The sequence below is a fragment of the Vicia villosa genome, linkage group LG7 (genome assembly GCF_029867415.1).
Source record: "Vicia villosa cultivar HV-30 ecotype Madison, WI linkage group LG7, Vvil1.0, whole genome shotgun sequence".
In the NCBI taxonomy this organism is placed as follows: domain Eukaryota; kingdom Viridiplantae; phylum Streptophyta; class Magnoliopsida; order Fabales; family Fabaceae; genus Vicia; species Vicia villosa.
This window is the reverse complement of record NC_081186.1, coordinates 75421483-75493571: the sequence shown is the minus strand read 5'-3', so window position 1 is coordinate 75493571 and position 72089 is coordinate 75421483. Positions and strand designations below refer to the sequence as shown.

At 34.0% G+C, this 72089-nt stretch overlaps 5 protein-coding genes and 1 pseudogene across 24 annotated transcripts; 4 read left to right on the top strand and 2 right to left on the bottom strand.

The window, feature by feature from the left end:
* Positions 1–12738: 12738 nt before the first annotated feature.
* On the bottom strand, positions 12739–16480 carry LOC131620865 (uncharacterized). Of its 18 annotated transcripts, XR_009289334.1 has the most exons (7): positions 15747–16475; positions 15451–15638; positions 15088–15335; positions 14772–14870; positions 14621–14644; positions 13426–14115; positions 12739–13139 (listed from the first exon to the last, which is right to left on the bottom strand). XR_009289334.1 is itself a non-coding variant. In XM_058892043.1 (5 exons), the coding sequence occupies exons 1-4, from the start codon at positions 15586–15588 to the stop codon at positions 14780–14782; spliced, it is 375 nt and encodes a 124-aa protein (XP_058748026.1). In that variant the 5' UTR covers positions 15589–16480; the 3' UTR covers positions 12739–13139; positions 13426–14779. The 18 variants fall into 18 exon arrangements, 2 of the variants coding, with proteins under 2 accessions (XP_058748026.1, XP_058748025.1); XR_009289330.1 differs by having other exon boundaries at positions 13426–14644; positions 14753–14870; positions 14980–15335; XR_009289331.1 differs by having other exon boundaries at positions 13426–14644; positions 14980–15335.
* Positions 16481–33897: 17417 nt separating this feature from the next.
* LOC131620864 (uncharacterized) lies at positions 33898–35757 on the bottom strand. Of its 3 annotated transcripts, XR_009289317.1 has the most exons (4): positions 35213–35756; positions 34682–35086; positions 34366–34419; positions 33898–34287 (listed from the first exon to the last, which is right to left on the bottom strand). XR_009289317.1 is itself a non-coding variant. In XM_058892040.1 (3 exons), exons 1-3 carry the CDS (start codon positions 35533–35535, stop codon positions 34197–34199), a joined length of 468 nt encoding a protein of 155 aa, XP_058748023.1. In that variant the 5' UTR covers positions 35536–35754; the 3' UTR covers positions 33898–34196. The 3 variants fall into 3 exon arrangements, 1 of the variants encoding a protein (XP_058748023.1); XR_009289318.1 differs by lacking the exon at positions 34366–34419 and having other exon boundaries at positions 35213–35757; XM_058892040.1 differs by lacking the exon at positions 34682–35086 and having other exon boundaries at positions 35213–35754.
* Positions 35758–43475: 7718 nt separating this feature from the next.
* LOC131619370 (uncharacterized) lies at positions 43476–44990 on the top strand. The gene is made up of 4 exons (XM_058890473.1): positions 43476–43548; positions 43752–43813; positions 44336–44485; positions 44796–44990. Exons 1-4 carry the CDS (start codon positions 43476–43478, stop codon positions 44988–44990), a joined length of 480 nt encoding a protein of 159 aa, XP_058746456.1.
* A 1695-nt stretch (positions 44991–46685) lies between these two features.
* On the top strand, positions 46686–47401 carry LOC131617489 (uncharacterized). The gene is made up of 2 exons (XM_058888769.1): positions 46686–46779; positions 46861–47401. Exons 1-2 carry the CDS (start codon positions 46725–46727, stop codon positions 47235–47237), a joined length of 432 nt encoding a protein of 143 aa, XP_058744752.1. The 5' UTR covers positions 46686–46724; the 3' UTR covers positions 47238–47401.
* A 766-nt stretch (positions 47402–48167) lies between these two features.
* Positions 48168–49562, top strand: LOC131617488 (UPF0235 protein At5g63440-like; annotated as a pseudogene).
* Positions 49563–69913: 20351 nt separating this feature from the next.
* LOC131619369 (two-component response regulator ORR21-like) lies at positions 69914–71192 on the top strand. The gene is made up of 3 exons (XM_058890472.1): positions 69914–70166; positions 70266–70685; positions 70777–71192. The coding sequence occupies exons 1-3, from the start codon at positions 69914–69916 to the stop codon at positions 71190–71192; spliced, it is 1089 nt and encodes a 362-aa protein (XP_058746455.1).
* Positions 71193–72089: the final 897 nt, after the last annotated feature.

Sequence of the window (72089 nt, the reverse complement as noted above, 5' to 3'; positions counted from 1 at the left end):
TGATAAGACTTCGTCCAAAAAAGTGATTATATGAATAGTCTAATACCTTTTCTAGGATCTCAGCTTTTTACAAATTTTAGTCAAGAAAAAGCTGGTTACAAATAAACAACCTACACAGAAAAACTCTAAGATTACAAAGCATACAATTTCAATTGGCTTACTGATAAAGGGCTCTCAAATGAAGTTTGTGAAAAAAAGAGCACTGCTGGGTTGGGATGAAGTTTGCTATGGGTAAAAAGGCAAGGCTGTGCTGATGTTTACAACGAATATATCAGTCCATTCAGAACAGTCAACATCGTGGTTGTTTAACTATCAAGTTGATTTATACATTCCGGAATTTATGACTCTAGTTATCAAAGTTGGGTTAACTCAAGTGCACTATAGTTTTTACAAAAGGGGTTATTGATGCAAAATGCACACAGCAATACAAAACTCACCGTCTGAAGTATGCATATAGAGGGAAAAGATTACTGATGCAAAGTATACACAGCAAGGCTCAGCTAAACATTACTGATGCCTTATTGTGTATGTATTGCAAAGGAAATGAATTGAAGCTTATTGTTAAATACGACGCACATTACTCTGCCATGGCTGCAATTGAACCAATCCTCCAAGACTTTCACTCTCTTGCTTGTGTGTCATGCATGACAATGGAATACTATGTCAAACAGAAATTAAATTTCCTTTGCTCAAGTTTTAGTTACTAGTGCATTTGCAACTAATGGTGCATTAGTTAATTGTATATTTTTGGCCAACGTTATTCAACCAATTTGTGCCTGTCTTTTGAATATCTTATGCAGCGTTTGGTAGTGAAACCGTGAACGATGCGGCGGGGGCAGGCACTGTCGTGAATCCTGTTACAGCCGGGCAGCCTCTATTAGCTTTAATACAGTAGCTGGCAGCTTGTTTACAGCAGCATACCGTGAAGGAAAATGAAGAGGATAGCTCCTCCTTTAGTTAATCAAGTACAAAAATGCATGCTGCACAGAAGAAATTAGAAATTTGTCAATGGTAGTGGCAGTGGACAACTGCAAATTGGGCAGGCTATCATCTATGGGACCCATGAAGCAGAAATTACATCCAGGAATGATTTCTACACAGGATCGCGCAACTGCTCACTATGGTGCTGTTACAGGATTGAAAGTAACAGAGGATGGCATGTATCTCTTAAGTGCAGGTTGTTTATTTATTATTTATACTGTATTACTCAATAGACCCATGCTAAAAAGTAAGAACAGTGTCTTATACAAGTCTAAGGACCAATGATAAGGCCACTTCATTGGTTTAATAATATGTATTCCTTTTGTAGATTCTAACCGTTGTACCAAATTTCCTTGCTTAGATAATCATGTATTCATCATCACATTTTTTGTATTTTACCAATAGAATGGCACTTTGTTGCTACCTTGAATAAAGAAACAATGTGGTATGGAACACTTACCAAATAAAGAGGCATTATTTCTTGGTGTTTTGAGACACAATAACAAGTTTCTATTACGCGTATCAGTAGAGATTGACCTGACTAAAGAAGACATATGTAATGTAAACAAATTTACCACCACAAGTGGAGAACCTGTGTTCCAAGATCTGCACTCGGAAATCACATGGCAGCAACCATACTGTTGCACCAAGGATCACCCTCTTGATATTTAGAAACGAATAGAGAAGTAAAAAATGTAAGATATTATGACTATCTTACTGTTATGTTAGATAGTTAATAGTAATAATATCCTTACTTTTGAGTTAGTTTTTTCCTGAAATCAAATGAAAAGGCGGATTATTTAGGAAACTATTACAATTATTGCATATTCTTCCACTTGATGCGTGAAGGTTCTGAAGATTATGAAAAATTAGAGCTTAACACAGGGTAGCTTGTAGGAAAATTTAAATTAGACCATCTGCAACACATGGAACAGGCTTTCCAAATACTTCAAGCAGGCCAATTCTTCCTCAAACAATCAAAGTGTTTGTTTACTCAGCATCAAATAGAATACTTGGGTCGCATCGTATCCCAACGCGGCATTGAACCTGTGCATGAGAAGATTGTCATAATACAACAATGGCCGCTTCCAAAGAACCTCAAAGTTCTTCGAGGGTTTTTGGGCCTGACGGGATTTTATTGTCGCTGTATACAAGGATACGCATCCATTGCTGCCTCATTAACCCAGTTGCTCAAGAAAGATCAAATTGGGTGGTCGCCTGCGGCACAAAAAGCGTTTGATGCACTCAAAGCAGCAGTAAGTACATCTCCTGTGCTCATCATGCCGAATTTCTCCATACCATTCACAGTTGAAACTGATGCCTCAGGGGTAGGCATGGAAGTTGTTTTATATCAACAGAACCGCCCTGTTGCTTTCTTTAGCAAACCTTTTTCTGCCAAATTAATGTCTGCATCCACGTATGTGTGTGAGCTGTTTGCAATCACAGCCGCAGTCAAGAAGTGGCGTCAGTATTTACTTGGCCATCCTTTCATTATCTTCACAGATCATCCTAGTTTAAGAGACCTTATGTCACAAGTCTTTCAGACACCTGAGCAGCAAATGTATCTATCGTGCTTGATTTGGTATGATTACTCCATTCAATATCGCACGGGCAAATCTAACGTCGTAGCGGATGCACTATCTCGTATTCTCAAAGTTACAAATGCAGAATGTCTCATGCTCACAGTTCCCAGTTTTTCTTTCCTTAAAGCATTGAAGAAGGAATTGATGCAAATCTCTGATTATCAAGAGAAATTGCAGACTGTCAATACTAATCCGACAGAAGTACCAGATTTCACTTGTGTTAATGGTCTGCTGTACCATTTGCATCGCATTTGGTTGCCACGCACATGTTCATTTACTCAAGTTGTTTTGGAAGAATTCCATAAAACACCTACAGGGGGGCATATGGGAGCTATCAAGACGCTTGCTTGGGTAAGCTCCAATTTCACTTGGACTGGATTAAGTGAAGATGTACAGCAATATGTTCGTACCTGTGCTGCTTACCTGTGCTGCAGCAATATCTACTGTGCCCCTTGCCCGTTCCTCATGCGCCTTGGGAAGATTTGTCGCTTGATTTTATCGTTGGATTACCTCCATACCACGGAAACACCACTATTTTGGTTGTGGTAGATCGCTTCTCTAAGGGTGTCCACTCGGGAATGCTACAACCTCACTATACGACTTACAAAGTCGCTCTACTGTTCATGAATATTGTTGGCAAGATTCATGGCATGCCTTGCAGTTTAGTTTTAGATCGTGACCCTTTCATTATCAGTCGCTTTTGGCAGGAGTTGTTCCAACTCAGTGGCACCAAATTACGCATGAGCTCCGCATACCACCCACAGACAGATGGACGGACCGAGGTTCTCAATCGTGTCATTGAGCAGTACTTGCGCACTTTTGTGCACTCCAATCCATCCTTGTAGGGCAAATATTTGGTTTGGGCTGAATGGTCGTATAACACATCACAGCATTCGGGCATGGGCATGATTCCATTTGAAGTCACCTTTGGTAATCCCTCAATACTTGACTGGAACATCAAATGTTGAAGCAGTAGATGAACTGCTTTCCACTCGAGTTAATGATCGATATGCTGCGTAGAAAGCTCATTAAAGCCCAAGAAACCATGAACATTATGCAGATCAACAAAGACTAGAGGTGAACTACAATATTTGGGATTTGCTACTAGTTAAACTTCGCCCACATCGTCAAATTTCTGTCACTAATGCCCCATATTCCAAGCTGCATAAGCGCTTCAACGTCCCTTTTCAAGTTCTGGAAAAGCTAGGTTCTGTGGCCTACAAGCTTGCACTACCGCCCGACTCCAAGATTCACCCCGTCTTTCACAGCTCTGTGCTGAAGCCGTTTCATCAGAATTTATCCTCAACAGTGCCGATTGCAACACTAACACCACACAATGCTATGGACTTCCGAACTGCTTGAATATGGATTTTGTATTGCAACACCTTCTGAAATTGCAGTCTCTTATACTCTCAACTCTTCTCTCAATGCTGCCGGTTTCACCTAGGGCATGGTTGGTTTGAAACCACACCCTTTAAACCTCTGTTATTAAGAACGAGACTAGCATTGAGTTCAACTCTACATGAATCACGCAACTCTTCTCTCACTCTACCCAAAGTATATTTAGGAAAATGTCTACTGATCTCCATCCCCACGTCATCTCCAGCGACACTGTAAAATCCGAGATTGAGGTTGTAGCTGTGAAATCCGAGAAGCTCAATCTCGGATTTCACAGCTACAACCTCAATCTCGGATTTTACAGTGTCGCCGGAGATGACGTGGGGATGGAGATCAGTAGACATTTTCCTAAATATACTTTGGGTAGAGTGAGAGAAGAGTTGCGTGATTCATGTAGAGTTGAACTCAATGTCAGTCTCGTTCTTAATACCAGAGGTTTAAAGGGTGTGGTTTCAAACCAACCATGCACTAGGTGAAACCTGCAGCATGAGAGAAGAGTTGAAAGTATAAAAGACTGCAATTTTAGAAGGTGAAACCGGCAGCATGAGACAGCATGAGAGAAGAGTTGAGAGTATAAGAGACTACAATTTCAGAAGGTGAAACCGGGGGAGAAGAGTTAAAAGTTATTAATAATTATGTAGAAAAAATTATGGTGGCACCTACTTTTTCAGCTTTTGGAACATGGGCATTTTTACTTGCCCAATATAGTAACATCAGGTAGTGATGCACTACAAAAAAGAGATAGTATTAATATTTGTATGGATCTCTTTAAAGCTATAATATTTGTATGGATCTCTTTAAAGCTAACTGATTGTACATAAATAATAAAAACTTCCAAGAGTTCGGTTAGATGAATTAATAACCATCCAACTGTTCACATATTGTTGGAACATAAATGAGAGTATTGTTTATTTATTAGAGAAAATTAAGTTTATAAAGTAAGTAATATAAAAATAATAAAATATAATATTAAATAATGTTTAGAATCATCTTTAATATTAGATATTTTATTATCATTAATATAAAAAATATCATTAGCAAATCCGAGAACAGAACTATCAATGGTTAAGTATGTTTTTGGTCCCTATAAATATCTCAAATTTCATTTTTAGTTTATATTAAAAAAATAACATATTTTAGTTCCTATAAAAATTTTATGCATGCAGTTTTAGTCCCGATTATTTTTTAAAATTTTGAAAACTGTTTAATTATTCTTAAAATTTTAAATTTTTGAATAATTTTTTTTACGTGTTTAGAATATTATACAATATTTCTTTACCAAATTTTAGAATTTTTTAAAATGAGAATAGTTAAATATAAATTTTTTAAATTTCAAAAGATAATGATAAAAGTAACGTAAATCTCGACTTAGAAATCAAGTTTTGATTTCCTTTTTTTTCGAAGAACTTTTTCTAATGTTCTAAACATGTTTTTAAAATAATCATTCAAAAATACACATCGATTTAACACTAGGGACTAAAACTACGTGCATAATAATTTTGCGGGGATTAAAATATATCATTTTTTTTAATAAGGACTAAAAATAAAATTTGTGATATTTATAGGGACCAAAAACATACTTAACCCATTTAAACCCCATCCACCAACTAAAAGGAAACAAAGCTACAAAAATAAGGGAACACCGAAAAATCAGCAATAGTCCAAGCTAGAGCTCTCCAGACTGAGGTCACCTATAGGAGCACCAAAAATCATATAAACACATAAGAACATATTCATTCGAGGTTGAAACCACTCACACCCCTATTTGTTTAAGAATAGAATAGGGTTCACAAGTCAGTCAAAGAAGGCACAAGAGATTTTCACAAACCTACCAAGATATCATTTTTCAAGTTAAAAATTGCTCATATCTTCCATGTCTTTTGATATAACCGAAGATCCAAAGAAAACTATATCATTCTTAGATTTCCAAATCGACCAAACCACAGTATGTCAAATCATCCTCAACCCCCCTCTAGTCCTAGAAACACTAGACTGAGAGGAAAACATTTAAAGAGGGTCAAAGAATCACTAGGCAAAATAGTACACCACCCCAACCACCTAAAGATTTTATACCAAACAGAGGAAGAAACCTCACAAGTCACAAAAAGATTGGAGGATGATTCAATATGCAATGAACAAAAAGGACAATAGATAGTCCCATAGGTCAGAAGGACACCCCTATTAAGTAAGTTAATTCTGGTAGAGACACAATCTTGAAGAAGCTGTCAAGATTAAACAATAACTTTAGAAGAAGCCCAACTATCCCAAATAGCCGAAATGACTAATTTTACAGTGGAAACCAGATGACTAGGGAGAACATCCGAGCTAGAAGACAAGAGTAAGTTGAAGACCTAGAGTAAACTCCATCACTTGACTCCCACCACCTCCTAAAATCGCTCAGAACAGGAGGGAAAGAGTCTTTAATCATAAATTGGAAATCATAAAAGAGGTCTAACTCATGCTCAAATATAAATTATCTCCTCCATTTGAGGTCCCAGATCCACCTCTCCGCTTCCCATATGCCAAACTCCCCCGCCAATTTAGAATTCTGGTTAAAACCGAGAAAAGTCTAGGGAACCTAATTTGAAGAGGGAGTGATCCCCAACCCAAGTATCCTCCCAAAAGGAGGTAAGAAAGCTAGAAAAAATTTCAAGAAGAGTCCATCTTTGAACCAATCAAAAGTATCAACAACTCAAGAACCCAAGAGAGACCCATCTCCACCAAGGCAAGGCCGGTCTAAGGAAGCCAACTTTACCACCCCAAATATAAGAGACGGGGTTGCACCATATCTAGTAATGAGGATATCATGCCAAATACCAGAAGCCCTCGAAACCACACATAGCTTCCACTTACCTAGGAGGACCAAGTTAACTAACTGAAGGTCGCAAAAACCAAGACCCTCATACTTCTAGGCTTACACACATCCAACCACTTGACCTAGGATATTTTTGACTCCCCGTTCACCCCACCCCAGAGGAACCTCCTTTGGATCTTCACTATCTTTTTTCCAAACCTTGATAGGCATCTTTAGAAAAGATAAGAAAAAGATAGGAATGCCATTAAGAACTGAATTTAGGAGGATCACTCTCCCTCCTAATGGGACATACCTATGCTTACAAGAGAGGGGCCTTCTAGATAAAAGATAAACTAAAGGTTCCCACGTGACTGCTAAATGAGGGTTGGCTCCAACTGGGAGCCCAATGTACTTGAAAGGAAGGGACTTCTGCGTGAAATGGAGAAACTCAGAGGCAATATCTAAGAAAGACATATCAGATTTCACCCCAATAAGAGAGCTATTGAAAAAATTCACTCAAAGGCTAGAAGCAATGTCAAACCCACAAAGAATCGCCTTGATAGTCCAAAGATTATTAATAGTAGCATAATCAAGGATAATAGTGTGGTCTACATACTAAAGATGAGAGACCACCAATCTCGAAGGGCCCACACTAATACCAGATAAAATATTAAGCTCAATGGTCCTAGAAATAAGTCCACTCAGGCCTTCAACTACCAGGAGAAAAAGGAAGGGTTTTAAGAGGTTACCTTGCTTCAGCCGTTTTTGGATAAAAATCTCTAGGGTCGGTCAACCATTAACTAAGACCGCAAGATTACCAAAAAACACACAAGCCATAATCTAACTCCTCCACCTATCATTGCACCCAAATATAGAGAGCATATAATCAAGAAAAGATTATCTAAGAGATTCATAGGATTCCTTAAAATCAAATTTTAAGAGGAGGCAAAAATTTTTACTATGCTTAGCAAGGTCCATAAGCTCATTCACAACAACCCCAATCTACTAAAATTCCATATGTGAGAAAGGAAGGTCGGTTAGATGAGATGAGCTTATACATAACACTGGAAACCATAGAAACCAAGACCTTAGAAAGAATCTTATAGAGAGATCCGACCAAAGAAATAGGTCTGAAAAACCCCCAACTGAGAATAGGAATCAACCTTTGGAATCAGGGTAACAAAGAAGGAGGAAAAGCTACGAGGGAGAAAGGAAAATAAGTGGAACTGAGAAAATATCACATCTAGGTCATCTCTAGGAAGGGGCCAAAACCTCTTAAAAAGGGAAAAATCAAAACCATCGGGACAAGGACTCTTATTTCCAATCATAATATACAACCGCTCGGTCAATCTCAGATACTCATGACTGACCAACATGTCAAAAGGTTTAAACTAAATTTTATAATAAGGTCTTTTAAAATAAAATAAATAAATTTTGTCAAACTAAATGTTGAATATATGCTTATGAGAATGAACCATTTTCTTTTAAAAAATTAGCTAAAGAAGCATTTTAAATAAATTTGATATAATATATATTTATAAAATGTTGAATATGGTTTTTCATTATGTATCTTATAGTCGAAGTTCATTTTGATTGGTTTATGATGAAGTGGAAGATGAGAAGGACATATTTATCATGAAGCAAAAAAAGAGATTGAAAATTTTAGTAAAATAAAATGAAGATTATTGTACAATTTGCTTTAGTATTACTACTAGAAATACTATGTTTCCTGCGGATTTACCTGCGGATTTGAGCAAAATTTCTGCAGGAAAATGTTCCTGCGGTATTTGGTCCCCAGCTAAAACCTTGGTGGGTAATATTTTTGGCAGGAAATTTCGCAGATAAATCCGCAGGTAAATATCCGCAAGTAAATCCGCAGGTTTCACTATTTCGTTCAGGAACCAAAAATATATGTTCCACCTTTGCAAAGGAACCAGAAATGAAGAGAGTTAAATAATTGTTGACCTTAAATGGTGGCTCCAATCCCCTTCACGATGCTGTGGGGGTGGGTTTGCATGACTAGCGCTCCAACGTCCAAATCACTTCAAGATTCAAGATGAGTATAGTGAAATTAGAAGCTACAGATTGTGTATCTCATAACAAGTGAATTGTTTAATATATTGGGTCTAGTAAAGTGGGCTTTAGATGGATTGGACTTTGGTCAATTGGACTTTTGGCTGATCTAGAATAGACAAGAAGCCGAAAACTTTGCTAAGTCACATTGTAATAAATCTACACCAAGAAACCAAAAAATCTAACATTGTTAAGTTACATGCATGAAAAAAGGCAAAGCATTTATGTATCATAAATGTGATGAAGAAGACGAAGACAATGGTGAATGAAACTTTGAATTGAGTTTCATTTTGTTTTCTTTTTTCGTTCGAGTTCCGTTTGCTTTAGTTCGTCTCAAGACAATGACATTCGGTTGGAAAAGAAAAGATGGAGTTTCAAAACTCATTTATGAAAGAAATGATGTTTTTGAGTTTTGTTTATAAAAAAAATGACATTAGGTTAAGTTTTGTTTAGTGGAAAAAATGAAGTCTATTGTTCCGTTTATGACATATGAAATTTTGAGGGAAAAGATGAATTTTAAAAGTGCAATTGCATAAAAAAAAAGTGCAATTGTTGGAAACCAAATTTCTAAAAGATGTTTCTCATTTATTGTCAATGCAACTGATATGATAAATAGTTTTCTTATAAATAAAGTTTTAAAATAAATTTTCTTGCGCGCCTATTTTTTTCATCTCGGTTAAATAAGATGAAGTAAACACTCACTAAAAAATGTATATTTTATTAGTGTATACTAGTAAAAGACCCGTGTGACCGCACGGGTGCCTTCATTTATATCTTAAATATTTTGATAATGCTTGATCATTTCAAAAAAATAAATATTATGGTGATAGTGACTCATGCAGCTGCACAGATAAATTTGTTCAAATCTTTTATTTGATAAGGCTTGATCACTTAAAAAAAACTAAGTATTATAGTGCTAGTGACCCGTAAAATTAAAATGTAAAGTTTTAGATATAAAGGCAATAACACTTAGATGTCTTGAAAACTAAAATTGTATCAAATATTAATGTAAAATTTTAGATAAAAATACAAAATTTGAAATGATTTACTTTTTTTAAAAATGAACAATAATCATATAGATTTAATTATATTAAATAATCATACACACAAAAGAAAAAATTATCTTATTAATGACCCGTGAGATAAATACATTTTTAATATTATTAAAATTAAATAATACATTATAATATCACGCCATTAATATAGTATAAAATTATTTAAATACAAATAAATTTTCACTTGGTATATTTTGATATAGATAATTCTACATATGAATACAAGATATGTTAGTACATCTCTTATCATATATATATATATATATATATATATATATATATATATATATATATATATATATATATATATATATATATATATATATATATATATATATATATGAGGAAGGATCAAATTACACCAACAAGTTACACTAAGTGTTACACTCTTTTATAACCATTGATTGTACTTTAATCTAACGGTTATTAAAAGACCTCTTTTAGACTCATGATTCACGTGATTTTTTCTAAAGATAGTTTCCTCTATTTTTGGTAATAAATAAAAACATGATTTTTTAAATATTTAATAAATCAAAAAGTTAGAATTCTTAAATAATTCTAAAACAAATTATTGATTATTAAAAAAAATATATTTTTTTCTTATTTTTAAAATAATCTCAACTTTGTATTTTCTTTATAATAACTTTTATTATATTCAACTAAAGTAAATAATGAATTATAATTTTAAATATTTCTTAAAAAATCATAATTTTTAATAAAAAATTTGAATTTGAATATTTAATAATATTTTCTAAACAAAACAAAATTTTATCCACGTTTTTCTTTAAATCAAGTTCTGTTATATATAAATTCAACTAATACCTTTTAAACGATTGTATGCAATAATATATTCAAAACATGTATAAAGAAAATAAAACTAAACAACAAGTAAAGAATATATAATATAATGTTTAAGTTTTGAATAAATTAAATAAAAAATGATATAAATTAAGTTCAATAAAATGTTCACTTTTTTTCCCGATTTACAACATGATAATTATAGACACATTACTCACTATTTTATTTTTTTCAATTTATGTTTTTTAATACAATTTTTAAATTTTATTTAAAAACTTATAGGTTTTATTGTGTATTTTAAGTAGATAAATATTGTTTTATTTAAAATAAATTAAATAATATTGTTTTAAGTGGATAAAATTAAAAGAAAAAATAAAATTTAATATTTATTAATATTTTTTAAGTAAAACAAAATTTTATTCTTTTAAAGCACACTATGAAATCTATAAATTTTTAAATAGATTACAAAATCGTATTGAAAATATTAAAGAAATTAAATAAAAAATAAATTCATTGAAAATTAAAAAACTATTTTTTATTAAGAAATATGATTTTTTTTTAAAATATTTAGAATCATAATTCATCATCTGCTTTAGTTGAATATAATAAAAATTAATATAAAAAAAATACAAAAAGTGAGATTATTTTAAATTTTTATTAAAAATTATGATTTTTTAAAAAAATATTTAAAATCATAATTCATTATTTACTTTAAATATAATAAAAGTTAATATAAAGAAAATACAAAAGTTGAGATTATTTTAAAAATAAGAAGAATTTTTTTATTAATAATCAATAATTTTTTTAAGAATTATTTAAGAATTCTAACTTTTTGATTTATTAAATATTTAAAAAATCATGTTTTTATTTATTACCAAAAAGAGAGGAAACTATCTTTAGAAAGAATCACGTAAATCATGAGTCTAAAAGAGGTCTTTTAATAACCGTTAGATTAAAGTACAATCAATGGTTATAAAAGAGTGTAACACTTAGTGTAATTTATTGGTGTAATTTGATCCCTCATCTCTCTCTCTCTCTCTCTCTCTCTCTATATATATATATATATATATATATATATATATATATATATATATATATATATATATATATATATATATATATATATATATATATATATATATATATATATATATATATATATATATATATATATATGGTCGAACCATCATGAAAACACATTGTTACAAATCTATAAGGGAAAAGAGTGAAAAGCTGTTAACATTATATAAAAACAGTTTATGATGAAAACAAATTATCACCTATTTTAAGTGAAGATAAAAGCATGTACAAACCATTAAATCTTTGAATTATAAGATTAATAATTATTAAAACACAAATGTAAGACATTTTTATAAAACAAAACTAGCGGGATACCCGTGCATTCGCACGGGTACCGGCGTGTGGTACGCACACTTTTGCTTTCAAAATGTAATAAAAATATAAAAAAAAATGAAAAATAAATTGTTTTACGAAAAGAATTTATTATTTTTAAAAAAAGACATATTTTAAAAAAAAAAACAAAATTGTTTTACACCAATGATATATATTTCAATTTTCTATATATTATTTTTAAAAATAAGATAAGTTAAAATTAATTTTAAAATAAAAATATTAATTAGAAATAAGAAAAAGAAATTAAATGATATTGAAATCTTAAAATGGAGGAAAATAGGAGATGAGTTCATTGACATAGAAGTAGAGACCGTGATGAAACTATATACATAAGATGAGTTTATGAGATTCAAATTTTCATTAAAAATTAATACTTTGTACCTATTGAATACACATGAGTTGATTCACACTTTAGTAGAGTAGATATAATGATGATAAATTTATTAGTAAGGATTGGTTTGTAAATGATTATATTGGTCAGCAAGTTTCAATATAAATATTATATGAAAATCTATAGCTACTGGTCTCACACTCCTAATTAATTGAGACTCATGTCTCCCACTACTATCTTAAACACAACACTAAGATAATTGGAGACATTTACAATGGAGACCACATTAAACATGACCACAATTCAATCCAATTTTAAGGAATAAAACACATCTATAATCGTTATGTAAAACTTTGCTCACAATCAGTTAGTTTGTTAGTATTGTTCATGTTGTTAGTTAAACTCAGTACTTGAAGTATTCCTATATACAATCCAACTAACTTATGCATGAGTTATAACCATCCATAATTAGAGTACTCGTGTACATAATGCATCGTGAAAGACTACAGAACAAAGAGGAAGTAAACATTTGAGCAATCAGGCGAAAAAAACTCATACTTCTATAAATAGAACTTCAATAATAATAGTAACTGAACATTAATTCCAACAGTGCCATTAGATCTTCCGCTTTATCCATGGTTGGCTTCAACTACAACATAAAAAAAAACGAAACTCTAAAACTCATCAGCACAGCCGAGACGAAGCACCCGTGACTGCAAAAACAAACCAGAAACTTGAGACTTGATAAAAGGATTCGAATACAACATATGTCGGCTATTATATATGCACTTCAACAATAAACCACCCTGACACGTGAGCTTTAACCGGACACAAATTTTGAAATTGATAAATTGAATCCAACAAACAAATATTTCCACATCCACATAGCCCATACAACAGATATTGCAACATCCACATAATCAATCCCACTAATACCAGTAACTATCAAACAATCAAAACAATGTATAAGAAAAAATTAATGGACACATGCATGCCTACCATTACGACTACCACCAATAATCTATAAATTTTCATCAATTATTGTTGTTGCATGCTCCTGAACAGTGAAATATGCATTGTCATATACAGTCACATCATCATCCTCCTTCTTAGCAAGCTGATTTTTATTTAAAGGCCTTTTGTATACCTAAAATATAGATTAAGAGAAAAAAACATATTATTTTTTTGGTGTAATTATAAATAAAACCTCCCACAATGCTAATGAATCCAAAAGTGTAAATTTGTCAGAGGAATCATAGCAAAAGTGTTAATATATAGCTTTCTTCTATAGCTTTCAAGACGTTTGGATAGTAGTCGGTTAAAAACGATCGTGAACTCCATCACGTGGGCATCTTTGCGTAAGTCGTCCTTGGTTTTGCATAGTAATAGGCACTTGAGACTGTCACTTTGAAGTAGAATGATCTGAAATACAAAGGTGTTCATTAAGAGGGTTAATATAATGAGACAGAAAATTAGACAATAGTGGTATTTCGTTCTGTTAAGTTCTACGAAAGAGGAGTTTCTTATACTTTCCTGATATCTCAAGGTTTATCCACTAATCGGTACATCAACATGTTTATCAAAGTATTCAATTCCTCAACCTCTATCACAAAGCAAAGTCTCCGCAAGTTAAAATTGGCAGCGCTTTTCCTCGAAGCATCAAACATTATAGTTGCTATATCAAGACACCTTTATTAAAACAATAGACATCAAAGAACATATAAGGACCAATTATAGAGCGGTTGGTATTTAACATGAAAAACAAATTCTTTATGCTGGAGCTTGTTTGAGTGCATTGGATAGATCCTAGGATGATCTTAAACTGCATAATGTCTATACATCAAGGAATGTGAAATTAGAAAAAGTTCATATAAGAAAACATTAGACATTGCACCTCCTACAAATATAAAAGTAACATTCACAAAGAACATTTCTCTTGGTTTTATATTCTATCTTTCATATTCAAAAACACAAACTTATGTAAACACTTGTTTCACATAAAACATGTTGTCATGCTCTTATCATTAATTCCTGCGTTGAGAACACTTGCTCTCCACAAGCAGCCCTCCATAAAATTTCATGTTGCAGTGTTTTTATGTGAAACACAGTTCATCAAATAAAAAAGTAAAGCTTCAGCAAGAAAAGCCTTTTAAGTTAATGAACAGAAAAGAGAGAATCATATAAATAATTTCACCTTATCCTTCACTAAGTTAAGTTCCTGCAAAATCAACCATAAGAAGGACAAAATTACTATCATTGCCTTCAAAGTCATTATGATATTGAATTGAAGGGAAATGAAAATGACCATATTCATATCATTCTACACCTTCCTTTCCTCTGCTGACCTTCCACTTCACCTGATTTCTATGCTTGTTGAAGTTGTCCCACCTTGATTGAGCTTCTTGTGGTTTAGTTCCAATCCATCCATCCACAACAAAAAGTACCTACACAAAAGGTGATGTGAGATATTCGTAAAATCGATCCAGCATTTAATTGCATAGTTATCTAATGTGAGGATAATGGAAATTGGTGTTATCCAATGTGAGGACATACTCATTGGCCTTTAGTTCCTCAACATAGATCTGAAATTGTAGCAACACAAGAAGAGATAACAAAAAACCAAAAAATCAAAATGATGCGCTTTGATACCGACATATGAACCTGTTCGTTTTTCCTTCAGTATCATCAATGACATGTAGAGATCTCTTCATTGGTGAGAACGTTTGTACCTTTGTTATGGTAAGACATATATCACATTTAAAGAAAAAATCAGACTCAACAGAACATTTCAAATCCCTTTTCATCATATTCTTCACTTCATCTCTTACAGCCATATGTGCAGCCCACTGAGTATAGGTTTTACCAGGAGCACCGAGTTCGTACTCCATCGGTCCATATTCATTTTCAATCTATGCAAAAACAAAGGCAATAGCTTCGTTATATATCTCTACTTTTACTCCGTAAATAAATAACAAAATTAATATTATTTAAACAATTTTTTAAAATAAAAGTTGTTTAAATTACCTGAGATAGAACTATTGGACCACCCTGTGATTCATACAACCTTTCAGCTTTCATTATTTTCGAGGAAAAATGATCATAGTTTAAGTAAAAGAGGTAACTAAGATTAAACTCTTTGATAGTTATTACCCAAAGTTCCATTCAACACGAGCATAAGGACCAACTCTCAGGTGAACATAAAGGCATGCTTGCTGATTTTTGAAAACCATAAATAGAAGAACAATACACATGGTTATTCAAAAATCCTATTTAGATAAACCTAATAATAAAACCCTTAAAATGAAATCAAAACCACAAACCTTAAATTCTTGCAAATAGTATTTACTCAATGGCATAAAATTCTTTAAGAAAAAACGCTTTAAACGAAGAAATACTCTTCAAGCTAATTGCAGAAACTAAATCCGAACCTGCGAATTACAACCGACAACAACGAAATCAAACCTCAATCAGTTATATTTTAGATGAAATATATTTTAGATAAGAGGTTTCAGAAAAAATTGAAACAAAATCGAGAAACATAAATATGTTGTCGAAGAACACAAGAACATAAATATGTTGTTGAAGAACACATCATCACACTCTTCCCCAGCAAGAGATTCAAGAGAAGAAGTTCTAAAACCTTGGAGATTTAGAACCATAGCTTTGAGAAGGATGTTTTTTCGGCTAGGGCTTCGTTAGAGAGCTTGTTGATAGCAGATCTGAAATAGTTTTTGGAAGATCTAGCTTGTGTGAAATATACTTGCAAGTATCATTACTATTTGAGAGTAGATTTCACGAGTCATCAATTGTTTCTGTTTGGTTTCAATTTTCTTATCTCCGGTGAAAGAAATTTTCTCGAAGAGAAAAGAAAAAGAGGAGGAAGGAATGTGAAGAGACTGGTATCTTAAGATGAGAGAGTGACAAGCTTTGGAAGACAGAAAAATGTTCTCTTGGGGGAAGGGGGAAGGGAGAAGGACGGACTGTTCACCCAAAAAGGTGTTTTGAATTAAAAAAATTGATTTTTTAGTTTATATTTAGTCGTAGTTGAACTACTAAGACAAAAGTAGTTTGCAGTTTGTTCACAAATTAAAGTAACTATTATTGAGTTCAAACTAAAAGTACAAATTGGTTAGAAAAAGTAAATTTTGGACAAAAAATACCCCTCAAATGGTGAGGTGGAGGACAAAGACAAAGGGTTAAATTAGTGTTTTCCAGAGCCATTAATTTTCTTATATTATAGATAGATTGAAAGAAGGAGATGTTTGAAACACTGATAAAAGTCTCTTCCAAACTTGAGTATAATGATTTTACAATAGATAATTATACAAAATTATACAAAACCAGGAGTGAAAACTTGAAGATTTTATTTCATAGATTCAATCAAAGAATACATAAAAAATGAGGGGAATCGAGAGAGCAAAACAATACACAATGGAGGATCCTTTGTTTGAAAACAATTTTTTTGAATTTAAATAGATTGATTACCTGCAAAATGCACAAATAAGTCACCCGTATATGTATCAAAAAACAGATTACAAGATTGGCCAAACCTTTTGAAATATATAAAAAGTGAAAAGCTATATCTAAATTTTTTACATTTACATTGGTATTTGATACTAAAAAATAAAAACTAAAATTGTAGAACAACAATTAAACCAAAATGTCTGCGACAACCGAGCCGTCGGGATTACCATCAGCTCTTTAAGCAAAGGAATGCTAGAACCTGCACACAGAAACCAGCCCAACGTACAATACATTCACAAATGAAATTGAAGACCAACTACAATTCCTGTAAGTAATTTTTTTGAACCGGTTCTTCAGTCATTTTATTAATTTGTTTGTTCTATTGGCTCTTATTTTAAAATAACATTTTAAAGTGGAGAAAAATCATCTCAAAGAAAAAACGTGAATTGGTATCATATTTTTATGTATATTCTTTATGGTGTAATATTTACTAAGTAATATCATAATTATGTTATTTCTAAGTAACAATAATTATTAGAAATTAAAAAACACTAATGTGAAATTTTGGATGACAGTTGCCAAAGGGAGGGCCCCATTGAATTCACTCAACGTCTGTTGATTTTGTGGCACTTTAGTTCCATAGAACCTCCAGTTTCAGTCCATCATCACATACATAAATCTAAGTCAAATGCAACACATATTTAGAAAAAATTAACCATTTCAGGCAATGTAGAAATGTGATGCTATAAGGAGCACCAGCAATTGCCAAAAGCTGGTAGCTATATTAGTTTAAAAATATTATTCTAGTTACAAATACAACAGGAAAATATTTCATATTAATAGAGCTAAACTGCTAGTAAAGAATGAAAAGCATAGAATATTAGAAGAAAAGAACCAACGGCTGATTCGGTACGCCCAATTGCTTTCCAGGCCTAACACATTAGTTAAAGAGGAATTAAAGAATGTTAACAATTTCATATTAACCTGACAAAGTAGGAAGATGTAACTAGTTTGTGATTTTTCTCCGGTTGTTCTTTTTTCCTTGGAATTTGAATTATTGACAGTTTGCTCAGGAATTTTGCTGCTGAAATTCATCGGAAAATTCGGAGTACACAATTGTGTTCTAAGCCTGCCGCTTAAGTTGATGAAGAAGTAAATAATGTTAAGAAATACACACTAGTCATGAGATAGTAGGAAGAGTACCTAGTCTGTGAGTTTGCACTGGGTGTTTCGGTAGAAGTGTCCTCCGAAATATTAACAGTCTGCTCAAGAATCTTGGTGGTCAAATTCATTGCCAGATTTGATGAGTTATGAAGAATTCCAAGCAAACAACAATAAGATGGAGACAACAATTAGTACATATAATGCAAAATAAAAAGGCACTTTCAAGGGAAGAGAATGTATGGAAGAATTTGATATTTGACTCCAAGAAACGTGAATCGTTCTTTCATGCAGATTAAGACCCCAAGATGGCTAAGGCTATCTCGGATTCGTTAAAAGAGTTAGATCCATCACTTGATATAATTGATACAAAGAGTGTTATTTTAATAAATTCATTGTGGAAGGTATATATCCTTCAACCACTATAGACTTGCAAGGAACCAAAGGCTTTTACAACCTGCATTTCAACAATAGAAACGAAATTTCCAGAGCAGAAGAAATTTCAGGACCTGCAAATTATCCATTTTGTTCAAACAAAAATAGGCTAAGCTGATGGTCTTGTAGAGTGTAAACACCGCGGGTTATACAAATCATAAAAACTTTGTAATCAACAGAAATAGGCCTAGCTGATGGTCTAATTTTGTTCAGACTTACCACAATAGGACTTTTGCAGGAACACATATGGAAAATGCATAGCTGTGATATGGAAAATACCATTTACATAAAGCTATATTGATAAACTTCAGAATTAAGAATTCAAGATATATTCTTTAAATATTGTATCAATTTTCAAAGTTACTAAAACGATAGATATTTAAAGCCACACTTACCGTTGGATCTGGAAGGACATGAACATGAACATTAACATATTCACACCATTTTCACACCAAAAAAATTAGATCTGAAAAAATACAACCGAGTAAGCAACATATTTACACCAAAAAAATGAAGAAACATGCATACATATCAAGTGTAAAACTATAAATATATAGCTAAAAAAATGAAAATTTGTTGTTTGAATTACTTGAGATTTTTTTATAGCAGGAACAATGAGGTGAGGATGATTTTCAGTAACCCACAATTTAAAAGTTACAAAGAGTTCATTTCTTGATGAAATGAGCCCAAGTTTAAGTGGTTCAGTTATGGCTTCACCAATATAATGTTTAACACCATATGCAGCAGCAGTAAGAAAATGTCTGTAACCTTGTTTGATTGCTTCAAGGACAAAATTATTTGTAATAACCTTACTGGTTGCTTTCGGTGCGGTGCCGAGGTCTGTTACCGGCATTTTCCATTGTCTGGTAGCGGAAGGGAGAACTATTTCAGGGATTGTAGGTGCAGCAGCCATTTAAGACAACATTACTCATGTTAGTGTAGAAATCCAGCCCAAGTTTAAGTGGTTCAGTTGAATAGTAGAATTCTAATATTTTGAAGTAAAGGAGGTAGCTACATTGGAAAAAAAGAAAAATAAAGCTAGAACCAATCAAATTAAGAACCTTTTACCTTTTTCTTTCTGCACCTTTTGTTGGAGGTAGAATTGCTTGTGTATCCACTTGAATGAAAAAGATGTCTGTATGCCAAAAGATGAAGACTATAAACTAAAGTTCAAACATTGATTAAGAAGTTCAAACATTATAAACTAAAGTAGACATCTTTTAATATCAGTTCATCAAACTCACTGAAAATGGAATCGGAGATGAAGAATATAGAGAATGGATGCACATACATGAAGTATCCATGCTTTCCTTCCTCGCCTCCATAGTTTTCCAGCGGCCACCATCGTCATATAACCAGCACCTTCAGAAATGGAAAGTTTCAATAAAAAAACCAAAACACGGAAAGTTGAAATAGAAAAAACCAGAACTTGAAAATTAATTATCTAAGGCTATCGAACCAGAACTTGAACTTTTAACCAAACTCACTAATTTCTAAGGAGAAATTTGGAGAAGCTGGATTTGGAAGAAGCTGAATATGGAGATAGACGTGTCTCCACAGAACAATCTAAGGTATCCTTATGTACAAAACACAATCAATAAAATAAATACATCACTAACATCAATAATACACAGTTTATGAGTTTCTACATTTGCTGCGAGTTGCTTCATCTTCCTTTTCTCAAATAGTTTCAGCAGCGCAGAGGGTGGAGAATGGGGTGGTTGTGCTAGGATTTGAAGGGAAAAGGAAAGAGAAAAGAGAAAACGTGTGAGAGAAGAGAAAACGTGTGAGATGAAAGTAAACAGTACAATAGATCATTGAAGTGACCAATGAGAAGAGAACAATTGGCATGAAGCAATTTTTATTTTGTTAATTACTGAAATAACCTTTAGCAAGGGAAAAAATATTTGCTTGGAAGGGCAAAAAGGTCAATTTGGGCAACACTTTAGTATTGGGTAGATAGTTGATTGATGTAGGGTACTTAAATTGTAGTAGCCAATGCTAATTCCTTTTTTAAAAAAAATATTTACTATTGTTATTTCCTCATACATATCTGAAGTATTTTGTTTTGCACCATACCAAAACGGTTTGGTAACCAACTTTTCTAGATTTGGCGGTGGATAGAATTGATTCTGAGATAATTGAGTTTGATAGAATTGATTTTAATAGAATTGAGTTTACAAGAATTGATTTATGTTTGGATACAATGATATAGAAGTGATTGTTATCAATTAATGTTGTTTGGATAGTTTTAACAAAATTGATTTTGAATTGTATAATTACCAAAATGGTAATAAATTCTAGTACAAATAAAAAAGAAAAGAAGTAATTGATGAAAATTAAAGAGGGTAAAGTAGGAAAATTTAAAAGAGTTGTAATAAATAATATATAATAAATGTAGAATTGATTCTACTAAACTCAAAAGGTAGGAATTGTGGCTTCTACTAGAATTGCTTTTGGAGGATGGGAATTGATTTTGAAAAAGTATCCAAACAAGAAAATAAAACCAATTATCAAGTTGAATTGGACTAGAAGTGCTTTTGGGGCTTGTAGAAGTCAATCCAAACATGCACTAAGTGAATAAGAAAGAATATCATCAAAACGTGAAGTAAATAAGGTGTCTCATAGAGGGAGTAAAAGCAAGGGAAAAATACAAAATGATATCGTACATAATCTTTCTATATTTGTGAAATTCTTAAATTATCAAGTGGTACAAATATTCTCCAACTCTTAAAGTCACTAATTAATGACTTGATATACTTAGACAACTACGGATTTTTTTTAAATAACCATGTATTAGAAAAAAATTACGCAAATAATCATACTTCGGAAAAAATTACGCAAATAACCAAGTTTCAGAAAACATTAACACCAAGGCGCCATGTGAGATGGCGCCACCATTGTATCAGATGAAGGGAGGCGCCATTTGGGATGGCTCCTATGTACAACTTTTCTGCAATAAGCCATCTCAGATGGCCCCTTGGTGCATTTTTAAATAGAAAATTGAACAAAAATATACAAGGAGGCGCCATATGAGATGGCTCCTCCTCCTAAAAGTTGAAGGGAGACGTCATTTGACATGGCTTATTGGGACTGAGTGTGCCATGTCAGATGGCGCCTATGACTAAAAAAAAGGGGAATAAGCAATGTGAGATGGCGCCTTGGTGTTAAGGGTTTCAAAAACCTGATTATTTGCGTAATTTTTTTCGAAACTTAGTTATTTGCGTAATTTTTTTTAATACATGATTATTTTAAAAAAAAAATCGACAACTACCTCATTAAACTAAAAGAATAAAAGATGATGTTGATGTCTTATTTATGTTTTCAGTGAGTTCTTATAATAATCAACCAACTACATCATATTAGAAAAAGTAAAGGATATTGTAAATATCTCGTTACTTTTGAAACTCATTGAAAACCCTTCTAATTACCATTTTTTTATAGTTTAGATTTAATTAGCTATTGAATATATAAATTTAATAAATTAATTCTTCTGAATTTATTTCATTTTTATAGTAATTTTCTTTAATTATTTTTTGAAAACTAAGTGTAAATAAAAAAATAGAAAAGTATTATATCTATTTTGCAGCGTATAGTTAAAATGAATTTTCTTTATTTTTATTGTATTATTTTGTTTCAGATTTGATGTGTCACTTTATAGTTTTTGATTTTTGATTTTAATTTATTTTAATATATAATTATGTAAATAGTTATTTTATTTAAAATAGTTTATATGTGTCACTTCATTTAAAATTTATGGACACTTTGGTGTATTTTCTTGAATTTTTTGTGGCTATCAATCATTTCACATCATAAAATCATATGCCCTTTATTTAAAATTTATTAGAAAATTACTATTTCTAAAATTTGAAAATTGTCAAAGGGATAAGGAAGTGATAAACTTAGCTCTTTTTATTAAAAAAAAAAAAAATTCATTTGAGTATTTATTTTGCATATGGTAGTATTAAGTTTCATGCTAAAACACAATCTGTGTGAGGTTATAATATCCAATCGAGGATCGAAACGTGTGACATGCTCAATTGCATCCAACGGCTAAATACTATCATTTTTTTCTATTCCGAAAAAGTGAAACAAAATTTTCTATACCATTTTCTGCACTCATTCTGATTTGCACACAGTTTTCCTTATTTTTATCTATGCTAGATGCTAGTAGTAGAGATATATGATGATGCAACTAGCCTCTACTGTTTTATTCTTGTGCTCATTCAATGTTTCTATTTTCATAAATATAGAAAAATTTACTCACAATATATTAACTTTATACGTGTTATCAATTACATGCAAAACACATATATTTGCTTTTACTTTCACTTATAAAACATCTTATTTAGTGCAGGTTTAAATTTGCTTCCTCTAAAAGTAATTTTAATTCACTTCAATTTGAAAATTGTTTTTCTTATCTTGTTTGAATATTTTTTTAAAATCAATTCTCCTCCTCCAAAAATAATTCTAGTAGAAGTTACAATTCCTAACTTTTGAGTTTAGTAGAATCATTTTTATATTTATTATATATTATTTATTACAACTCTTTTAAATTTTCCTATTTTACTCTCTTTAATTTTTATCAATTATTTCTTTTCTTTTTGATTCGTACTAAAATTTATTACCATTTTGGTAATTATACAATTCAAAATTAATTTTGTTTAAACTATCTAAACAACATTAATAGATAACAATCACTTGTATATCATTGTATCCAAACATAAATCAATTCTTCTAAACTTAATTCTGTTAAAATAAATTATGTTAAACTCAATTCTCTCAAAATCAATTTGGAACACCGTCAATTTAAACACACCCTTAAATCATGTTTTGATGATATTCTTTCTTATGATCTATTATTTTGAGAAAGTTAAAAAGTTGTCACCAATCATCCTAGAAATAAACTAAAAATTGTTGCAGTTCTCATTGATAAGTTTTCTGTCAAAGTTAAAGACGCCTGTAAAAAAATATTATTTTATATAATAATAGTTTTTTTTTAAATTTATTATTTCCATTGAATACTTATTTTTTTAAAATAAATAAAATAGAAGAAAAAAAAGTATTTTTATGTGCGGTAATCTGAGATAAGGATGACAACATAGATTATGTTTGATAAGGTATAATTTTGAGCTTATGTCATATAGATTATAACATATAAGTTCATATAAGAATTTAGATTTATTTATAACGGTCTTTTTATCATTAGCTTATAGTTTACTTTACTAGTTTTCAAATGCTATTTCAAATAACATTTTAGTTTATAACATATTATTTTTTCATCCTTTTTGTATCCTTATTATTTTAGCATAAATTCATTTTTATCCTTTATAATTTATTTTAATTTCAAACTAAATAATTATGTATTAAATATCTTTTATGTCATTTTATATTTATAAGTTATTTGAACGGTTAATTTTACCAAATACTTCAATTAGCTTGTCAGTTATCGGTCTCAACAACCACCCATACGTTATAAGCTACCAGTCATCAGTCATCAGCTATAAACTATAAACTAACTTATCAGTCAACCACTAATTTTTATCAAACCTATAGAGTAAATATTTACTATATTAGTTAATGATAGAATAAGGAGGGTGCTAGTGAAGGTACTTAAAAAAAGGATAATGACAAGATATAAATCAAAATTAATTTAAAATTAAAATTAAAAAATAATTATAAATTAATAGAAAGAGTTATACATTTGTGATAAAAACAATTATAAAAAGATAGTTTCTTTTATCAAGTTGTAGTATTTGATTCTTGAGTTGAGTATCTTTTATGCCTTGCAATAAAATATATAAAATTTATATTATTCGATAATAATAAGTTTCAAGTGATAAAAAATGGATCCATCACTTTTGTGTTTAAAAGATAGAGAATAATCCACAGGTTAAATATGATATTAGGATTTTTTTTTTTTTTTACAATTCTTTATATGTGGTTTATATTATTTTTCAATGAAAATATGACAAACATACTTAAACATCATTTATTATTTATGGAGTAAACACGAAAGAAATTGCATATATAGAAGAAAAAATTATATATTTGTCAAATTTTTATTAAAAAATAATCTAAACTACACCTCCAGAATTATATCTTCGTTTTCTCCTAAACAATGTATAATGCTCCGATTAATTAATAAAAGAAGTTTTATGTTTATTAACTTAAACATAGCATAATTTGCATTACATTTATGAGGGTTGCTATTCTTACACTAAATATGTTACACCATGTATCTACACCATCTAAAATACATCAAATATGTGTTCATTTTGTATTGAAAAAGCTGAAGAATAATTATTAAATATTATAAAAGGAATCAAACCGTATTTTCATACGGTGTAGTTGTAACATTGAGTGTATGATTATCATTCCTCTACATTTATTTATGTTGACTTGTGTGGTATAATATTTATTAGAAAGTGATTCATTACTCATACCAAAATATTCTAATTTGTCTTGGTTATTTAGATAATTAGCCTTCAACAACTATAGACAACTCCTAGTTTGAATATACGTCGGGAGAGAAGATGTGGGGATGACAATTGCAAACGACACTATGAATCCAACTCACTAGTTGATCTTAACACGATAGAATGTTATTAGGTTATGAGTGTGTACCTTGTTTGATGGATGTAGTCCCTTTTTATTAAAAAATTTCTAGTATGTTTCAGTCTTTGGTTTTTGTCTAGACCGTTCATATTTTCAACTGGCAAGATAAAATTGGTTATGTGATATAGTAACATTCTACATCCTTCTTTGCGCTGAAATTCAGTGCCTTCTTATCGAAGATCCATGTCTACTCTCTTGACTCTAGAATATAATTTTCTTTGATGACATACTTGTCATGAAGTCTTAATGGTGACAGCATCTTTATCATCAATAGTTTTTTATCCGTGTTCTACACGGTTATCTTCTTATGGGGCTTAGACCAGTTTAGACTTCAGCCATGATTTAGATCCACTGGCACATGGAATGTTTGAATCGATTTTACCGTTGTCTTTATCCCTGTAGAAACAGAAAGTAATAAATTTGACTTTTAATCCCTATACCTCCATAATTTAAATATGTAAAATTTAAATGCTCATTTCCTATAAAATTTTAAAAATTACAAAAGTACTTACATAATATTCAGTTTAAATATTTACTATTTATACCGGAACATTTTACTTGTCATTATTCACTAACCTTCACTTTAAATCTACTCAAGAGCCTCAGATTAATATTATGACTTGAAGGCTTATTTTCAAGAGTTACAAGTTTATCAGTTTAGGCGGAAGAGTGAATCATCTTAACCCAGTTCTTAACTTGATCCTTATTTTTATCGATCTTTCTTTTCTAAATATGTCATTTAAGGTTTGAAAAAGGATTGTTAGGCTCCATATGAGATTTTTGTGGGTAGAAAAGTGTTTCTAAAATTTATTAGGTTACGTGATCTCGCATTTGTAAACTCAAGAGGGGTGAATTTTTTGTGTTTGAGATCTTCGCTTTGTACATTTTGGCCCGTCTTGAAAAATGGCAATGTAGATTGCTTTAGGATGACACTATTCTTTGGAAAGGAATTTTTTCTACTAGAAACAAGGATCGCGGCTCCTTTATTAGAGGATGAGATGTTGATTTTGTAAGTTCTTCTAAATAGTGGAAAAATATAGTTCTCATAAAATCTAGTCAACACGCTTCTTCCGACTAGTTTACAGGTGGTGTGTATAGGATGGTTGAAAATGGTCTTCTCACTTCTTTATGGGATAACCTTTAGACAAGGTCAAACCCTTTGAGAAATTTTTCCCTATACTTTTTCCGTACTTCTTCCCATCGAGAATATAAGATTGGTTTTATGGTTCATTGAGAAAATGAGGTCCAAGTTTGAGACCTTAAGTGGAGAAGAGAGTTGTTAGTTTAGGAACCTAAGTTGCTTAACAATATATTTCCAATTACTCAAGTTATTACCCTTTCCCATAATTAGGATTACATGAGGTGGCAATGTGGTAAATATTATACTTATTTGGTAAAATCAACCTATGGTGTTCTCCTTTATTCTAGACTTCAAGAGGATATCACATTTAACGAAGTTAGTTTTCTCTTGATATTTATCTTCAATAGTTGGGTGCCCTCCAGAATGACATGATTTTCTTGGAAATATATTCAAGATAAGATCCCTTAGAGGCAAAATATCTTTATCAATAATATCTTAATAGATCCAAATGGTATCTCGTGATTTCTTTCAAGGATCCATATAATATTTTTCTCACCTCTTTGTTACCTTTGGGGTAGTGACTAGTTTATGGTATACAATATTTAGATGGATTTGGTGAGAAATATTTATACCTAACCATATTTATATATTGTATTGGTTGCCTAGATCCTAAGGAAATAAGTCTATGATTAGAGTTGGCATGACCCTAATTTCACATTATCTAATGTAAGTCATTTAGAAATCCCAGAACGATCTTATCTTTTTGGTAAATCTGTGACAATTGAAGAGTTGGTGGATATAAGCATCTTCCATTATCGAAAATGGTATACTGGTGAGACTTATGACTAATATTTTACATTCCATGAGTGGTTAACAAAATCAGTCCTCTACTCGAGCTAATAACAAATGAAGGGTGATTTATTCCTCACTTAGGGTAATGGTTGTGGTGTTTTGACGATCTATGTTCAGGTTTCTCTTCAAATAGTTTCTTTTCCATGATATATATATTTTGTGTAGGGGTATATAATTCTATATTTGGCACCAGCTGATTCTACTAGTTTGATACCATTCATAAGTATCTCTTCAGCTTGAAAGATCTCAAAGCGAGTGAGCCAATGGTCATCCTCAAAATGAGTTCCATGCGACAAATAATCCTTAATCTCGGCATCACTCGAATCCCAGCCGTAAATAGTGTGATAAGTCTTGATAAATTTTCCGGGTTCTTCCAAGTTCAAAGCAGCGACCTCCATCTCTAGGGTAATCAAAGAAGGGAGGTTGAATCTCATATAATTACATATGGAGTAGGTACATAGTTTACATCGCGATCACCTCCCACCGTCCCACGTCATCATCAGAAAGAAGAGCTTCGTAGGAAGACTCGTTAAAGAAAGTTTTTCTATTTAGAGAGTAACTAGAAAATCTTTCTGACTCAGAATTATCAAACACAATTATAATAACTAGAATTAAACGATTGTTAATTGGGAGATGGGAATTTAAACAGAAAATGTTTTCGCCCTAACTAAAGAGGAATGACCACTACTCCCAGAATCGCCAGAAAAACTTATGGGACGACCATTTATATGAGTTATATGGTAAAATAAATACTACATATTTTAAAATAAGCTCAAGATAAGAAGGGTACTTGGAATTGAAACTAAATTCTAAATGAAACTTTGTTCTGAAGAAGGAAAATACTCAAAGAAATACTCTTGAGATGGAAGGAAATCACTCTCATACAAGGAAACTAGATCTCATAAATGATGAATCTTATCCCAAAAAGTAAAGAGACCTTTATAAAGAGGAGAGCGGGAAATGTAACACCCCAAATCCCAAAATAATCTATTTAATATTTGTAGATATTTAAAGTGTTCAAAACTAATAAAAGTTACGAGTTAATTTTTTTTTGAAATAAAGGACATCACTTCGTCCACTTACACGTTTTAAATAATTCTAATAAAAATCTATTAAATCAAAACAATTCTACATCTCTATAACGAATACTCATGATCTTTTAATGCGGAAAGCAGAAAGACTTTTAAAATAGTTTTCCCAACTCGATGTCACCTATCGGAGCACGACTTCTCCCAAGTTGAACTTCAAGACTCATTAACCACGATTTCATAAACGCATAGCCAAGCTAAGAAGACACAAACACAGAAGGGTAAGATTAAAAAACATGTAACATTATAAAATAATTGATAAAAATACGCAAGTTATCAAGTAAACATCATATCATATCAAATCAGATTTAAAACAGACCATCAATATCACACATCTACATAATTCACAATTTTAAGATATAAATATTTTCATCTTAAATCAACGTTAATAAAAGAAATCAATATATAATATCATCAATTTTAATGAAAATAAATTTTAATCACAATTAAAAGTGTGACATGCATTCTCTTAGACTCTAAAGTCCTTCTCTTTCTTTGTTACCATTGTACTCTACAGAAAGTTATGCTTCACTCTATGATATTGCATACACCCATAACGCATATAAAAATGTTCTTATCTCAATTGATATTTCATTTGTATAATACTTCTCTCAAGCGACATTGTATCACAATTTTAAGATATAAATATTTTCATTTAAATCAACGTTAATAAAAGAAATCAATATATAATATCATCAATTTTAATGAAAATAAATTTTAATCACAATTAAAAGTATGACATGCATTCTCTTAGACTCTAAAGTCCTTCTCTTTCTTTGTTACCATTGTACTCTACAGAGAGTTATGCTTCACTCTATGATATTGCATACACCCATAACGCATATAAAAATGTTCTTATCTCAATTGATATTTCATTTGTATAATACTTCTCTCAAGCGACATTGTATCACAATTTTAAGATATAAATATTTTCATTTAAATCAACGTTAATAAAAGAAATCAATATATAATATCATCAATTTTAATGAAAATAAATTTTAATCACAATTAAAAGTATGACATGCATTCTCTTAGACTCTAAAGTCCTTCTCTTTCTTTGTTACCATTGTACTCTACAGAGAGTTATGCTTCACTCTATGATATTGCATACACCCATAACGCATATAGAAATGTTCTTATCTCAATTGATATTTCATTTGTATAATACTTCTCTCAAGCGACATTGTATCACAATTTTAAGATATAAATATTTTCATTTAAATCAACGTTAATAAAAGAAATCAATATATAATATCATCAATTTTAATGAAAATAAATTTTAATCACAATTAAAAGTATGACATGCATTCTCTTAGACTCTAAAGTCCTTCTCTTTCTTTGTTACCATTGTACTCTACAGAGAGTTATGCTTCACTCTATGATATTGCATACACCCATAACGCATATAAAAATGTTCTTATCTCAATTGATATTTCATTTGTATAATACTTCTCTCAAGCGATATTGTATTACATCATACGATTCAATTTTAGGTGTGTTATTCTTAAGCGATGCTTCACTCGTGTAATACTTATCTCAAACGATATTGTATTACATCTCACAATTCAGTTTTGGGTGTACTTATTTCAAGCGATAATAAATCATATGGTCACTTATCTCTAATGATACTGCACCATATTCGGGTGCTTCTCTCTATTTAATACCACATCTTACCAATCATATATGTCGGTTACTTCTCTAGTATCAATTTAGGCTTATCATACCATACCAATATGGTGAAATAATACTCACGTCATAACTCTTAACATCTATCCCTTCCCTTGTTGGTCTAGGTTACTCCTTAAGAGTATCATATTTAGCACGGTTTAGAACAACCTCTATTTCATCATCTATGAGAAAATATCAAATACTTTTACAGCTCAATTTCATAATATCCTATTCATCATGTATACATTATCATAATGTATTTCATACATTTAAACATCCCTCAATAGATATGCATCACAATTAGATATATCAATTCATCTTAATCCATTGACGAAAATAATCACAAATATATCATCTCAATTATAATCACAACATCTTAATAACTTCTCAAACAATAACATACCAATAACGGTTATTCAAATCAAACATTAATAATTTCTCAATTTTATCACATCAAATATCATTTTCATCAAAATTATATAATTTATACTGTGAGAATTGGATCGAACTCTAGTGGATTGAAGAGTAGCTTCTTGTTTCGATAAAGAATGCGTTGAAGACCTACATATTATAGTCGAAGTTTGTTATAGTATGTGGGTGTCGAAATGCCAGGGTTGGTAGTATTTCAAATTGAGTCTGTTTGTCATGTCCAATTGTTAAAGTTAGCTTGAACCCTAAGTTAGCTTGTAATAGGTATTTGTGTAAAGGCCCATCAGTTTAGTATGTGTTAGCTGAAGATTTCGTTTTGTAGTGTTTGTCCTTCGAAGAACAAGAAAATCGAAGGAAAGATGGTTACTGATGGCCATCCCTTAAGGAAGAAAGAATGGCTAGTGATGGTCATGCTTCGAGAATAAAGACTTCTAAGTTCGATGAAGATAGTGAATACTGAAAGCTAGTGAAAATATGTGTCTTCGGGACTTAGACAAAATTTATAAATATTTAAGTATTTACTACTTAGCGTGTTTTTGTAGTGTTTTTAATACACTGCCACGCGTCGAAGACGAACTCAGGCGGGAAGATTTGAAATTCGAAGACGGTTTCGTAACTGTCCAATAACAGATGGCATCGCTAGAAGTTCTTATGAGAAACGTGGCAGCAGATTAGTGTAGGACCGTTAAGGTTGAAACTAGTATAAATAGGAGTCTTAATATTAGGATTCTGTGTGCTCATTTTGTACAAATCACTCACATATTTACTCAAGTATCAAGCGTTAAGAGAAAGAGTTCGCTGAGAAAATGTACGTATGACACCACCACTTTAATACATGTGTATTATCTTTTATCTTCCAGAATTACTGCATTTCGTTTACTTCTTGCCATTTACATTTCTGTATCTTTACTTTAATGCCTTTTACTTTCGAATTACTTTCATGTTATTTACTTTCAAAGTCTTTAACATTTCTGCAGTTTAAGATTCTTTACGTTTTAACAGCCCTTTTAATTTCATATGTTGTATTACTTATCTTTTCGTTGAAGTCACATTTATATATAACAAAGTGATTATCAAGACTATTCGTTCTTTAATCGAACAACGCTTATTGAAGAAGACAAATCATGAATATGGTTCGAATAAACATTGATAACAATCTTCTTGACTATGTGTCCTAGGATCAATCTAGTCGATCCTGCGAGTAACCAAATCATATTTATTATAGTTTGGAAGACTAGCGGTTGTTTACCGGAAATCACCGTAAACAGTATGTTAGGTTAATTTATTATAAATAGCATACTAGTCTCTCATAATTGCATACGGAAAATCCTAATTTAGGGTGAGAGAGTTATTTGTTATTCTTGTAACACTTGTAATCTTGAATAGAGAGAAATTAAAGAATAGAAGTTATAACCAATTCCTTGTTCTTCTCTTGCCTTCTCATTGTGTTCCCTATTATATTCTGTTCTTGGCATCGTTTTCATCACATATACCATCACACCACTTAGTATATACATTTACATATAACTACATCAATCCATAATCTAGCATACCATGCTTTTACACAAAGTTAATCAGAATCTGAATATTGTCACTAGAACATCATTATGACCAATTTATCACATCAACTCATTCATCACATATAACAAATATATCAATTATCCAATTATTATGATAATTAGATAACTATAATATTTTACACCTGAACAAATTAAAACAAAATATTTCACAATAACACCAATTATTATATATTCAACAAAGTGTTCTTTGTGTGTGAAGGAAGTCAACAGAAGGGTGAGATATCACAACAATATAAATGAATGTATAATAATAAACATATAGTAATATAATCATGGATATTCATACATTCCACTTCTCACACATCCACACCATCCAAAACAATTATCATAGGATTCACACAACAATCAGACCACTTATTTATCAATGTCAATAATAATGCAATGAGACAGACTCACCGACTCAATGCATGTGATACCAATATCGCTCTTGAATCCCGCTGTCTAGGACCGCAACCACCAATCGTGCACAATTTGATTCACAATTCTCCCGATCCACGCTATCTAGGATCAGAGCCAATATTCGGGAACAATTTAGTTCACATCGCTCCCGATCCACGCCATTTAGGATCAGAGCCAACAACATGACTAAAGTCCACAACATGAAATGCATGCGCGACAACCATGTGACAAACACAACATACTGATATCTACATCCATCAACGTGACACGCCAATATAGGCCACTTGTTGTTCATGCATGCAACATACAATTCAACAACAACACACAACATCACCATACATAAAAGTATACACACATCTCAGCATAACACAGAAAGTCTTGCACATAAAAGTTTCAGTTCCTGAAAATATTCATCCACTAGTTTCAAAAGTGTTTTTATATGATGAAAAATATTTTTAGCTTCCCGTAGGTTCAAACGACGCGTTAAACAGACATCCGAGTCAAAAGTTACAAATTTTCAAAATACATTTGTACGGCTGAATGTGTCACCTCAAACTGATTTTTTTAAATCTATTTTCTAACCCATACTATGACTTCTTCAAGAAGGAAAACAAGAAATGTGTCACCAAAAAGTATTCAAGTGCCTTTATATGAAAGTTATGAAGAAGGTTCATTTTGGAAAATCATTACAACATGTAATATTAATTCTAAAGGGCATTCCAATAGTGTGATAAGGACAAGCATCTTGAAGTTAAATCTAATCTAGATGTTAGATATTGGGAGTATTTTAATGGGATTCTGTCTTACCCCATTAACCGCTCAATATAGTTTGAGTTCTTTGTGAATGAACAAGAAACTAATGCAAACTAAACCTCTATCGTCTGTGGTAAGGTAATTCATTATATTAGGAGAATAATTAATCATATATTTATATTTATGCTTAGAGCACCCAAAATGTGTGGGACTCACAAGAGAAGAAATGTGAACTAAACCCTAAAAGGAGAGTAATGTGATATGATTTATACAAGAAATTTCCAAGAAAGGGCCACATGGAAACCATATTGAAGAAACTCCTCCAAAAAAATAGTGGCTTCTATTGCACCATAAAATTTGCTCCTAATTTTATTATAACTGACTTAAGCGTTGCCCTCCTAATTTTATTCTAACGAACTTAAGCGTTGCATTCATGTGCATCTTTCCATTAGGGCATTAACATAAATCATGCATCATTAATCAATAATTAGCATCGGGATCAAGGATCGTGAAGAATGGGAGTTTCTCTAAGGCTCATCTTCTTTCAAGGTTGATTTGAGTTGTCACTTCACCACTTATGATTAAAAGCTAGGGTCTTAATTCATGGTTCTTCTCTATCGTCAAGCTATGAGGCCACTTGCCCTAAAGATTCATCAAGTTCAAAGGGTTATGATCTATGTCTTTATGTTTATCAGAAGATTAGGATTTCTTCTATGCTCCAAGTCTTATCTCCTTCAAAGATTTCTCAAGGTATCGCTATTGCTTTGGATTGAAGTATGAATGTAAGTCAAGACATGTTTACCCTTTCATTTGCTTGTGGATTGTGATATGGGACAACTTGAGTTAGTGATTGAAGTTAAGGCTTCACTAAGAGTGCAGGATGATTGAGATATGAAGGATTAAGTGATTTCTTAAATTCAAATTGATGTTTAAGACAAATTGATTGGATCCAAGCTCTTGAGTGATTTATCAAGAAACAGTTTAAGCTTGCTCAAAATGGAAGATTTTCATTCACATGTGGCGCCACACAAGTCCCAAGATGTATATCGTCCATTATCATTCAGACTTACAAAAAGGAGGCAAAATATTATAAATACATGAAAATTAAGAAATTGTAAGCTTTGACAAAAGTCAACTATAACACTATTCTTCTTCATACTTCAAAGATTCTGATATCTCAAACTCCATTCCATCCACACTGAATCTATGCTTGCAACAATTCTGAACTAAAAACGGATCCCGCTACGGATTCAAGGCAAAAAAAACTAATCTGCATAAACCATAAGCCAAAACTCGACTGCACAGCATCCCTTTATGTTGATCCGAACCAACCCTGCATAAAATAATGAGAACCGGTTCAGAATTCCTATGAATTTCGGCTCAACAAAAACAAACCAGTCCAAGGCCTTACCAAACCAGTTCAGCAGCAAACAGAACCGCTGCTCTACGCTCCAAATAAACTAGGCTGCATTCAAATAAGCCAAGTTACATTCACAATTTAACAAAAACAATTGCAGCCTCTAAAGAACCAATTCCCTTCCAAAAACAATTGCAGCCTCTAAAGAACCATTTCCCTTCCAAAAACAATCCACGTAAAACCGAACCGAATGATAACAGAAGAAAAAACCCGTTCAGCATAGCTCAATATATCAAATGGACATAACAGAAATTGGAAAGGGGGAATCACATAACAGAATTGGAAAGAGAATCAGTAAGAGAAAGCTCACCTTGATAACAGAACCGTAACAACTTCAATTCCTCCATATTCTTCTCCCTCAATTCTCTCCATATTCTCTGCAATTCATCTTCTCCCTCTCCTTTGATTTTTCTTCAACCTTCACTCTCAAATCACCAAAAAGAACTCTCTCTCTTCATTCTTCAATTGAAAGAAGTCTTATATGAGAACTCTCTCTTTGTCTTCCTCTCTTCAACAACCTTCATCTTCAATCCTCTCCATAACCACCATAACTTCAATCCTTCTCCGATAATCACCAATATCCACTCTTCACGATTCACCAGAAGAAACCTTCAATCAATCTTCAAATCTACCACGCTGAATTATCAGGCAGCGAGAACACCAATCTCAGAGCAACAAACTTCAACACGTTTGAAGCTTCATCGCTTCAGTATCTCTTCATCGCAATAAGAACGCATCAACCGTCGACCGACATCATCATCATTTCTTAATCAGTAAAATCACCACAACAAATCTGAAAAGAAAACAGGATGGAGATAAGAAGATCGCAGAATGTTCATACCTGAAGATTTGGAATGATAAGATCTGGATTTCTCCATTTTCGCATCTGAAGGAGCACCAAGCTTTCCTCGTTGAACATGAAGATGAGAGATGAGCGAAGCGAATCAAACTGCAACGGAGAGATTGCGGGAGGGAAGAGGCGATAGAGAGAGAATCTGAGACGAAGAGAGACTGATCGGAGACGAAAGAGATGTGTGAGTTGGAGAGCGACGGCGAGAGATGAGACGGAGAGGAAGGCGTTGCGTTTGGTTGTTTACGGCGACAAACGGAACAAAGGCCGGACGGAGAAGACAGATTCGCCGTGCCGTCGCTGAGTTCAGTCATGAGACTAGGGAAGAAGATGAGCTTCACGTTATCTCAATGTATCTAACCCAAGTTCCCCTTTCATAATTTAATTTAATTTAGTTTTCAGAGTTAATTAAAATTGGATTAATACACTAAAACCTTGGTTAGTGGAGATTAATTACAATCTGATATCAAACTAGGGGAAATTGATGTAGAAATCTACTTGGATCAATCCCTAGGGCCTCACACTAAGGCTGTAGCGCTACCTCCCTTACCATGATGGCTCATCCTCCTTCTTTTTTGATATAGTTGGCATACAAAAAAACAATAAACTGAAATGGGCCATACGGATTGATTTTAGAGAATTTTTTTATTGACTCCTCTATGGGTGATTCCCGAGCGAAAATCCCAACTAGCCCTTACTTCGGAGATGTATCTTCGAAGTATTTTTTTTTAGATTTTTTCAGATTTCGGAAGTGTATTTTCGAAAATGGCAAATGGGGGTGTTTTCGGAGATGCATTTTCGAAAACACCTTCTTCACATTTTTGGGGGTTTTCGGAAATGCACTTCCGAATTATGCAGAAATTATGTTTTTTTTTATGTTTTTCTTAACAGTCCCGTATTTTTAATTAAACGAAAACGCAGAATAAAATAAACGACATATCAACATAAAATACTAATATAATAAATACAATTCGAATAATATATACAAGTCGAGTAATAGTGTGCGAAATACAAGCCGAATACAAGAAAAATAATCTGGAATCCCTACTGTGTATGCCTAACCCTCTCTCCCCGGTCAATGATACCTCGCTCCAACGCGTCCCGCCCAAGCATCTCTATCTGCTGGCAGATCGGCAGGAGATCAATGACATGGTCATCATCGGCCTGCTGGTTCTCTAGGATCTCCTCGTATTCTGGCCCAGGAGTCGGCTGTCATCAGAGGATATGACACCCGATAGAACCATGTGACGTACTCCTCTACACAATGCTAGTCATGGGTGGCCTGTATGCGAAGATACTCCTCCTGGACCACATGACGCTCCCAGTCCGCAAATATGGCAGTGAGCTCCACACAGGTAATTGTGTCGAAAGCAGCCTCAAACGGTAACCTCGGTATCATCTGCACATGTCCAAACTGCCGCATGCACCGCTCAGGGAGATACCTCACCATGGTGTTGGTCCCGCATGCCAACCAACCAGAATATAACGCGACGCGGTCAAAGGGGACAACACTAGTGTAGTCACTGAATGACCTCCAACAGATGTTATCGTGAGCTGTGCGGTCAAGGTACCCACGATATGGTTACACTACATTGTTCCCCATTTGGAGAACGTATCAGGCGGCCCTGAGCATGGCGTCTTAGTACGCAGGATCAATGGCGAAGCCGTGGATGCGGGAGAAGTAGGAGATGATCCATTCCTGAAACACAAACACGATAATGTAAAAAATAAATACGAACCATAAATAAATGTGAAACAATTAAAATGAAACGTATCATCAGGAGTGTGGCGGATCCGGTCATCTTCCTGATCCTCCAGCTGGAGGTAGTTCACGTCGACGTATCTTGCACTCTTGTCCACAAAGAGTGCAATGCCTACCAAAAACATGAACAAGCACCGGAGAGCGCAGGCACGGTAATACTCTATAAATAGGCCGTTACCCGCCTCCTCGGATTCGGCCGCCGCCACCAAGTGGTCCTCATAATAATCGCTCAATATGGAGAACCGGATATGATGCCCATTTGTCGCCCGACACTCAAAATTAGCCATATCTGGGTCCATACTCAGATAGATCGTCATCCAGGCGATCGCATCGACCCTTTGGATCCTAGAATGGTCCAGCAGCATCCCCCTAATCGGCAAGTGGAGAAGACAGTGCACGTCATGCAAGGTGATCGTCATCTCCCCAACCGGTAAGTGGAAAGAAGACGTCTCCCTATGCCACCGCTCCACAAAAACCCCCTGCATGCCGTGGCTGATGGTGGTATACCCGATCATGTACAACCCACCTAGACCTGAAGCAGTCACCGCATCATTAAACCACCGCGCCTCTGGTTTAAAGAGACTAAAAATCTTCCGCGCGTGGTTCACCATTTTTAAAGTCAGTCTTTCCTGTTACAACAAAAACAAAAACAAAAAACATTGTTAATTAGACCGTTAAGAAAATGTGGAATAAAAAGTTAAATAAAAAACGGTTAAAATAATAAAGTGGGATAAATTATAAAAAATACCTCTCCCTCCCAAACACGTCGAGCGACGTGCTCGTGGTAGGAAATCAGCACGGACGTGTCACTGGGCCCTCTCGGGTAGCCCTCCTCCTCCTTCTCCTCCTCCTCCTCCTCCTCCTCCTCCCCGTGCGGAGGGTCAACATCCGATACCTCCTCCTCCGCCTCCTGGTATCTCACCTCCTCCTCCCGTACCTCCTCTTGACGGGAAGAAGATACCTGAGCCAGCCGACTCCTCGATCCAGACGAGGAACCAGGCTCACTTGTCTGTACGGGGGCTCGTACTCCACCCCGTTCCCGCGTCGATGCAAGCTGCGTCGTCTAGCCGACGCTGTCTGTGTCTCTTTCCCCTGTCTGATACGTGTTGGGTTTCCTGCCATATTCCTGAAACAATTGTAATCCATAAGAATGCGAAACAATGCAAAAAATACAGAAAACAATTCTGGACACATTTCGGAAGTTCATTTCCGAAACTGGTGAGGGAGGTGTTTTCGGAAATGAACTTCCGAAACACCCTTGTGAACACCATTTCTGCAGGTTTCATGGCAGACCCCAAAATCAGTAGTTCAAATAGTTTTTATGCTTCTAAACAACCCTAAAGACTACCAATAACCTACCCCTATATCATTTTTCTAATTTCTAACAACCCTAACATTCATTTCAATTATAGATCTAAAGTTTTAGAAACTTACAAATTGAAGGTGATTGAGATGCTTTTGAATGTAGTAGAACAAGTAGATGAAGCCTTTGATGCAGTCTTGGAAGTTGGTTTGCAGAAAATCTCTATGGGGCTGAGTTTGCAATTGATTTAGGGTAAATGAATTAGGGGGAGGGGTCGTTTTGTTTAATCTGCAAAACGCGCAGTATTTCGGAAATGCACTTTCGAAATGCTGTTTTCGAAAATGCATTTCCGAAATAAGAAAAATTTCGAAAAAAAAACGTGTTTTTGGAGATGCATCTCCGAAAATAGCATTTTTTTGTACTTCGAAAATGCATTTCCGAAACAAGGGGCATTTTGGGGTTTTCACCAGGGGTCACCAAGAAGATAGGGAGGTGGATAACGAAATTCTCTTGATTTCATACCCCCAGGCCCATGTTTCACTCTCAGTTCTTTAACATAAGAAAAGAGAATTTCTTTATGGACCCTTAACCTTCTTGGACACCCGCGACAAAAATACTAAAATGTCCTTATATTTTGGAAATGCATCTCCGAAATCACTTTTTTTTTCCGAAAAAAATTGATTTCGGAAGTGTACTTCCGAAAACACAAAAAAAAAATTGTTTTCGAAGATGCATTTCCGAAATATTCCAAAACATGCATATATTAAAAAATTAAAATCATTGGAAAAATTGAAAATTAATAAGTTGCAAAACCTAGGATTTGAACCCAAGTTACTAAGGATCCATTACTGCAAGCTTACCACCAAATCATGCATGTCTTTAGTTTTTATAACTGCATAGGAGTTCTATATATTAATATTCAATTATTTTTCAATAATATATAAATTAAAACAGTAATAATATTTTAATAGCTGTATAAATGTATTATTTAATAATTATATAATTATAAATTATTTAAATTTATTTTAATTAACATTTTTTTATAAAATATTTAAATGTATTTTAATTAACGTTTTTTATAAAATATTTAAATGTATTTTAATTAACGTTTTTTTATAAAATATTTAAATGTATTTTAATTAATGTTTTTTTAGAAAATATTTAAATGTATTTTAATTAACGTTTTTTTTATAATTATATAAATGTATTTTAAATCTATTTTTAAATATTTTATAATTGTATAATTATATATATATGTATTTTAAATATTTTAACGTTTTTTATATTATTATAGTTTTTTAATTTATATAAATGTTATTATTAATAATTTTATTTAGATAATGCAATGATTTACAATATTGAGCAATAATTATATATAGATAATGCAATGATTAAAAAAACTGAGCAAATTCCTAACAAATATTTAAAAAGTTAATTAAAAAACTAAATAAAATTACTATAAAAAAAGTTAATTAAAAAAATTATTAAAAAAAACATTTTAAATAAAATTATTAAAAAAACGTTTATATAAATTAAAAAAACTGAATAAAAATGTTTATGAAAATTATTAAAAAAAATTTATATAAATTATTAAATAATACATTTATATAATTATAAAAAAAACGTTAATTAAAAAAATTATTAAAAAAAACATTGAAATAAAATTATTAAAAAAACGTTTATATAAATTTAAAAAACTGAATAAAAATGTTTATGAAAATTATTAAAAAAATGTTTATATAAATTATTAAATAATATATTTATATAATTATAAAAAAAACTTATGTAAAAAAATTATCAAAAAAACATTTAAATAAAATTATTAAAAAAACGTTTATATAAATTAAAAAAAACTGAATAAAAATGTTTATGAAAATTATTAAAAAAAAAATTATATAAATTATAAATATTACATTTATATAATTATAAAAAAACGTTAAGTAAAAAAATTATTAAAAAAACATTTAAATAAAAATATTAAAAAAATGTTTATATAAATTAAAAAAACTGAATAAAAATGTTTATGAAAATTATTAAAAAGATGTTTATATAAATTTTAAATATTACATTTATATAATTATTAAATAAAATTAGTTTTTTACTCAACGTTTTTATTTTAATTAACTTTTCAAAATGTAAGCAACTTATAATATATGGAACTCCTTTGCAATTACTTTCAATAAAACATGCATGGTTTGGTGGTAAGCTTGCAACAATGTCACCTTAGTGACTTGGATTTGAATCACAGGTTTTGCAACTTATTAATTTGCAATTTTTCCAAGCTTCTCAGCAAGATTCTCCTAGCTCAGTCAGCCAAACATGGAACAGGGAGTGTCTGAAAACAGAATCTTTTTAAATTTTTTTTAATAGGGGGGAAAATCAAATCTCGCTACTATTGCAGGGGGTGAAAGCCATTTAACCCTATATAAAATTCCAGAAAATACAACATATTTTTTTTTATTTTTTATTTTTGTTAATTTTTAAATTATAATTTTTTCTCTCATATAATATCATTTTGTGTGTGAAAATATTATTAAATTGTCTTGTATATACATGAAAAAAAGTGTAATAACTAACATATCAGAAGTAGGTGAAAGAGTTACCATTACTTTAGTGTGCAGTTGATTCTCATCAATCAATGGCATTTTAGAACTTGTGGTACTCCTCAATTTTTTACCACAACAATACTTATCAGTCCATGACAAGAAGCTGCATTTGGTAGTGTTTTAGTGTGTAGTTGGCCTGGAAGCAGATATAGAAATAGGAGATGACTTGTTAGTGGAGAAAGACAATGTACGATTACATTCTTCTGGAAAAATGTCAATAAAATTGGGTACGCAGCCAAGCTTCATATCTTCTAGGGACCAAAGTTCGACATATTGACCAAATATGTATTTCAACTTATCACATCTTACCACCCCGGCAGATTTTAATGCAGGAAGATCATGAGCAGAGATCAGCGGAAATATTATTTCAAATTTTGGACAGCCCTTAATTTTAAGAACGTTCAATTTCATAAACATTGGATTGCTACTGTTGCTTTCAAATGTTTCCCCATTTCTTTCATCTTTTATTAAGTATTCAAGATTCTCGCAATCAATTACTTCCAATGTCTCCAACAACACTAGATTATTAGAAGTTGACACTTCAAATAAGGAGATCAACATAGGACAATTCATCAATGACACACTCTTTAGATTGCATTGGTTTGCAATCCCTGATAAGCTTCGCAATTGTTTGCAATAATATATAGATAGACTCTCTAAACTCTTAAAAGAGTCAGCAGAAAGAGAACCCTAACACAATTCTTGCAAATTGTCCATATCCTTCAAATGTAGTACAACCAACTTGGAGAAGACATTTGATATTTGAGAATGAGGATCTTTATTGTAAATAAGGAACATTAGTTGTGAAGTGGAATGTAAGTCAAGCTCAACGAGATTATTCATACTGTGATCCATATGAACAATATCAGGTATGATATTTCTCCATTCCCCCTTAATTCTTGAGAGTATAAGAACCTCTGCTTCTTGCATACAATGTTTAAGTGTTGTTTCAGATAGGAAAACCTTATTCAAATACATCATAGACACATACTTTGACAATGAAGAATAAGTTGTATCTTCATCACTTACATGAAACCATTGCAATTAGGGAAACTTATTTCTCCTCTAAAACCTATAAAACCTTTTACGCATAACTCTTGAAGTGATGAGCATCTTTTAATGACTTCAAATGGATTATTCCCACCAATTGAACACCATTCCAATTTCAAAAATCCAAATTTCTTTAGTTCTGCGATTCCATTAGGCAATTCATTAATTTCACATTGATACAAATCAAGTTCCTCAAGACTTTGCAGCTTTCCAAAGACAGAGATGTCACCCAATTTACAACTTGAAAATATAAGAGATCGGATATTATTCAATTGTTGCATTGATTGAGGTAATGATATAATAGCACTCAAACGATCACCACTGCGTAAATTAAAAACTCGAAGGCTGGTATTATTTTCAAAAAATGAATTTGGGACTTTAATTTCTCTATCAAAAAGCCCATAAAAAAGATGACAATTAGAATCTTAACCTTGGAACCATCAAACTTACAAGAAAATATTGGTAGATATGGCAAGTTTTATGTTAGGAAGAGACAAAAGGGAAAGAGAGAGAATAGGATATTTAGCTGTTTTGTTGCACATGGCTTGACACAGCTGGCAGCCTGTGAGTGGGGGAATTATCCTAGGATTCTGAATAAATGATTGTTGCAGCTAGTAGTGTAGGTACGCAGAAATTGAGTAGTGGAATACCCACTTGGGAGAGTCAAGGCCTCTCTAAGAGCCTCTTTTGATTCTCCATCTTTCTGCAGACCTTTTTCTTATTTTTCTATTTTAATCTTGTAATACTAGATCCCATTTGAATTCTAGTTATTTCAATAAAGACCAGATCTTGCCCTAACAGTATTATTCTTGCTATTTTCTATACTTAGATACTAGATTGATCCTATCAATTTGGTATCTAGAGCCTCGGTTTCATCATTTAGTGAATGGTCAGTACAAGGAGAAACATGGAAAACAGAGTGGACACAATGGAGCAAAGAATTAACAATCTTGAAGGAACCGTAGATCAAATAAGGCAGCTGGTTCTGGAACAACAAGCGAAACCTCAAGTCACGATGGAGCAAATACGCCAACTGCTGCAAGAACGTCCACGGAGGTACCACACGAGACATGAGAATGAGTACGAGGATGACGATGAGGAGGGGAGTGGTAGAAGCACTGTGTCACGTGATTCTCGACCGAGAAATCATCGTCACGGTGGCGGAAATGGGTCTAGATTTTTGGGCAGTAGACGAAGGTTGGAGATTCCAATCTTTAAGGGAGATGACGCGTTTGGTTGGCTGGTTCGCGTAGAGAGATATTTTCATCTCAATGGAATACGAGTTCGCGACAAGTTAGACGCGGTGGTACTAGCTATGGAAGAGAAAACTTTGAACTGGTATCAATGGTGGGAAGAACAAGCACCATTAAGGACTTGGGAAAAGTTTAAAATTGCTGTGATGAGACGGTTCCAACCGGGTATGCTTCAAAATCCGATGGGTCCACTGCTGAGTTTGAACAAAGAGGGACAGTTGTGGAGTATATGGAGAAGTTTGAGAGATTGGTAGCTCCTTTGAGGAGAGAGGAGAGGATAATGTTAGACTCCATTTTTATGAATGGACTGAAGGAGGAGATTCAGGCTGAACTTAAGCTCTATGAGATTCAAGGTTTGTCTGACCTCATGGATAGAGCTTTGCTAATTGAGTAGAAGAATGAAGTGTGCCAAAAGAAGGGTAGCTCGTGGAAGGATAAGGGAGGACTGTTGAGAATCAGAGACCCTATAGAAGTAGGTGGGTCTAAGAAGGAAGGAGAGAAGAGTAGTGGAGGAGCAAATGAGAAATACAAAGGTAGGAGACTAAACCCTGCTGAGTTGAAGAAGTAACTACATCAACGAATGTTAAAACAACTGCATCATCAACTCGTTTAGAATCAGTAAGTTCATATTCACATGCGAGTTTATAGCATATAACTAAGTTTTCAACCGTGTAATTGAATCTTTTAGAATCAAGCTTAACACTGAAATAGTACTTTTCAAAACCAAAATATATATTATTAAATATAGCAAGGATGATATAAAACAAAATAGAAATAGAACAAAACATAGATCAAATTATACTATAATGTTTTTTGAAGATCATGTTCTTAATAAAAATATGAAAAGAAATATATTTTACTACCCTTACTTAAAAATACCTGCAACTAATTTACATTTCCTTGCTACCCAAGGGTTCAACATCACGAAAAATAGCAGCAGCCACTTTGTCCACCATTTCAGGAACAAAGAATGAGTCACTTATACAAAAGGCATATCCCTTAAGTTGCTTATATTACTTTTTGACTCTTTCTGATCATATTCACTTTTGATAATTTCAAACTTTTAATTCATTCTAAACAAAAAGCATCTCTTTTCATTTTGCTTGTATTCATTCTTTCTTACTCTTTCGATTAATTCAGGGATTGAATTATACTTCAAACTTAGGAGATCCTTTTGATTTTAAGCATGGTATCGAGATAAGTGTTGAAAAAGGAACTACATCAACCAATTCCAAGGCCATAACATCATCAGGTCCAATAGTTACTTCTGAGCATAATAGGACATCACAGGTGAGTTGTTGAATTTGGTAGGCACCAAGGTTTAAAATTTTTAATCCCTCAGGGGTTGGCCTAGTGGTGACGACTTGAGTCCCGAGACTGTGTTATTCTCAAGGTCTCAGGTTTGAATTTCACTAGGTAAACAATTCTTGTGTTGAGACAAATTCATATAGACCTTTGCTTTGTTTTTCAATGGGACCACTACGAGTGGAGGGTGAGATTAGTCCACTTGAATTAGTTGGTCGTAAGGCCAGGTGCCAAGATTTCAAATGGAACTAATCAAGAGTTCAAAATTAGTGATGCTTCTATTCTTATTACTCAGACACCAATGAATGAACAAACAATGGATCAACAAAGTCCACTTGAAGAAACTGATGCTACTGCTACTGTCACATCTTCACCGGTAAAAAAAGTAATTCATAATTTTTCAAGTGCTTTTTATGAATATGCTGCAAATATAATTACATTTGTATGGTATGCAATTAGTTGGAGGATTCAATGTCTGAAAAAGCTGTAGGAACAAAGAATGTGTTACCTATACAATTAGTTGCTCCTAAACAAAAGGCATTTCCCTTTTTTGCTTATATTAATTTTTATGATTTGTCAACATAAAATTCAAATTCTACAACAATCCTAAATATACTACTAATTTAAACAGGGTATCGAGATAAGTGTTAAAAAATCAATAAGTTCATATTCACATGCGAGTTTATAAACACGCTCTTCTTATTAGTGCTATTGTCATGTATACTGTTAATCAACTGCCTACTTTTTTTTTAAATTCCAAAGTAATTGGATTTCTTAGAATCAAGCTTGACACTAAAATTCTTTTCTTTTTCTAATTTTATTTTTTATCCGCAAGAAATAATGCTCTTCAAAACTAAAATTTATATTTATAAATTTAATAAGGCAAATTTAAATATTAAGATTTTAGATATGATTTTCACTTGTGTATGTGCTTGCAATTGCTATTATCATTGCGCCCGTGTAGCGTGAATTTTAATTGGGAGATGTTTGAAATAGTACATTAAAAAACACTAGATGTTAAGATTTTTTATTATATAGGAAGTAAATTAAGTTTTTGAGATTTGGAAATTATGAGTTTTTATGAAAACACTTGAAGAAACATGAGTGAAATTGTCTGATGTGGTTTAGAATGATGGTCAGACGCATATTTTCGCTTCACATCGCAATTGCGTCCGACGTGGTCGTGCATACTACATCAACAATATTGATAAATGAACAATCAACGACCCAACAACAATCACTTGGAGAATATCATGCAACAATTAAATCTTCTCAGGGAAACAATGTAATACAATACCACTTATTTGTTTATATAAAACAAAATAGAAATACAACAACAAAAAAAGTCTTATCCGGAGTCGGCTACATGAATCAAATTACAGTATAATGTTATATTAAAGACTGTATTTTTTATCTGATTCATTAACTTTGAGATATTTTTAATAAAAATATGAAAAGAATAATATTTTACCTCAATTGCTTCCTTAAAAATACTTGCAACTAATTTAATTTTCCATGCTATCCAAGGGTTCAACGTTAGAAAAAATAGCAGCAGCAACTTTGTGCACCATTTCAGAAACAAAGAATGAGTCACCTAAACAAAAGGTATATCTCCTAGGCTGCTTATGTTATTATTTTGACTCTTTTTCAAACTTAACTATTTTTTTAAATCTAAGAAGGATATGAAAACTAGTGTTGAAGGAAGAATTGCATCAAATTTTAGAGACTTTTAGTCAAATAGTGAGATCTATTAGGTTTGAAAGACTATTCAAACCTAATGAATCTCATAATCAAGTGTATAATATTCTTATTTGACAATTTCAAAATTTTAATTCATTCTAAACAAAGAGCATCTCCTCTCATTTTACTTGTATTCATTCTCATTAAGTGTGTTATTTTTGAAGGTCTTAGATTTAAATCTCATTAAGTGCAAATAATTTGTGTTTAGACAAGTTCATACAGCGTTTTGCTATGTCTTTAAAAGAGACCAGTAAAAGTGGGCGGTGAGATTGGTTCTCTTAGATTAGTCGGTCATAAGGCCAAGTGTCAAAATTTCAAAAAAAAAAAAACTATTTTCATAAATATTATGAGGTCGATGCTACAAATATTAAAAATTTAGAGAAATTGATTACTATTTAATTATTTTGTTATATATGTGTAGGAATATGGTAATGACCACACAACCATACAATCCTTTTCAATTTCCACAAAAGAGTCTCTTGCAATGGAAGTTGTTGATCTTGGAGGCTCACTGGAAACAAATCAGATTAAAAATCTAGGTGAATGCTTTTTCTTCATATTATTTTTAACTAACTTTCTTGTTTCTGAAGAAGCTTAAAAATTATTTGCTATACTTTCAGGGGACACTTCTCAAATAGTAGAAGGTTTAGGTTCTTCTTTGCTTGTCCGAAAGCAGCTTGAGCAACTACTGTCCGAAAAACATTTGAATTATGAAACCTTGTCTCTATTGACTGATTTTCTTGTAAAGCATCCTTCTGTTCTTTTAAAGGATGTTTTACTGACTAATAGATACAAGGGTTATGCCTACAACTGCCTTGCAGAGTTATTGAAATTCCTCCAAACACATACTGTGTTGGATGTTTTAGGTTCAAGTCACTCTGAATTTGTTGGGTTAATACAAGATGCACGCAAATTTTCTTTTAACAAGGATTGGTTAAATGGTATTGAAAAACGCGTTTTGTTTCCTGATTTACAATTCTCTCGAGATACGATGTAAAAACTATTGGATTCTAAGAAACAGGTTATCAAGGAAGTCGAAGAGATGCGTTTGAAATTACATTTTTTCAATCAACATATGGAAGATATTAACCATCATTTTAAAGCTGTTTTGGCGAGTATCAGTCAACAAGAGGAACATGCTTTAGAAACTACGGCCGCATTAAGTGTTCCTCTTGGGTATTAGTCTATGTCACTACTAGAAATTTGGGCACGCTAAAATTTTCCACAGCTCAGAAACTGTGGCCACATATATGATTTGGCCATGGTTTTAAAAGCGTAGAATTATGTTATAAAATATTGGATCCGGAGTATGAAACTGTGGCCTTTACTTCAATTGGCACAGTTATACAACTGCGGATATTTTAAGCCACAAAGGAAAACTGCGGCCTTATAATTTTGACTAAAAACTATGACCCAAATCCAAAAAATTAGTCCCCGCCATTTTTTCCCTCTTTTCTTTTCGTTTCCCTCTTCTTAATAAATTTTTTTAATAATATTTTTTAATTAAAAAAGTATTAAAAATATAAATACAAGTTCTCATTTAACCCTAATTTTTCCTCTCCCCCCTCTCAAGCCTCAATCGCCGTCTCCATCATCTCATTCTGACTTTCTCTCTTCATCTTGTTCACGACCAAAAGAAAATTTAAACTCTCTCCTTCCTTAAACCGGTTCTCTCTCTCACGATTTCGAATCTTTCTTTTCTCTAAATCCACTTCCTTCAAGTCGGAAGAAGAAGAACTCTGTTATCCACATAGCCGCTGCTGGAAGAACCCTAACTATGATACCTCAGAAACTGTTGCAGCCATGGTGAAAACTTTTCTCTCTCTTTGAATTTGCATTGTCGAATCATTCACTCCATTGTTAGATGATTTATTCCGTTAATTTTGCAGGAAGATGTTGAACCCGAGGTCGCCGCACAAGAGAAGAGAGAATGCCGAAGAGGACGACGCATACATACTCAAGCGAGGATGCGGCTCCTGAAGGCCCTAACTCCGATCTCTTTGTTTATTACTGCAAACATTGCGCTTCCCATGTCCTCATCACTGGTTTGTTCCTTTCTTTTTCTTCTTCAATCCAATCTCTCTTATAATATCCAATTTGTTTGATTGCAAAAAAAAAAAACTAACCTAGAAACTGAAAAGACACACAATTGCAGAAAATGCCTAGAAGAAACACTGACAGAGCATACGTATTAGACAAGACCAAACATCTTGCTAGATTCACTATTCACGAAGCTGGTTAAAGCAAGGGGAAGGCAAAGTCGAGAAACAATTCTGTATGAATTGTATTGGCTGTGGTCTCTTTGTTTGCTATCGTTCTCAACAGGATTTGGATTCTTCCACTTTTATTTATGTACTTGACAAAGCACTCAGTACTGTTGCTGCTGAAACCAACCCCCAGGATGCACTTGTTCCGCCTTGTATTTCGAATCTTGAAGGTGGACTTGTTCAACTTGCTATTGAAGTTGAGGATCGTGCTCCCCGCTCCACTATCACAAGTATAACTAACTAACAACTTTAATGCAAATATGTTTTGTTGCTTGTTTTTGTAATTGGTAAACATCTCATGTTAGTTACAAGAATGTTTTTGTTTCAAAGTCTCTAACAACTTCACATCATTGGATACATCTATTTGAAGTGCTAATGGTTCATTGCTTTCTTACTAAAACCATTATGGATATTTATAATCAACTTTTCTGTGTTAGGAGTAAATGTCGATGATGTCTGAGTCTCTGTTGCTGCTCCTGCTGCATGTGGAGAAGCTAACAATGAACTTTTGGAGTTTATGGGAAAAGTATATATCTCTACCCTCTTTCTTAATGACAACAAGATTTCTTACACATGATCATTCTTGAACTCTCTCTTTCCTTAGAATGGCATTTATTAGTTAGTTACCATTGACAACATATGACTAAATTTTTGTTTATATAGGTTTTGGGTTTAAGATTGAGTCAAATGACTCTTCAGAGAGGATGGAATAATAAGTCAAAGCTTCTTGTGGTGAGTTAAATTACTATCAATTATATCACCTTCAAGTAAAGTATATCTTGCATTTGAGCATTTTCTTTCTCAAAGAAACATATATGTTATACTGATCCTCAGACACAATTGATTTCTAATAGACAAGTCATTTGATTAATTTTGACCATTTGACAATCATTTAAGGTGGAGGATTTGACTGCTAGGCAAGTTTATGAGAAACTTTTGGAAGCTGTACAACCTTGATGTTGTTTCTGTGCACATTTCATACTAGGTGTTGTATCTCTTTTTTCAACAAAAACAAGTTTGGGTTTTGAACTTCAGTTGTATTTATTTAATTTTAGCAAGAGACATCCATTAGTGTATTGATGCTGTAACACTGAATTAACATGCTTGTCTTCGATTTGAACTGCTCAAATGAATTCAATTTTGTCTTAGATGTGTGCTTATTTCGACTGGTGACTTGGTAATGAACTCATATGAAGTAGTTATATCTCTGGGCATTTGGTTTTTCATGGGGATTGAATTCAAACAGTCAGATTTCCACTCTTTTTCTGTATTGACATACTGTCTTGTGTTGTATATGGCTGAATGTGTTTGAATTGGGATGTTCTGATTTTGAGTGAATGTATGTGTGGGCCTTTTGTGAATGTATGTAGGATCTTTGTCTTGGTTTTCCTTTGAAGTATAAATTTTAATGGATTTGCTAGAGTATTTCCTGGTAAGCTTCTATATTGTGATTGCACTTTAATGTAGTAATCATGTATCATGTGGCTGTTTGCTTATATTAAATGTTTTAAGTATTTGGCCAAAGCATAAGTATGAGATTGTGAAACACTTGCAAGCTAGGAAACGCATTTGCAGAATAACCGGTGATGGAGTGAATGATTCATACTTGAGTATTAATAAGCAATGTTTACTGCATACTTGAGTATTAATTGGCGATGCTTGTTCACGGATATACAACTATGCTTCATTGTGTTCTTGCTTCTTTTGTGTTCTTCAGCTCTATCAGAGATGGGTGTGCAAAGAAAGGGATCAGTAGCTCAACAAGTATGTCTTACAAAAATATCAATCAATTTATTATTTATTATTCCTTTATATGATATCCAGGATATGTTTTGAATTTTGATTGATCTATTTGTTAGGTGCATATCACACAAGGTGATTATGAAAGAAGAGCAGTAATCGTCTCATGGGTGACCTCGAATGAACCAGGGTCCAGCCATGTACAATTTGGCACATCACAGAAAGAGTATCAAACTAGTGTAAAAGGTGCAGTTTCAAATTACACTCTCAGCTAATACAATTCTATTTACATTCATCATTGTCTTGTTGAAGGCCTTAAGGTACTTGTTTCAAATTAGGAGAGTAGAATTATCATCTGTGTTTTTTTTGCTTGTAGATTTAATAATAAGGAAGTTTAGAGAGACATGAAGCTTGTTCCTTACAAGATTGTCAACAAGGATGGAAAACCATACATTCAGGTCAGAGTAAAGGATGGTGAGACCAAGGTCTTCAGTCCTGAGGAAGTCAGTGCTATGATTCTGACTAAGATGAAGGAAACTGCTGAAGCATTCCTCGGAAAGACAATTCGTGATGCCGTTGTTACTGTCCCAAGTGAATAAGCCAACTACAATGTTCCTCATGTAATCTTGATTATTTTCTTTCACCTGTTGTTTTTATTCTAATGTTTATTGTTTTCTTTTGAAATGTACAGCTTATTTCAATGTACAGCTTGTCTTTGATCTTGGAGGTGGTACTTTTGATGTCAGTGTCTTGACAATTGACAATGGTGTTTTTGAGGTTCTTGCTACAAATGGAGATACCCATCTTGGAGGTTAGTTTTTGCTATATAATAGAAGAATAAGACAATTTTTACTTTTTATGAAACTTTATTCTACTGTTAATGCTTGCTAACTCTGTTCCATTGTTTACTAGGTGAGGACTTTGATCAGAGAATAATGGAGTACTTCATTAAGTTGATCAAGAAAAAGCATGGAAAGGATATTAGCAAGGACAACAGAGCACTTGGCAAACTGAGGAGGGAGAGTGAGCGTGCCAAGAGAGCTCTCAGTAGCCAGCACCAGATCCGTGTGGAAATTGAATCACTTTTTGATGGAGTTGATTTCTCCGAGCCACTTCCCATGAAAATATCTGCTGTTTAGTGTCTTATCTCTATGGAATTTTGATTCTGCCTGACCTAAATAATGTATTAACTGTTAGTTTGCGGGTTATATTTTCCCGTGTCAATAGAAAACACATTATTGAATTCGGGATGACTCTTTTTTTAGAGAAACTTGTGTTTAATTTAGCTCTTGTTTTGTAATTAATTAGATTCTAATCATCAATATTATTGTTAATTATATATATATAATGACATATTTATGTAATGATACAGAAATAAACCGTGGCAAGATAAATGGTTTAGAAAGCATAACATATAACAACGGTTTTAAATAGGTGGTCATAACCAAACCGTGGCTATATCTTGAACTAATACTGTGTCGTAAACGTTAAAATAAAACCGTGGCTTTACAATATAGCCACAGTTATTAAGTCATGGCAAATACAAACCGCGGCCTTAATCAAGTTACCTAAACCGTGGCCTAAAAATGCCACGGTTGTAAAAATGGCGTGGTCTATACCAAAAAACCGTGGAATTTACTTTTGGCCACGACCGTATACTCCACCGTTGGATTTCCGTGGCCGAACCGTGGCCTCAGCGTTACGCCACGGTTATTTTGCATAAAGCCTCGGTTTTCTGGGCGTGGTAGGAGGCCTTTTTTTCTGTAGTGTGTTTTGTTGTTGGAGATTTTTTATGTAGTTTCTTCTTTTCTCTATTGACATGAACTACATATTATTCTATTTCAGTATTTTAAAACTATTTAAGTATTTTAAAACGGCTATTAGTTGTTCAATTTACATTGATGTAATTTCTCTCTTTACTTCAAAACTTGGTTTATTATCTCAAAAAAAAACTTGGTTTATTAAATCACCTATATTTCATGCTGATGTTATCTATTTGCCATCAATATATTTGGACAAATTCTTGCATGGACACGACCCTAAATCTATTTCTTAGGCACAACCAATAAGAAGAGAGCAATTTTTTAATTTATTTTTATTTTAATTTTGTTTTTAATTGGATTCATGAGGTGGTTGAGATTATGAAGGAGAGAGAAAACTCTTGATTTATTTTTTAATTAATTAAAATTTTGTGATTGGTTATGTGTAAAACAATTTCTTATATCCGTGTCCACCTAAGAATTTTTCATATATTTGAAGAAATATGAGAGAAATTGTCTGATGTGATTTCCAAGGGCATTCAGACGCATGGTTTTAATTCACACAGTAATTGCAGTTCGACGTGGTTGCGGAGGCAACCGTTTTGATCTATTTGGTGTTGCAAATTATTGAATGTGCGTGCAAATTTTTTTTTTGATAATCAAAGATGGCATTAAAAAAAAGCACAAGGGGTGCTAACAACAATTACAAAAAAGAGAGTCAGAGACATCTCCCACAACCCACCCATCAAAAATCACCTAATACACAAGATCGGATTGACACACCAATCGACCCAAAGATTTGCCTCTCGTACATTGTAAAAAGAGAGAAACCACTCCCAAGCTACAAACTTGACCATACCAACGGTATCAAAATCCCTTAATGAAACACCATTAAAAACAATACTATTCTTACAATTTCAAACTCCCCAACAAAAGGCCATCCCAAAAAGCCAAATAATATCAATCTTAAACATGAACTTACAAAACAAATCCAACCTTAAAAAATGATTAAAAAAATAACCCAAAAAGGAGATGGTGTCGCATCCGAGCCAAGCGCAAAAGGTGTTCCACCAAAGGGAAGCAGTCGAACAAGAAGCAAAAAGATGACTCAAATCTTCATCCCCCAAACCGCAAAAAGGACATGCTCTCTCCAACGGAGTTACACAATATTCTGCTTTACAAAATTGATCTTAGTTGGAAGCCTATCAAGCAAAAGCCTCCAACAAAAAACTAGAACTTTGGAAGGAATTGTGGTTTTCCACAAACGGTCCAGCGCATTTGTAGCAACCTGCCTAAAATTATAACTTAGAGAGCCGCCACCTATTCTGAAGGGCGAATAGGAAACCCTACGCAGTTAAGAGATCGGGGTAAGTTATTATAATCAGGTCAAGGGAAGGTGTTAGGCACCCTCAACCCTTTCCTATTGGCTTTGAATCTAGGGTAACAGTTTTATGGCTAAAATATTGAGGTTTAATAGCTAAGAAAGTGAATAGGGGAAAAATTGAGATTTTAGGGAGGGGGACTCGCCTTGGTTATCCAAGTGCCTACGTATCTCCTTAGGGAGAATCAGAGTCAACGTAGTTCGGGCTCAGGGTTGTACGCCTTAGAATTTGATTTGAATGGTTGGAAGGCTTTTTGAATGGCCTATCGTAGTTTTGAATTTGAATTCCGTAGCTTGATTCGAAGTGTTTTGAATGTTTTAGATTTGGGCGTACAACCCTGATTTGATGTGTCACTGTTAGATGCGGTGATCAATAGCTTTGATCAGTATAGCTAACAGATTACGGGGCATTGCTGGTTACTCAGATCAATGGATTTGATCGTCGCGGGCAGCAAATTAAATGTGTTTTAATTTTGTATTTTTATCTCTTGTCTAAAGCGACCAATAGATTTAGTCGGGTCTAGGAGAGAATTAATTAAGGGTTAATGTTTTGTTATTTTTATCTCTCGTCTAATGCGACTAATAGATTTAGTCGGGTCGAGGAGAGAATTAATCGAAGGTTAACGTTTCGCCAAATGGGAAATGGGATTAGACACACCCTAATGGACGAATAAACCTTTCTAGAGTTGTGGTTTTATTATAACAATAATTAATTAAACCAATTAAATTGAATAATCGAAATAATCGGGGAAAATATTATACTCCTAAACCTAATCCTATTTTATTATATTCTAATTCTAATTGAATAAAAAAATGAATCATATATACGAAACATATTAAAATATTTAAGCAATTAAATAATATAAAGCAAAATAGAATAAACAAAATAAAAAATAAAAAAAACAAAGAACCTGGGAGCTACTCCTATGTATTGCGCTGATGAGGGCCTATGGTGAGGATCATCTTCTGGCTCTTTAGATCCTGAACGTTGTACATCTAACTGCTGATAAGAAGAGTGTATGGTGGTCCAATTTTTGGGCGTGCACGCTGGATCTATAAGAAACTTATTAGACAAAAACTAATACCTCACGCCTGGCTCGAACCCAGGTTCGTGAGGTCACAGTCCCAAAGCCAACACCACATGAGCTGCACCAATGTTGTGTTAACGTTTTCCACCATACTGTTATATAATAAAATTGTAATCTATATTGAATAAACAAAGAAGCAGTTGAATGTGTGGGACCCAGTAGTGATGCATTCACCAATCGCTTGGAGAGAGTAGAGCCTTGACCTTTGACTGACGAATAGTATACCTCCACGCGTGAGGAGAGAGAACCAGCGGATTGACTCACCAATCCTGACGCGCCAATAGATCTTACCGGCTATGACTCTCCCCTGCAATCGTCCACCCACCGCCGGCCGCGACGCATTCATCTTCTCCGGCGAACCATATTCACACAACCTGCGAAAATTGCCAAAAACGAAAAGGAGAAAGACCCAGGTCCACTAATTAGGACCCTGCGAGTCTGTTAGGATGGTTAGTTTAAGCTAATAACGCCTGGAACTTGGAGAACGAAGCTTCGTCGTTTCTATGCCCTAGCAATGGCAGATTGTGCATCCGGTCCAAAAAGCTTACGAGTGATGTGTCAATTCTGTCCTAAATAAGCCCCTGAACACGACTATATATTGGAGATGGGTTAAAAACGCTTGGAGAATTGACTTCAAACCTTCCCGTACTTACCTCTGGTGAGAGCGACTGAGGGTCCTCTGAGTGGTTACAGGCTCGAGTAATGATTGCAATTGACTCCTGGGAGCATCAGGAACATGAATGAATGCTTCGTTTTGAGAGAGACGTGCTGGGAAAACTTTGTCAATATGCCCTAGCTTTTTTTGGAAATTTTGTCACTTGCAACCCTAGTCCTTTACCATATTTTCGTCCTCCCCTTGTTTCTGAATATTCTTAGTTTATATATGGGTGTATTAGGGTTATCATTGGGCTTGATTTATTGAGTTTTGATCCCTTGATACTTTTTGCATGAATATGCATGAAAAGTCCCTTCTAATTTTGGTTAAAAAACCTCCCCCTCACATTTGGACCTCCTTATGGTATTTGTTGAACCCTTGTATGATTAAAAGAAAATCCATATAATTTAATCCATTTTATTTTGATATTTTTCTTGATTTATTGAGTATTTAAATGGATAAAAATCCATAAAATAAAAAATAAAAATCATGAAAGGGTGGGGATGGGTATATAGGTATTTGTATATATCATGGATGTGTTTGAAATCACAAGCTTGAGCCCATTAATTAGAGAATGCAAAATCAATGCACTTAGGGTTTCATATATTTCCTAGAATTTGGCCAACTTCTGAGCCTCGCATTTCCTTTACTTTTTGCCATATAACCATGTTCCAGGACTTTTTAGAAAGCCTGATGAGTCCTTTAAAACCTCCTTTTGGTTTCACCTCGATTGGATCTTCCATGCTCAAGTTATGAGCTTTGACCTAAAAGGTATTTCTTGTTGACCTTTTTTGGAGGACCTATAATCTCTTGTACCCTTCAGATGAAACGAGATGGGCAAATTTCGGGGTATGACAGCTGCCCCTGTTCAATCTTCTTAAGCCTGAAGAATCAGATAGGCACGTCTGCCTATCGTGATCTAAAGGTAGAAGATGATTGGACACTGAAATGCCCTGAAATTTGCGTTTGTTGAAAAAAATTCCGTGGGAGATGGGCTTAAAGATGCCACCCAAGGTAAATACCCCTCTCTTTTGAAGAATATGAAGCAGATGATTTCGAAAGGAACCACTTGCTTTGATTGTAGCATGGCCTGAAAAGGCAATTTTATGCAATGTGATGATGCATGTAATGTATGATGCAGTGAGCTTCTCAAAATAAATGAGAGCCATGTATGTATATGCATTATGTATGAATGAGGTATGTTAGTTGAATGATGCATGATTGTTAGTTATGTTAGTTGAAGTATGTTAGTAATTCTGAAAAGAAAGATAAAACCTTTGCGTGTTATTGATGATGTTTTGAAAGATATCACTGCCGAGGGACTAACGTGATAAGAAACCCAATTGAAGAATTTGTTCGAGAAACCTTTTCGTAGATCCTCGTTGTAAATCCTTTGTAAAACCATGTTTGCCGGGAAAAGCTCCTAGAAAGGATGGAATACGTCTTAAAGAAGACTGCCTGGAAAGGCTCCACTATGTGGTTGAAATGTATTGATAACTCCGTGTAGAAAATCCTGATATGGGAAAATAAATCCATGCACCCATAGGATCATTTGCTATGATTATAGCAAACCCACCTGCACCATTAGGATTATTTGCGAGGGTTATCGCAAACTCACCTGCACCATTAGGATTATTTGCTATGCTTATAGCAATTTCACCTGCACCATTTAGGATTATTTGCTATGCTTATAGCAAACTCACCTGCACCATTTAGGATAATTTGCTATGCTTATAGCAAACTCACCTGCACCATTTAGGATTATTTGCTATGCTTATAGCAAACTCACCTGCACCAATTAGGATAATTTGCTATGCTTATAGCAACTTCACCTGCACCATTTAGGATAATTTGCTATGCTTATAGAAACTTCACCTGCACCATTTAGGATAATTTGCTATGCTTATAGCAACTTCACCTGCACCATTTAGGATAATTTGCTATGCTTATAGCAACTTCACCTGCGCCATTTAGGATAATTTGCTATGCTCATAGCAACTTCACCTGCACCAATTAGGATAATTTGCTATGCTCATAGCAACTTCACCTGCACCATTTAGGATAATTTGCTATGCTCATAGCAACTTCACCTGCACCATTTAGGATCATTTGCCCTTGTTCGGACAAGTTTACCTGCACCACGGGAGTTACCTGTTTGGAGACTCACGCCTCGAGGGTCGGAGAAGATAGCACGTCAAATGTTCCCGACTCGAAGGTTGGAAACTGGGTTGTTGTCACAGTCAGACGGGAATTGATTACCAAACGAGAATTGGATTTAATGTAACAGTCAGACGGGAACTGACTACCAACGAGAATTGGATTTGATGTAACAGTCAGACGGGAACTGACTACCGAACGAGAATTGGATTTAATGTAACAGTCAAACGGGAACTGACTACCAAACGAGAATTGGATTTAATGTAACAGTCAGACGGGAACTGACTACCAAACGAGAATTGGATTTGATATAACAGTCAGACGGGAACTGACTACCAAACGAGAATTGGATTTAATGTAACAGTCAGACGGGAACTGACTACCAAACGAGAATTGGATTTGATGTAACAGTCAGACGGGAACTGACTACCATACGAGAATTGGATTTGATGTAACAGTCAGACGGGAACTGACTACCAAACGAGAATTGGATTTTGTAATGATTTGCCAGGACGAGAACTGGACTTTGTAAGGATTTGGATTTGCAAATGAAAATTGGGCTTTTATAGTATATGAATGTACCAGATGATATGCATGGTTTGATGTTGGAGTGAAGCGACATGATTAATGCATGACAATGATTTATGATGACTTGGATGTTTTGATTGATGTAGTGAGTGGAACGAAATAATGTCTTCTATAAGACTACCCAAAAAAGGTTTTTGGAATGGATATGAACATTTGTCTTAAAGAAGACTACCTGAAAAGGTTCTTAGCAAATGACGCAATCTGTCTGAAAAGGTTCTGAGCGAAGGATAAGGAATGTCTTAAAGAAGACTACCTGGGGAGGTTCCTGAAAAGGATGACAAATTGTCTTGAAGAAGACTACCTGAAAAGGTACTGTGTAATGTATCAGCCATTGTATGTAATGCATGAGTTATATGTACTTGCATGATGCTCCAATAATAGGTTGTTGATAACCAAAGCGTACATAGTTCGCTAATGTTGTAAGGTTGTTGGATGCTAGCGCGATTTCCAAATAATTGTTTTTTGAACTTTGAAGATCGTAGTTAGGAGAAAGATTGATTCGAGGTTGTAAAGTATGAAGACGCCTTTTCCTTTTGTTGCGCGTCTTATGGATTTGATATCCATTGCCCCAATTTCGTGGAAAAAAAGATGCTTATGAGGGAAGTGCCCCAGGAAATAGCCTTGTCATATGTTTCTACGTTTTAGATTGAAGGGTGCGCCCCTGATTTCCGGGATATGGAGGGTTATCCATGTTGTTCTATCCTTTTGAATTTGAATTCGTCCCATGTTTGACATGCCCCTAATTGAGATTGCTTCGAGATATGACCCAAGTCAATTGGAACTTAGGGAGGATGCCCCTAGTTAATAGGATCCTTGATTGTATGCCCCTATAATCATTGAGGTTTTGCCCTTGTTTAGGAAAACCCTCTAGATGTGGTTCCCCCATGCAAGAGTCTTTATTAGAAATGGTCATCTTTGATTAACCAATTTTGAGACCTCCTCGATGCTAAGTGTATATTCGTAGATGGCGTTGTATCCTTTGAAAAGTAATTCTAATGTAATGCGAATGCAAGTTTTGAAATCGAAGTCTGTCATGAATTAGGAGTGAATGATTAGAAACGAATGTTTGAAGAAGCGTAGTGATTAGAAATAGTTTTAACAAACATAGGAGTCAGTATAACAAAATCCTGCTTAATATGCTTTCGTAGTTAACCTTGCCTCAATTAGGACTTCTGAATGTTGTAATTTGGCCCGGTTCATGGTTTAAGAAACAATGGATATAAGGCTCAAAATTTATTTAACCCACCCCTTTCTCCTTGATGTTCTCCAAATCCTAGGAATTCGCCTAATCCAATGATTGCGCTTTGTTTGCAAGAGAATCGCTTCAGTTTTGATGTTGAGCAGAAGCCTTAGTATAGATCCAAGCACTGATGAAAAGTGTTGTAAAGATCCAAGCATTGATGAGAAGCTTCGATAGTTTAGCAGTCACATGATTATCCTTTGTATTTCGCCTTTGTTTTGTTTTTAGTTCCTTATTTTGCATGAACCAATTCCTTTGGATTTGATTCATCGGGATGCCCTAATTTTTGCCTAAGTCGTTTTTGTTTTATAGAATTTTCCATTTTGACTTAGCGGGCGCTTTTCTCCCTTTTTTTTGAATGCTCCTTTGGAAATATTGCTCCTTGGATATTGAATATTGTGACTGCCATGTCGACATTGATTTGTAAGCTCAATTTTGATACGTCCTCGATCTTAAATGATGTATTGAGGAAGAAGATATTGTGAATGTTACCTCCCTTGTTTCCTCAATCTTGGATGCATGCAAGGAAGAAGATATGCTTGAACCTTTGCTTTGCTTGATCCTTATGCTTGAACCTTTGCTTGGATTGACTGATTCTCTTGACAACCAAAATACACCATTGAATTAACCGATATCTACCCTGCCCCTGGTTGAAATCAAGGTTTTTTTTTATAAAAAAGTAGAAACAAACTCCAACTCCTGGCTCGAGGGGGTGACGAGGGATTAACATCCTTATATCTCCACTGTTTGGGAATTGAAACAATGCGTGTACATCCTCGGCTCGGTCTTACCTTGAAAGCATATGTTTAGCGAGATTTAGTTATTTGTGTTTGTCATTCTCCCTTCAGTTTGTTAATAACCCTAAATTTGAAATTGAAAGTAGCATGGAAATGTATAGTAGTGAGCGAATGAATTGACTCCAAAACCTGCATGGTCATCCTATTAGAATTGCTAATCCGAAGGTACAACTTCTTGAGTAACACTTAGCGATCGCAGGGGTCGAAATTCCGAGCATGATAAACACCTAGTGATCCTAGGGCCAATCTCCTTTGTAGATCCATTGACCTTGTTTTACTCCTTAGTTGATGAACTTGTAGAAGCGAAGGGTAGCCCCGAGTTCTCCTTGGACATGTCAAACCTGTTGGGAATAAATCGTTAGCGGTGGGTTTTCGTCGTATCGGAACTTCATGAGTTTCCTTTGACTGAGCCTCTTTTGCTTTTCCCAAGGATAGTATCACCTATGACCCTTTTTCCCCTTGGTGTGGGGTTGACATATGTCGCATTCCCTCCATGGTAGTCATGTATCTTTGTTCAGGGTATTGCCCCAGTTGGACTGACCCTTGCCCCTAGGTTATCGTAGAGCGTCTTTGTAAATTTGATATGTTCTAGATGAACCCCTTTATGACTAGATACATCTTGAGTGTATCTATGAGGGAACTCTTTGTTGAACTAATCCTTGCTCGATAAAAGCCTTTTATTGTATTTATAATCCTGTTATGACAAGGCATGGACATGCGACTGGCATGGCGAAAGACATCCTCTTTTTCTTGGTAAGACTAAGATCATTCTCAATAATTTATCCTCCTTTCTCCATATTCTGTGATCCTTTTTCTTTCTTCGGGAGTTTCGGGAAACCGACTAGCATGGTAAGTATGGGTGCGGGCGAAGATGCGAATGTAAATGTATGAATGAATGCATGAAAATGCGAATGCATGCGTATGCGAGAGACTCCTTGTATTATAACTCCGTGTATGCAATGCAGACGTATGACATATGATCCTAGGGATAGCCTTAGAGGCGACATTAGACCCTAGTGAAATCCTTGCAAGATAGATGTTATGACACACCAATGGAGATCCCTTAGACTAGGGAGTATGCATAAGGTAGCGGCTGGTGACCGTTCAAGACAGTCACTAAGTCTCATGGCCATCGAGAGGCTGATCAACGTGTACCAATGAAGTCGTCCTTGGTGGGAAGGTTCTCTATGCGGAACACAACCTATATAAGGACGATATCGGATGAAGTGAAATCCCTACAGGCTAGGGATGAAAGATGTGTAGATGGAAATCCAAACCCTCCAAGTTAGAGGGTGCGCGGAAACAAACATGGAGTGACTGTTCAGGACAGTCACTAGATCTCATAGCCATCGAGAGGCCAATCAAACACAAGCTAATGAAGTTGTCCTTTGGGGAAGGACGCGTCGTTGTGAAAACACATGGATGTAACAGAAAATCCCTATAGGCTAGGGAGTAAGTAAGAGTAAGCATGGGTGACCGTTCAAGATAGTCACCGAGTCGCATGGCCATCGAGAGACCAATTGACGTATGCTAACAAAGATGTCCTTCGTATGAAGGATGCGTTTTTTTTAGAAATATAATCCCTACAGGCTAGGGAACTCGTAGGTGTAAGCACATGGTGACTGTTCAAAGTAGTCACTGGATCGCATGGCCATCGAGAGGCCAATCGACGTGCGTAAACGAAGATGTCTCGTGGGAAAGACGCGATTCTAGAAATGGAATCCCTACAGGCTAAGGAATGCGTAGACGTAGGTACGGAGTGACCGTTCAAGACAGTCACTAGATCGCATGGCCATCGAGAGGCCAATCGACGTGCGCAAACGAAGATGCCCTTCGTGGAAAGGACACGTAGTTGTAAGAGTACAGAGATGTAAAAAGGAAAGTCCCTACAAGCTAGGGAGTGCGTAGATGCAGGCGCGGGGTGACTGTTCATGACAGTCACTAGGTCTCATGGCCATCGAGAGGCCAATCGACGCGCATAAATGAAGGTGTCCTTCGTGGGAAGGACATGTTTTTAGAAATAGAGTCCCTACAGGATAGGGACCACGTAGGGATACCTGCAAAATTGAAACGCATACATTCGTGACATATAAATCGCATATATATATCAAGCACAAAAGCACAAAAGTCCTAGGTTCATAGGTTCGACGTAGCGGCTTTAGGGGGCGTACCCTTTCCATGGGAGTGTTCTAGAAGGTCTCATGGGTTCGTTCGTAGCCTCCGAGACTTTTTGTCTCTTTGGATTTTAGAACAACTCATTGGTCCATGAGGTTCGAGTTTTAGGGGTAGGTTCCCAAAGAGATCAGCTAAATACCAAGTCCAACCCTCAACAAGGTCAAGCCTCGTATCAGACATTTCCGGATATTCAACCCACTCTGAGTGGAATTATAATAAGACTCGTAGGCGATGTAATTCCCCTCTGGTCTAAAATATAATTCCCACGCTTAGGTTTAACAGCAATTTATATATCCCAAAAATGCGATAAAACAATAAATATTCAAATAAACAAATATTTAATTAAATTGCGGTGAATAAATGAAATTTCCAGTAAATAAATAAATTGCAAGTAAATAAATAAATAAAATTTAAATATTTACAGTAAACCATAAACCCTAATCCGAAACCCTAAAAATGGCTAATTAGCAAAACCCTAAAAATTTCTCCAAAAACCTAAACCGTTTGCCAAAACCTAGGAGCATAATAATTTACAGTTTTGTTATCACTATGTCCCCAGCAGAGTTGCCAGCTGTAGCAACCTGCCTAAAATTATAACTTAGAGATCCGCCACCTATTCTGAAGGGCGAATAGGAAACCCTACGCAGTTAAGAGATCGGGGTAAGTTATTATAATCAGGTCAAGGGAAGGTGTTAGGCACCCTCAACCCTTTCCTATTGGCTTTGAATCTAGGGTAACAGTTTTATGGCTAAAATATTGAGGTTTAATAGCTAAGAAAGTGAATAGGGGAAAAATTGAGATTTTAGGGAGGGGGACTCGCCTTGGTTATCCAAGTGCCTACGTATCTCCTTAGGGAGAATCAGAGTCAACGTAGTTCGGGCTCAGGGTTGTACGCCTTAGAATTTGATTTAATGGTTGGAAGGCTTTTTGAATGGCCTATCCTAGTTTGGAATTTGAATTCCATAGCTTGATTCGAAGTGTTTTGAATGTTTTAGATTTGGGCGTACAACCCTGATTTGATGTGTCACTGTTAGATGCGGTGATCAATAGCTTTGATCAGTATAGCTAACAGATTACGGGGCATTGCTGGTTACTCAGATCAATGGATTTGATCGTCGCGGGCAGCAAATTAAATGTGTTTTAATTTTGTATTTTTATCTCTTGTCTAAAGCGACCAATAGATTTAGTCGGGTCGAGGAGAGAATTAATTAAGGGTTAATGTTTTGTTATTTTTATCTCTCGTCTAATACGACTAATAGATTTAGTCGGGTCGAGGAGAGAATCGAAGGTTAACGTTTCGCCAAATGGGAAATGGGATTAGACACACCCTAATGGACGAATAAACCTTTCTAGAGTTGTGGTTTTATTATAACAATAATTAATTAAACCAATTAAATTGAATAATCGAAATAATCGGGGAAAGTATTATACTCCTAAACCTAATCCTATTTTATTATATTCTAATTCTAATTGAATAAAAAAAATGAATCATATATACTAAACATATTAAAATAATTAAGCAATTAAATAATATAAAGCAAAATAGAATAAACAAAATAAAAAATAAAAAAAACAAAGAACCTGGGAGCTACTCCTATGTATTGCGCTGATGAGGGCCTATGGTGAGGATCATCTTCTGGCTCTTTAGATCCTGAACGTTGTACATCTAACTGCTGATAAGAAGAGTGTATGGTGGTCCAATTTTTGGGCGTGCACGCTGGATCTATAAGAAACTTATTATACAAAAATTAATACCTCACGCTTGGCTCGAACCCAGGTTCGTGAGGTCACAGTCCCAAAGCCAACACCACATGAGCTGCACCAATGTTGTGTTAACGTTTTCCACCATACTGTTATATAATAAAATTGTAATCTATATTGAATAAACAAAGAAGCAGTTGAATGTGTGGGACCCAGTAGTGATGCATTCACCAATCGCATGGAGAGAGTAGAGCCTTGACCTTTGACTGACGAATAGTATACCTCCACGCGTGAGGAGAGAGAACCAGCGGATTGACTCACCAATCCTGACGCGCCAACAGATCTTACCGGCTGTGACTCTCCCCTGCAATCGTCCACCCACCGCCGGCCGCGACGCATTCATCTTCTCCGGCGAACCATATTCACACAACCTGCGAAAATTGCCAAAAACGAAAAGGAGAAAGACCCAGGTCCACTAATTAGGACCCTGCGAGTCTGTTAGGATGGTTAGTTTAAGCTAATAACGCCTGGAACTTGGAGAACGAAGCTTCGTCGTTTCTATGCCCTAACAATGGCAGATTGTGCATCCGGTCCAAAAAGCTTACGAGTGATGTGTCAATTCTGTCCTAAATAAGCCCCTGAACACGACTATATATTGGAGATGGGTTAAAAACGCATGGAGAATTGACTTCAAACCTTCCCGTACTTACCTCCGGTGAGAGCGACTGAGGGTCCTCTGAGTGGTTACAGGCTCGAGTAATGATTGCAATTGACTCCTGGGAGCATCAGGAACATGAATGAATGCTTCGTTTTGAGAGAGACGTGCTGGGAAAACTTTGTCAATATGCCCTAGCTTTTTTTGGAAATTCTGTCACTTGCAACCCTAGTCCTTTACCATATTTTCGTCCTCCCCTTGTTTCTGAATATTCTTAGTTTATATATGGGTGTATTAGGGTTATCATTGGGCTTGAATTATTGAGTTTTGATCCCTTGATACTTTTTGCATGAATATGCATGAAAAGTCCCTTCTAATTTTGGTTAAAAAACCTCCCCCTCACATTTGGACATCCTTATGGTATTTGTTGAACCCTTGTATGATTAAAAGAAAATCCATATAATTTAATCCATTTTATTTTGATATTTTTCTTGATTTATTTAGTATTTAAATGGATAAAAATCCATAAAATAAAAAATAAAAATCATGAAAGGGTGGGGATGGGTATATATGTATTTGTATATATCATGGATGTGTTTGAAATCACAAGCTTGAGCCCATTAATTAGAGAATGCAAAATCAATGCACTTAGGGTTTCATATATTTCCTAGAATTTGGCCAACTTCTGAGCCTCACATCTCCTTTACTTTTTGCCATATAACCATGTTCCAGGACTTTTTAGAAAGCCTGATGAGTCCTTTAAAACCTCCTTTTGGTTTCACCTCGATTGGATCTTCCATGCTCAAGTTATGAGCTTTGACCTAAAAGGTATTTCTTGTTGACCTTTTTTGGAGGACCTATAATCTCTTGTACCCTTCAGATGAAACGAGATGGGCAAATTTCGGGGTATGACAGCATTCACAATGGTATCTTCCATCCGAGAACCCTGATACCGCCCTTCGACCATCATGTCATACGCCGTCTTCACCGAATAACCTGAAGAGTGCTTCCACTAAATGAAAGAATTTTCCATCTCAATCGTAGGTGTAGTCCCACATAAACACCGAATGAGATCCTCCACAAACTCACCTTCAACTTCCTCAACAAAATCATCACCAAAATTGATTCGCCACTCCAACACACCCGATATCCAAAACCCATTGTCGTTCACCTTATTACCAAGGGGTTCGGCAAAATGATAGAGAGATGAAAACCGCTCACAAAGGGGAGTCCCTCCCAATAACCACCTATCTTGCCAAAAATCAATATTATCATCGTTCCCAAACTTGCATATAATAGCTAAGGGAAACCAATTTTCCAACGGACCACTTCCGCCCGAACCAAGCATAAGTCTTTCCACCAAAGAGACACCTTGTTTCTTTTATGAATGACATTGTGTGAAAGCACAACCCTCTTTATGTCACCATACCTGCAAGAAAGAAAGTTAGTCCATAAACAGTTTTGCTCCTTTAAAATCCTCCACCTCCACTTACTTAGCAATGCCTCATTAAACATTCCACAATGTTTGACTTCTAAACCACCCTCCTTCTTTAGCCTACAAAACTTATCCCATCCAATCCAATTCACCTTCTTCTTATCCTCCGAACCTCCTCATAGAAAACATCTTTTAATCTTAATAATCTCCTTAATCACCACTTTTGGAGCCTTAAAGAAGGAGAACATAAATATCGGAATACTAGACAAAATCGAATTCAAAAGCACCACCCTCCCACCAAAGGATAAATATATATACTTCCACGATTCTAACCTCTTTCGCAACTTCAACACCACCAGTCTCCACACTTACCTCCTTCTATGATTAGAACCAACCAGAATGCCTAGGAAAGAAAAGGACGACAGACCCACACTACAATTAAGGAAAGTTAATGCCGCATGAATAAAATCTGAATCCAAGTTCAATCCCACAAACCGACTTTTTGATAAGTTAACCCTTAGACCGGATACCAACTCAAACCCTTTCAACAAAGCCTTAATACTCCACAAGTTATTCCAAGATCCCTCACCAATCAAAACCGCATCATCCGCAAATTGAAGAATCTAAAAATGCACATCATTTCCAACTTTAAACCCACTATAATCTTTCGCGGAGGTTGCTCTATTCATTAAAGCTGTCAAGCCTTCCGCCACTAAAAGAAAAAGGAACGGAGAAAGTAGATCCCCTTGACGAAGGCCACGAGAAAAAACAAAATCCTTAGTCGGGCTTCCATTAACAAGAATCGACATAGAGCTATTAAAAACCAAATCTTCCATCCATTTCCTCCATTTATCTCCAAAACCCATCCTCCTCAACAAGAATCTCAAATAATCCCAAAAAAAACAATCATACGCTTTCTCGAAATCTACTTTCACCATCATACAACTCCTTTTCTCCCTCTTAGCCATATCCAAAATCTCATTTACAATCAACACCCCATCAAGCATATTCCTTCCCGCAACAAAAGGCTGATTGACAACTCGAAATCAACTTTCCTATCACCTTCTTCAATCTTTGCGCTAACAACTTTGACAAAATTCGATACATGCTACCAATAAGAAAAATAGGTCTAAAGTCATCCAAATTGCTAGGATTCTCTACCTTCGGAATTAATGTGAGGAAGGTAGCCGTGACCCCTTTCGGAAGGATAGCACATTCATAAAATTGAATAACAAAATCCACTATGTCTTTCTTCAAAAACGACCAACAACATTTGTAAAAACCCATATTAAAACCATCCGGACTCGGACTTTTATCCCCTTCCGAATTCCAAATCACTCCTCTCACCTCCTCTTCCAAAAAGGGAACCTCCAAAGCTAAAGAATCCTCCATAGATAAGCTAGCCAAATCAACCCACTTCTAAGACCGGTGTTGCAAATTGTTGAATGTGCGTGCTTGTTGCGGAGAGAAATTGTTGTTACAAATGTACGTGAAACAATTTATTTTCAACATGGAAAAAGGTTGTGAAGATTTATATTTGATATTGTTGCAGTTGCAGAGCAGGGTACCGTTTTGATCTATTTGGTGTTGACTGACAAATTTTAAGGAAATCTATCGTTCTGTTCTATGCATTTCATCTTTAAAAACAATATTGTTTTCTTAGTTTGGGATAGTTAAAGTTGTTAGTTACATTGACATATTAATAGAAAATTTGTATTAATGAATTTTCAAAATTATTTTTTAAAATTTTTTTTTCACGTCTAGAAGTTAATTTTCGGACACACTTAGAAAAATATATTAATAGAAAATTTGTATTGAAACAAAGCAATGAAAATATTAATTATAATTTTTTTAATAAAAATATTATACAATTTTCAATAAAAAATTTCTATATGTAACTCTTAACATGTGTCCTCAAGGCATATATTAGCATTACCCTAAAAAAATATCAATTGAGTGGGTTTCAATATTAACATCTCGATATGATCTGGACACTAATTTCAGAAAGCTCTCTCAATATAACATAAATCATTTGAATATTAACATCTCAATACTATATGAACAATAACTTTCAAAAACTATTAATATAACATAAATCATTTGAATATTAACATCCTGATACTATCTGAACAGTAACTTTCGGAAACTCTTAATATAACATAAATCAATATTTTCCTTTCCATTCAATAACATTTGAAAACATTGCAAATTCTTTTTTCAAATATCACACCCCATTCATTCAATTTTCCCTTGTCATTTAATTTCGGACATTTCACGTAAAAATTCCGCAGCATTTGAATAACTTTAATCTCTTCAACTTTCTAGAAAGATCTTGGTAAGTGGTCAAAGAACATGGACATATCCATATATCAACGTAAGAATGTCTTCTTCAATGTCTCAAAAATAAGCTACTCTTCAAGGAATTTGATGCACTAATTATTTTTACCTATGTATTGATGGTATTAATGTTTATGCAAGAAGTTGTTTTTGTTGAAGGTCACCGACGAGGGTGGTTTAAAGTTTTTTAAGACTAACGTGTCTCAAATCATGGTGGAGACGGGATGAGGATCGTTGTGTGTCATTATTTGTCACTATACAATTATTCTTGTTGTTGAAGGTTCATAACATTGTTTGAAAAAAATTTGTTTTGGCGACATATCTCTTCCCTAAAGCCACGCGTCTCGTCTATGGCATCTAGGTCAATTTTGGTCTTGGTGGTGGCGTGTCTTACCATTTTAAAATGGTAGTTAGGACAATAGAAGTTTCAAGTAAGAGTGTGGTGCGGGCCAATTTTAATGGGTTCTATGATGGACATCAATTGTACTTGTTATGTGTACAATAGATATTGTTGTTCATACGATATGAAGAACACAATATCTTTATGTTTTGGTATGTAAAAATCCGAATGAATCAGACCTAGATGTTTGGCTATGTAGTTTATATTCATGTTTATTTAATGGAGAGATCGGTTCCAACGCCTATAAACCTGGCCAAATGTCCGCTAACCTTGACTCAATAGTGGAGTGAATGAGGCGAGTCATCATTTAATATATGAGATGCTTTTAACCATAGAACTTGGAATATTTTGAGTATTGGCTAAGATAATCTCCTTACTTCACTTAAAACATGTTTGGACATGTTATTCCCTCCGAATACAACATAATATAAGATGGGGCGAGCTAGACCACGTGTACACTACGTGACTGACTCTTGTTATTTGAATATTCCTAATGATTTTTACAAGTTAGAGGGCTGATGCGTCGAAGACGCTGGCTCTTAATGAAATTGTTTTATAATACTATGGTTCACATTCGTTGGATTTGATTTATGAATTTAGAATTTAATATTAATTTAATTTAATTTTTTAATATTTCACTCCACATTTTTGTATGAACTTAGATACATTAATTAAATATAAATATAAATAGGGTTAAATAAGTTTCTGGTCCCTATAAATATTGCAGTTTCATTTTTAGTCCCTTCTGGGTTTTGGCAACGGTTTTAGCTAGTTTTAACAACGGTTTTTTTGTAAAAACCGTTGCCTAAAGACAAGGAGGGACTAAAAATGAAAACTGTAATATTTATAGGGACCAAAAACTTATTTAACCCATATAAATATAAATTTAATATTTCACATGTTTGAAAAACTCAATCTTTGTCATTTTATAGTATTGAGAATATTAATGTTTTATATATAATATTAATACATATTATTGTAATTTGATATTGAAAAATCGATAAAAATGTAAGCTTTAAATTAGGTCAAATTGGAAAGAAAAAAAAACTATGAGATATTCAAACTAAATTCAAGTGCATAAAGTATAATAATTATAATGTCTTTTACTAACAGTTTAGTCTTATTGGGCTTGGAGTTGCAACCCGGATCCAAGGCCCACTTTTCCTTTGACCAATTATCACTTAGTTTAGTTTTCTTTAAATACTTGTAACTCACACTAACTTGTAATCATAACAACAACCCTAAAAACACTGCTTCATTCAATTCTCTATCTCTCTTTCTTCTTTTACCGTCTGAGATGGCACTGTTCTCAACTAACATCAAGGTTCTTGCCATTCATCATGATGCTATTCTGCTTGATCGAATTCAACAAATGTGTGATCGATGTCATTATTTACTAACCAAATGCACTTCAGCTTATCATGCTCTTAATCTTCTTGCGCAAAGAAATGGTTATTTTGATATGATGTTGATTGATGTTTGTATGCCAGACATGGATTCCTATGAGTTTCTGCGATATGTAACCCTACAGCACAGAATTCCTGTCATTGGTAAGTGTTTTTGTACTCTATTATAACTCTTTGTCAAAAAGTGTTCAAGATTTCTGTAATTAGTAATGTAACTAACATTATGATAATTTATGTTTGTAGTGATTTCTTCTGATGGCTCAAAAAGTTCTGTCATGAATTCTGTAATTTACGGAGCTTGTGATTACTGGGTTCAACCTTTGCATGAAAAACAATTCAAGACCATGTGGCAGCACGTTGCAAGAAACAATTTCAATGAGAATAAAGCTGAACATCATGTTCCAAGTGATCAACAACATCATGTTCTTGGATTCTTGGATGCTCAAAGCCCTAAAGAAGATGAAGTTCTTGGATTCTTGAAAGCACAAAGCCCTAAAGAAGATGAAGTTGTTGGATTCTTGGAGGCTCCTGAGCATGAAAGAAAACGGGAGAGAGAAGATGATAAACCTTCAAAAGAAAAAAGTGGAAAAAAGAGTCGGTTATCATGGACGCCGCAACTGCACCAACAGTTTCTAAATGCAGTGAACCAAGTTGGCTTTGATGGTATGATTGATTCTCTTATTTTACTTTCTGTGTTTGTATTAATTCTTTAACAACAAGTGACCTTATGTGCATTGTTGTTGTTTATTTTCAGAGGCAAAACCTAGAAATATTCTCAAAAGAATGGATGTTTGTGGTTTAACAACAGCTCAGGTTGCAAGTCATTTGCAGAAGTATAGAAATTATTTGAAGGGACCATCTTGTGGAAAAAAGTCAAACAAAAGTCAAAGAATTGACACTCCAACTAAAACAGCATCAGAAACTGAAGATGCTAACTCAGTGTTACATCATGAGAACCAAAGTTGTCAACTGAACTCAACCCTTCAAAGTTACAATATCTCTGAAACACAACAAGATTCAAATCATGACATCGGCTATAATTATGAAGCACAACAACATTCAATTCATGTTACTGATAATCAAGTTTCTGACATTATTAACAAGGATTTTCCTGGTGCATCTGACTTGCTCTTAGATTTAGATGATGAGTTATTGTCATTATTATTTTGAAGCATCTGAATGGGAAATATTCTTATGAAGACATATTCATACTGTAATTAACTATTCTAACCCATTCATGAGTCAAATTTGGGCTCTTTAAGATGCAATGGTTTTTGTAACATTAATTTGATGAGTTAACTTTGGACTCTTTATATGGTGTTGTGTTCCCAATATTCTCAAATAAATTACTCAAATTCCGCTAGATTTGTTCACATGTAAGAAATTGATTCATATAAATTCGACTTTTGTTCTTGGCCTTAAACTTTTGTTGGCGAATAATAAGTAGCATTGTTTTTTGATCAAGCAGAAATACATGCATGTTCCAACTTTGATAAGCTTGTGAGATTCTATTCACCTATATCAAAAACCATAAATTATTAAATTTGTTAAAATATTGTTGGGATCAAATTTGTCTAAAATATTTAGACTCTCTCACCTCTTAACTCATCATCCCATAGGGAGCAAGTAAAAATATGTTGAAAGTATCTCATAATTAAATTTCCAATGACCCAATTTATTATTAGTTTTAATTTTTATTTAAATTAAATATATTAAATATGATACATTTCTTTTTTAATATGCGTAATTTAAATTATATTTAATTATGAAGAGATTTTTTTTAAATGAAATTTTATATATAAAAAAAAAGATTGCTACAAAAAGATAGGGGCATCAACCAAAAAACTATCACGAAGAAATGAACCTAAAGAATGACAGTCCTAGTCTATTCGTTACAAAATATGTCCTTAGACTAATCGGGATGGAATCAAAGAAAGAAAAATCAGTAAGATTAAGTCTTATGTTAGCAAGCGCATCAGCACAACTATTGCCCTCCCGAAAAATGTGAGAGACCACAAAATTCTAATTAGTGACTAAGTTTATACAATTCACCCATATATTTCTAAT

Coding starts and splice junctions, on each gene's coding strand:
- LOC131620865 (XM_058892042.1), bottom strand. CDS start 15,588: ATGGAACTTTGGGTAATAACTATCAAAGAGTTTAATCTTAGTTACCTC. Junction 15,336..15,450: donor GTCCAATAGTTCTATCTCAG/GTAATTTAAACA, acceptor GTTTTTGCATAG/ATTGAAAATGAATATGGACC. Junction 14,871..15,087: donor ACTGAAGGAAAAACGAACAG/GTTCATATGTCG, acceptor CCTTTTGTGTAG/GTACTTTTTGTTGTGGATGG.
- LOC131620864 (XM_058892040.1), bottom strand. CDS start 35,535: ATGACTGAACTCAGCGACGGCACGGCGAATCTGTCTTCTCCGTCCGGC. Junction 34,420..35,212: donor TTATCATTCCAAATCTTCAG/GTATGAACATTC, acceptor ATTTGAATGCAG/CCTAGTTTATTTGGAGCGTA. Junction 34,288..34,365: donor TTTGCTGCTGAACTGGTTTG/GTAAGGCCTTGG, acceptor TATTTTATGCAG/GGTTGGTTCGGATCAACATA.
- LOC131619370 (XM_058890473.1), top strand. CDS start 43,476: ATGTTAGACTCCATTTTTATGAATGGACTGAAGGAGGAGATTCAGGCT. Junction 43,549..43,751: donor TAAGCTCTATGAGATTCAAG/GTTTGTCTGACC, acceptor AACCCTGCTGAG/TTGAAGAAGTAACTACATCA. Junction 43,814..44,335: donor CATCAACTCGTTTAGAATCA/GTAAGTTCATAT, acceptor CGATTAATTCAG/GGATTGAATTATACTTCAAA.
- LOC131617489 (XM_058888769.1), top strand. CDS start 46,725: ATGGAAGTTGTTGATCTTGGAGGCTCACTGGAAACAAATCAGATTAAA. Junction 46,780..46,860: donor AAATCAGATTAAAAATCTAG/GTGAATGCTTTT, acceptor CTATACTTTCAG/GGGACACTTCTCAAATAGTA.
- LOC131619369 (XM_058890472.1), top strand. CDS start 69,914: ATGGCACTGTTCTCAACTAACATCAAGGTTCTTGCCATTCATCATGAT. Junction 70,167..70,265: donor GCACAGAATTCCTGTCATTG/GTAAGTGTTTTT, acceptor TTATGTTTGTAG/TGATTTCTTCTGATGGCTCA. Junction 70,686..70,776: donor GAACCAAGTTGGCTTTGATG/GTATGATTGATT, acceptor GTTTATTTTCAG/AGGCAAAACCTAGAAATATT.